We start from the raw sequence: 51,329 nt of genomic DNA, 5'->3' as shown, positions 1-51,329 counted from the left end.
GGAGAGAACCAGCAAGATCCTGGACCTGGGGTCCCCCTGCAACCCCCATGTGCCCCACAGAGCACTTGCACACCAGAGCGCCTGTTCATCGCCATCTATTTACAGCCGAGTCCGCATCCACAGCTCGCCCTGCCACCTGTCCCTGTCCTGGTGTCCCTATCCCGGTGTCCCCATCCCGGTGCCCATCCGAGCTGTGGGGCCACCCTCACCCCACAGGCAGCCGCGTTTCGGCAGCGGTTGTGGAGCCATCCCTGGGATGATGAAAACCAGGAGAGTTTTCCCCAGGGCAAAGGAGTTCCCTGTGCCCTCCGCCCGGCCGGGCGCTTGGCAAGCGTGCCGGGGAGATGTGGGCTCCCACGCGCAGGCACGCTGGGCCCGGCCGGCTGGGCTCGTGGTGCTGCCGGATGAGGTCTGGGCTCTGTAGAGGCACCAGCACCTTTTCCCATGGGCTTTGGAGTGAGGTGGGCTTCCCCAGGGCCACAAGAGTCCCCACGGATTGTGGCCACCAGCAGCCAGCCCTGCACTGGCCTGGAGATTTTGGCTGTGGAAATGGGGACACGACGCCTCGGTGATTAAGTGGCTCCTCTGGCTGCGGTGCTGCCGCCTGGCAGTTCCTGGGGCTTGTCCCTCCTGGCAGCCCCTTGCGCTGGCAGCTGCGGTCATGGGGGGACAGCAGCTGGGAGGGTCCGACACCCCCCAGCTGAGTGGGGATGGGATCAGCCGGGACCTCCTGGACCATTTTGGGGTATCCTGAATCCATCTGGGTCACAGTGGGTCCCACCATCCTGCTCTGTGGGTCCAGCTCTGGCCCCAAAACTCGTCCCCTGCACCTGTCCCTGTCTCATTCTCCCCACAGGATGGGGTTGAACAGCAGCGGGGGTGCAGCGAGCCCCCCACCCCGACGGGTGACATCCCTGGGGGCAGGAGCAGAGGCCAGCTCCGGGTGCCACCCCTGGGTGTGGGGACAGCCGGCTGGGCTCGGAGCGGTGCTGGGGGGTCCCCGGGGGGGTTTGGCAGGAGGGTGGCAGGAGGAGGGCGGCCACGGGCGCGGGCGGGAGGCGGCTGTTTCTTTCTTCTTTAATTACCCCCCTGTTTGCGGTGTCTGCTGCGAACTTCCCGTCCCCTCCCTCCCCTTTCATGCGCCGGATCCTGAGCCCGGGACCAGGCTCATGTCAAGCGGCGGGGCTGAGGCTCTGCCTCCAAGGGTTAAAATCACCTGGGCCGGGGAGGGTGGAGCTGGGACGGTGGGGAGGAGGGAAGAGCCGGGAGCCGGGCTGGGACCCAGCCATTCCTGCTCGCCCGGCCCAGTGGGTGCCCCGGTCCCTGGGGAGCCGCACGGGTCCCTCGGGGTCCCCTCGGGAGCCAGCGCCCACGCCACGCCGATGAGGACGGAGCCACCGGGAGCTCGCCGCCGCTAGACCCGTACGTACCCCCGGCGGTGCCCGCTCCCGGAGCCCCGACGGCCGGAGCGGCGGGAGGGTGGGCGGCGGCGGGCACCCCTGGGAGGGACCCCAGGCCGGGTCAGGGAGCTGCGGCCGCCCCGACCGGCGGCTGGGAACGTGCTGCTGGCGGCTCCACCGGCCCGGCCCTGCCCAGCCCCGGCAAGTCTTTGCTTGCCACCCCGCCGTGTCCACTGGCCACCGAGCCCCGGGGCTCCCGGCCCTTTTGCCTTTCGCGACGCGCTGCCCTCACCCCCCGTTTACAGCGGGAATCCCCCTCCCCTGGGGCTGGGCCCCCCCGACGCCCCTCAGGGACCCCGCGCCGGTTCCAAGCCCGGCTGCGGGGATGCGGGAATGCGAGGCAGGGGGCTGGGCGGGCCGGGCCCTCCCGCGTCGCCACCGGTGCTGTCCCCCCTTCAAAGCCCGGGGAGTTTCGCTCGGGCCCCGGGGAGCGTTGCTGTGGGCTGGGCGGTGGGGCGAGCGCGGCGAGTCGGCGGCATCGCCCTGAACCCACAGCATCGCCCCAAAACCATGGCATCACCTCCCAACCCACGGCATCACCCCAAACCCACAGCATCCCCCCCCGAACCTACAGCATCCCCCTCAAACCCACGGCAACCCCCAAACGCGCAGCACCGGCGCCGACCGCCGTTCCCGACCCACCCGTCGGGGCTGCCCGCGCCCGGTCGGGCCGGGGCCGGGGCCGGGGCCGAGGGCAGCGCTGCCCGCCCAGCCCCGCCGCGGGGCGAGGCACCGGCTGGGCTGGGACACGGGCAGAGCCGCCTCTGCCCAGCCTGGACCGTGACTCACGGGGACGCATCACTCGCCGGTGCCTCAGTTTCCCTGCGGTGAAATGGCCAACGCGTCGCCATCGAGCCCCGCCAGGGTGGGGGGGGAGACGCTGGGGGATTTTTTCGTCGTCATCCCCGGATGGAAAAACGCCCCGGGAGCCTCCAAGCGTGGCTGGGCAGGGTCATGGGGAGGGGGTGCCCCTCCCAGTGCCCCCCGAACTAGTGCTGGTCCCAATTCCCTGGCTTTGGAGCTGGACAGGGTGCAGCCGCGGTGCGTGACCCAGCTGCGCGTGGTGGGGACCTGGCTGGGGACTCGGTCCCAGTGGCACCCCCGAGCCGGGGGGGATGTTTGGAGCGGGGTGCACCAGGACAGCCGCGGCCATGGCTGCCCGCTGTCGTGTGGCTGTGCCAGGTCTGTGTTGGGTGGGACCTGCCCAAGACCCCATGGAGGGTCCCTGCTCCTCCCGTTGGGACTAGGGGGCTGGGGGACATCCCTGTGATGTTCTCTCCATCCCCAGATCTGGGGAGCCCTATGCGGTGCTGGCTGCCGCCGCATAGCCCCACAAAGAGCCATCGTTGTGGGGTTTCATGGTCATGGCCCAAATTTGACACCTGCAGGGGTCTGGGGAGGCTCAGGACACTGGGGCCACTGCTGGGTTGGGAGCCATGACCCCCCGCTCGGTACCAGCTGTCACCTGCCCCGCTGGCATCCCCAGGAGGCAGAGATGGTCCCCAAGAGACAGCCCTGAAATTGGTGCCAACCCCCTCCCAGGGTTGGGGTGGGCACAGCTGAGCCCTCCCCAAGGAACAGCACCCCAAAACCTGCTCAGGTTGCTAGTCCTGGGGGGCTCGTCCCACCCATGACCACCCCAGCACCAGCTCGAGGCCAAACCCCCCAGGTGTTGGTATCACAGGTGGAGGTGGGTCCTGTTGGGGGGTTTTGGCACCCCCCAACTCCTACCCCACACCTTGGGGTCCCCCTGCCCTCCCTGGTGCCACCTGGCAGGAAAAAACAGAGTCCTCGTGTAACTGGGGGGGGTTTCTTAATCATTAGGCACCCCCTTACTGCCCCAGGCTCATACTGCTGGGGATTGGGGGTTCTGGGGGTCTGGCCCCTTTGTGCAGGGGATCCCCCACCCCAAAAGCTTCAGCACCCCCCGGGTGTCGCCCTGGGGGTCTCTCCCCAGCGCTGGGGGTGTCTGGGAGGGGCTGATGGTGGCAGGAGGGGACAGCGGGGGTCTGTGGGGACGAGGGTCTCGGCTGCCCCCCACTGCGGCGCCAGTGGGAAGTCGGGGGGCGGGAGCCAGTGGCGGCAGGTGGATTTCAACACCGGGGTGGGGCCCGTCCCCAGTGGGGTTTGCAAAGCTCCCGGTGAGTCACGGCCGCCGTGCCGGGGAGGCAGCAGGTGCCTGGGGGCCGGGGGTGCAGCGGGTGCCCCGGGGGGCCGGGGCTGCGGGCGCAGGCAGCCCAGAGATCGGCTTCAAAGGGCTGCCGGTGGCTCGGCCCCGGGCTCCGCTGCCTCCCCGAGCCCGTCTCGCTCCTGCTGCCAGCCAGCCCGGCGGTGCAGCCCCCACCGGGGTGAGTTTTCCTCCTGGGGGCTCCCTGCCGGGCTAGGGGCTTGGGGCAGGAGCAGAGATGGGAATGACGGTTTCCCAGCCTGGCTGGGGCATGGGAGAACCGGGGTGACCTTGTGGGTGCTGTGTGCCCCCCGTGGTTGGGACAGGGGCTTGGAGGTGACACTTGTGTCCCCTTGGGGACCCTTGCTGTGTTGGAGGGACACAGTTGGGGAGGTGATGAGGCAAATGCTGGTGGCTTCCTTAGATTTTGGAATTAGACACCGACTCCGTTGGGCCACAGATGTGACCCACTGGCACCAGGTCCACAGGGGTGGGTGCCACGGGGTGTCCCCTGCCTGGCACCACCGTCCTGGTGTCACAGTGGGCTGCAGAGCAGAGAAACTGCCTTGGCGGGGCAGGAATGTCCCCCAAATCGCGGGTGACGGGGTGATGGGTGCTGAGGACGCTGTCACCTGTGCCACAGCGAGACCGCGTTGGCGCGGGGTGGGAATCGGTGCCGTTACCGGTGCCAAACCCCTCCCTGTGCCGGTGTGCGCAGGGGCAGGGGGGTTCGGAGGTGTGACCCCCCTCTTCTCACAGCTCTTCTCTCCCCGCTCGCCCCTCCTTGGCCCCGCAGGTCTGTCTGCGCCTCCGCCCCGCGCCGCTCGGCAATGCTGACAGCGGTCTGCGGCTCCCTGGGGACCCAGCCCTCCGACGCACCCCGCGCCTCCCCGGCTCCCCTGGACCTGCAGCCGCTCCAGCCCTTCCAGCCCCACGGCAGCACCGCGGCGGGTGCCGCCGACTTCGCCTCCCCGCTGCCCACCCCGGAGCTGCCGCTGGCGGGTCCCGACGCCGCCTTCGCCACCCCCGGCACCTACGAGCCCCATGGCCCCCCGCGGTTAGACCTGCCCGCCGACGGCCCCCCCGGCGCCTACACCAAGCTGCTGCCAGCCCCCCCGGACATGGCGCATCCCTACGAGCCTTGGTTTCGGCCCCCGCATCCCGGCCCCCCCGGCGAAGAGGGAGGCGTCAACTGGTGGGACCTCCACGCCGGAGCCAGCTGGATGGAGCTGCCCCCTGGGCAGGGCGGGGGGCTGCAGGTGCCCGGGCACCCCGGGCTGCCGCCGGCCCTGGGGGGGTACAGCGGGGGGGAGCACCAGCTCTGCGCCCCCCCCACCCACCTGCTGCCCCCCCCCACCCAGCACCTGCTGGGAGCGGAGGGGGCGAAGGTGCTGGAGGGCCCCCCCGAGCCGCGGGGGCCGGAGGCGGAGGGCGGCGGGCGGCCCAAGGGGGCCCGTCGTGCGGTCCCGCGGGGCGGGGGGCAGGCGGCGTGTCGCTGCCCCAACTGCCAGGAGGCGGAGAGGGGGGGTCCCTGCCCCGAGGGGGTGAAGCGCAAGCACCTGCACAACTGCCACATCCCGGGCTGCGGGAAGGCGTACGCCAAGACGTCCCACCTGAAAGCCCACCTGCGCTGGCACAGCGGGGACCGGCCCTTCGTCTGCAACTGGCTGTTCTGCGGGAAGCGCTTCACCCGCTCCGACGAGCTGCAGCGGCACCTCCAGACCCACACGGGCGCCAAGAAGTTCTCCTGCCCCGTCTGCGGCCGCGTCTTCATGCGCAGCGACCACCTGGGCAAGCACATGAAGACGCACGATGGGGGCAAGGATGGGGGCGAACCCGAGGTCAAGGGCGCCGGGGACCCGTCGGCCGGCAAGGGAGGCAAGAGGGAGCCCGAGGGGGGGAACGCCGCCCCCACAAACTGAGAAGTTGAGCCCCGGGGGGGGCGCGGATGGAGGCGGGGAGGACCCTGGGCGGGGGCACCCTTCGGGGCCGGTCTCTGAAGGGTGTCGGGGTGGGGGGCACAGGGCTGGCACCTCGTGCTCAACACCTTGTGCTCAAAGCGGGGAGGGGGACGCGTGCGGGGGCCGGGGCCGGCTGGGGAGCGCCGGAGCTGCCCCGCGGCGGTTTCACTTGTCCCGCTCCCGCTCTCCCGCCCCGGTCCTCCCCCCGCATCCTCCCCCGGCTTCCCAAATAATTTTTTTTGGGAGGCTGCTGGCAGCGGCGGGGCTGGTTGGGAGGAACATCAATGGGCGCCGAAGGAATCGGCGCTGCCCAGGCATGTCCAGCCCTGGAGGGGAGGAAGGAGAAGGAGAGAGGGAGAGAGGAGAAACCCGGGAGCCTTCGCTCGGGGAGGGCGGCCGCAGCCCCCTGGGTCCCCTCCCTGTGGCCGCCCCCAAACCCTTGGCGTCCTGGGCTCAGCCCCCCCTGTGACAGCCACACTTTTTCGGCACCCATGAGGTTTTGGCACCCCCGGGGTGCACACAGGAGCCTGGGGGTGCCCATGGCCCCCCTGCCCTGGTTGGGGATGCTGGGCTGGTGGGGGTCCCACGGCCCCTGGAGCCCTGCTTTGGCTGTGGGTTTGGGTGCGCAAACCCATTTTTTGGCCCAAACCGAGGCTAAATTGGGGGAAAAAAAAAAAATCCTGCTTGATGGGGGGGCCGCGGGGGCCGCGGCGGGCGCGTGGTGCGGCGGCAGGCGGTTGCCCAAGCGCACACCTGCAGCTTTCCCACACCCAGCGCCGCGGCCCCGGGCGGGGGCAGACGGGGCGGCCGCGGTCCCGGGAGAGCCGGGACGGCCACATTCCTCCGGCCTGGCACGGCCGCGCCGCCCCGCGACCCCCGCCTGCCCCCCCGGCACCCCGCCACTGCTGGGGCTCCCCCGGGCATGCCTGGCTCCTGGGGACCCCCTTGGGGAGCGCAGCCATCCCCCTGTGTGTACCGCAGGTCCCTTGGGGACCCCATATCTCCAGGGGACCCCAGCTGTCCCCCCATGCATGCTGCCTGTCCCCCCAAAGCCCCGTAGCCGTCCCTCCCTGGGATCCTGTATCTCCAGGGGACCTGCTGTCTCCCCCGTGCATGCTGCCTGTCCCCACGGGGACCCCCCTAGCTGTCCCTTCCCAGGTCCCTGGATCTCCTGGGGACACCCTGGAACATCCCCTACCAGGGACCCCATATCTTTCCTCCCATGGGCCCCCTCCCCCCACTTCCCCAGGGGGACCCCATATCTGTCCTTCCCCCTGCCTAACAGTCCACAAAATGCTCCTTTTTTGGACCTTTTGGGTCTTATCCCCCAAATTCTGATAGAACCCCTTGGACACAGAAGGAGACGCTGAACCTGGGACCGGGGGGGTGTTGGGGGGCAACGGTGGGGCTGGGTGGGATGGGGCTCACAGGCTGCTCAGGGCACCTGGGGCTCCCCTGGCTCTGCCCCCCCCAGCCAGCACCAGTTCACACCAGTTGGGAATCCGGGTAGGGGGGAGATTTGGGGGGGGCTGATATCTCAGCGTGGGCCCCTCCTGGGGGCTCTGGGGGGGCCGTGTCTGGGGCTGTGGGGGCTGCCCGGGCTCGGAGCACCCCAGGGTCTGGGGAGAAAGGGTGAAGGTGAAGTCAAGTGGGGTCTGTGCCCAGAGGGCACCCCGAGACCTTTGCTTTTGATTGTTTTATTATTATTAATTATTAATTATTATTATTATTAATTATTATTATTATTATTTTATTAAGGTGAAGCCAGGCTTTGCCACTCGGGCAGAGTGGGCATCTCAGCTGTGGCCATGGGCCTTTTGGATGGGGAGGGGACCAGCACCCCTTGCAGGGTCCCGTCCCCATCCTTGTCCCCGTCCCCATCAGTGTGGGAGGGGCTGGTGGCAGCCCCGCTGCGCCGTGGGGCTGGGGACAAGCTGTGGGGCTGGAGAAACCCAGCACGAGGTGAAGTCTCACTGGGGGGGCCCGCGGGGACCTGTCCCCAGCCCCAGCACAGCCGCCGCCGTCCCTCCGCAGGACTTGGGTGACCTGGGCTGCCCGCAGCTCTCGAAGGATGTCCCCGACTCCGGCATTTGCCTTTTCCAGCACAAAATTCCCCCTTGGTGCCCCCAGCTGGGATTTTGTCTCCAGAGGGAACCCCAGGGGGCTCAGGACCCTCCCCAGGGTGCCACAGCATCGCACTGGTGGCCTAAAAGATTTTGGTAGCCCAGCCCGGCTCTGGCAGCAACGGGAGGCTCTGGTGTGTCGGGGTCCCCTGTGCTGCAGCCACCGGGGGGGCACCCCAAAGCTGGGCTGGGGAGGGAAACACTGAGCAAAGGGTCCCGTGGTGGTAGCGGGGCTGGGGGCTCAGCCTCACCAAGCTGCCCCCCATCCCGTTCAGAGCTGGGGGGCTGTGAGGAGAGGCCGCAGGTGTGCTCTGCCCCCGCACCCCCGGGGGCCCTGCCTGCCGCGATGGGGCAACGGAGGCTGTAAAACCGGGTGGGGAAGGACGGAGCCCGGCTCCCACCCGCCGAAACCAGTCCAGCCTGCTGCGGCGTGGGGATCCCGGCCCCGCGCCCCGAACCGCCGCGGCTCCCACCCCCGAGCCGCCCCCCCGGGGCAGGGAGGAACCGGCCCGGCCGGGGGCCCCGAGCGGCCCCCTCACCGAGCCCCGGCCCGGGGCGGGGGGTGAAGGGGAGCGGGGGACCCCGGGAGCGGGGCGGCCCCGGGGGTGCTGTGGCTGGGGGCTCGGTGTGTCCGCCCCCCGGCGAGGGGAGCGTTTGTGCTGTGAAGAGGCTGCAGGGCTGTGGGTCGGGGTTTTGTACTGGAATAAACGCCGCGTGTTTTCCACGCTCCGGCTCTCCGGCTCTGTCTCTGCCAAAGGACCCAGGCGTCCGGCGCCCCGACCCCCACCCATCGCTGCCAAGGGACCCAGGCGTCCGGCGCCCCGACCCCCACCCATCGCTGCCAAGGGACCCAGGCGTCCGGCGCCCCGACCCCCACCCATCGCTGCCAAGGGACCCAGGCGTCCGGCGCGCCGACTCCCACCCTTGTGCCTCCAGTGCCGCTCGGGATGGGGATGCGGGGGGGTGGGGGTGAGCCGGGTGGGGACCAGTTGAGTCCCCCGGCGGGCGGCGCATCCTGCAACCCTCCGGCCCGGCCTCGCACACCGGGATGCGCCGGGCGGGTGCCCAGGGTGCCCCCCCGCAGGCAGGGCGCTGCCCGGCAGGTCTGCCCGCATACCGCGGGGCGGGCGTGCCCACGGGGAGCTGCCCACGGGGGACTCTGCCCCACGGGACCTCCCAGCTCAGACTCGGGTTCCCCGTCCCTGCCCCACGGGGAGGGGGCGGAACTGGGACCCCAGTCCGCGGGCTCCTCTGGGCTCCGGTCCCCCGCGCCCCACGGCGCGGCCGGGGCCGGGGCCGGTCCCCGCCCGCTGCCGCTGTGCGGCCTCCGGCCACGGGGCGCCGCCGTCGCCCGGACGGGGCGGGACGGGGGGGCGGGACCGGGCGGCGGCGGCAGCAGCGGCAGGTTCGTGGGAGCGGCGGGTCCCGGGGGGTCCCGGGAAGGGGTTTCGTGCGGGGGGTCCCGGTTACCGGGGCGGTGCGGGCGGGCGCCGCCGGTCGGTGCAGAGCTGCGGGGTCCCGGGGCAGGAGGTGTCCCCCAGGGATGGGGTCCCTGATGTACCCCCAACTCCAGGGACCACATCATCCCCCTCTAAAACCCCCCGCGTCCCCAGGGCTGCCAGCCCCACAGGGACCCTGGGGACACATCCAGGGCAGGGACAAGGGGGTGACATCCCCCTGGGTGCCCCCCCCATCCCCTCACTGGGTTTAGGATGGCGAGGCAGGATCCCATGCCCTCATCCTGCGACTGCTTCGTGGCGCTGCCGCCGCACACCGCCGTGCCCGCTGTCATCTTCGGCAAGAACGCCGACCGGCCACGCCACGAGGTCCAGGAGGTCGTCTATGTCCCCGCCGCCACCCACCGTCCCGGGGACAAAGTCCAGGTGAGATCCTGCTGGGGGCAGGGTGGCTGCAGGGGACAGTGTGCTGAGCGTGCCAGGTCTCAGCCCCGCTCTGTGCTCCCCCCCAGTGCACATACCTGGAGATCGAACAGGCGGAGAGGACGCACGCAGTGGTGCTGAGCCGTCCCGCCTGGCTGTGGGGTGCTGAGATGGGCGCTAACGAGCACGGCGTCTGCGTGGGCAACGAGGGCGTCTGGACCCGCGAGCCCGTGGGGGAGGACGAGGCGCTGCTGGGGATGGACCTGGTGAGGTGAGGACCGTGCCGTGATTGTCCTCGTGCTCCCGCACTGTGCCCCAACGCCGGGTGACGCGGTGCTGCCGGCGCGGCAGGCTGGGCTTGGAGCGCAGCAGCTCTGCCCGGGAGGCCGTGGAGGTGATCACGGCGTTGCTGGAGCGCTATGGCCAAGGCGGGAGCTGCAAGGAGGAGCCGGTGCCCTTTGTCTACCACAACACCTTCCTGCTGGCCGACCGCACTGAGGCCTGGGTGCTGGAGACGGCTGGGCAGTACTGGGCAGCCCAGCAGATCCGAGGTACGCGGGGACTGGTTGTACTGGGAGGACGGGGAGCCCTGTGCCCCCCACCCAGCCTGAGCCCCCTTCGCTTTTGCAGAGGGCAGCCGCAACATCTCCAACCAGCTGAGCATCGGGAGGGAGATCACGGCCGAGCACGCGGGGCTGCGGCAGCATGCGCGCAGCCAGGGCTGGTGGAGCGGGGACGGCGAGTTCAGCTTCGCCGAGGTTTTCTCCCTGACGTACCAGCCCGCTCGCATGGAGGCTGCCAAAGCCCGCTACCGCGCCGGCCAGGAGCTGCTGCGCCAGCACGCAGGTGGGGATGGGGACATGGACGGGGACAAGGGATGGGGACAGCCACCCCTGTCTCACCCCGGCATCCCCACGCTCCCCAGAGGTGCCACGGCTGAGCTGGCGCCAGTGACATGGCCGTCCCTTCCCCACCAGGTCACATCACAGCGGAGACGCTCATGGCCATCCTGCGGGACAAGGCCAGCGGGATCTGCGTGGACTCGGAGGGGTTCCGCACGGCGGGCAGCATGGTGTCCGTGCTGCCCTGCGACCCCGCTGTGCCCTGTGTCCACTTCCTCACGGCCACCCCCGACCCCTCCAGGTGAGGACAGCCCCGCTGCGGGGGTGCCAGGGACGCGGCAGAGCCGGTGCCAGGTCCCCGCGCCTTCTCTCCGGCAGGTCCGTCTTCAAGCCCTTCGTCTTCGCCCCTGGGCTCAAGCCCGTGCCGCATGTGATATCTCCCACCTTCCGTGATGACCCCGCCAAGCAGATCCCGCGGTTCCGCAGTGTGGTGGATCGGCGGCACCAGCTCTACCGGCGGCATCAGGCGGCGCTGGAGCTGATGGAGAGGGACGAGGTACCGCAGACCCCTCCCCAGCCACTGCCGCGGGATCCCCGGTGGTGTGGGACATCGTCAAAGTCCCTGAGGGTACCCGATCTAAGCTTTCATCCCAACCAGGAGCAGGGCCAGAAGCTGCTGGAGACGCTGCGGGAGCTGGAGAAGCAGGGGCTGGATGGGATGAAGGCGCTGCTGGGGGGCACGGTGACCCCCCGCCCCGAGGAGCTGGCCGACCTCTTCTTTGACTGCGTGGAGGCAGAGATGAAGTTCTACACATAAACCCCTTGCCCCGACTTGCCCCGGAGGAATCGGCGCTTTGGAGAGGTGGCTGTTGCCCAAAACACAGGCACGAGGGGAAGGAGAGGGACATGGAGCAGGACTTGGGGTCCTGCAGCCCCGTGTGTCTTTTCCCACCACGGAGCATAGCGGCCGGTGCCCCCCCAGGGCTGGGAGCTCTGTGTCAGACAGACAGACCGATGTAGGAATAAAAAAGCTTTAATCCTACCCATGCAGCGCTGTGCTGGTGCAGGGGATCGGGGGTAACTGCCTGTTTCTTGCTCCTTTGGTGTGATTTTCCTCCTCCGGAGCCTTGGTGCGGGGCTGCAGGCAGTCGTGCTGCCCACCGGGTGCTGGCAGGGGTGGCAGCTTCGCGTGGGGACGGGGCTGAGCCCTCGCGGGGGCTGTGGTGCAGACAGCCCCCTCCCCGTCAGGGTTCAGCAGCAGAGCCCGACGCTCCCGCAGCGTCTCCAGCTCCTCCAGCCGGGCCCGGTGCTCACTCAGGGCTTCCCTGCGCCGCCGCCACGAGCGCCTGGCCAGCTCCTGCTGCAGGTCCGCAAAGAAATCTGCAGGGACAGAGCGGGAGAGAGTTACAGGAGACCTGGCACAGCCACCCGAGAGCCCTGTCACCCTTGGGGACAGAGGGACCTGAGCGTGCGATGTCTCCTGCATCAGTCTGGGCACCTTTGTCTGTGGTGAAAGGGCCGCTCGGCTCAGGGAGCGACTCGTTGTCTTCGTCCTCGCTGCCGGAGGAGCCTCCTTCCTCCTCTTCCTTGTGGACGGGCTGGGTGTCCAGCTGCAGGAGGTGGGGCAGAGCGCACAGCACCCGCTCTCTGCAAGCACCCGAGGCAGCGCAGACGTTCCCCCATCACTGGGAGCACTTTGTGGGGGGCACTGAACCCCCTGGCACCGTGTCCCCCCCAGCACCGCACCCCCTGGCACTGCTCTGTGCCACCAACCGAGGCAGAGATTCACATTTCTGGGGTTTGGGTGGGGGGCTCAGGCTGTATTTGTTGTCTGGGGGGGGCTGTACCCTGCTGAGGGGCTCATGTGATTTGGGGGGGCTCTCTCTCCCCCTCTGCTCCCCCTCACATGCCCCACCGACCCACCTGTATCCGTGCTGGTGGGTACATTTGTTCCCCGTTAAGTCGAGGAGCCAGAGGCTGCGGGGCAGCTCGTCTGCAGAGATCAGAGAAAGCAGAAAAAGCTGCCGAGATGGGACCTGACCGCCCCCCTCCACCAAACACGCTCTGTCCTTCCCTTTCCTGCCTGTAGCCCCGTCCCTGCATCCCACCTGGGTCCAGCGTCTGGATCTGGTTGTGGGACAAGTCGAGGACGCGCAGGTGTCGCAGGGGCTGCAGGTTCTCCACCCTGTGGATGCGATTGCCAGCCAGGGAGAGGAACCTGCGGAGCACGGGGCGGGCAGGGGGGTGTTAGGGGGGGTTGCCACTGCTCCTCGAACCCCCGGCACAGGAGGGAGCCTCGCTCTCCTCTGAGTCGTCTCCTCAGGGGCAGGAGCTGCCCATACCGCAGGTTGGGGAAACAGCCCAGATTCTCAATCTTCTCAATTTGGTTCTGGAAAAAAAAAAAAAAAAAGAAAAAAAGAAAAAAAAGGGGGCGAGATGTTTTTCTGACTTTGGGAGCACCTCGGGTTTGCCCCAAGATGTGATGTCCCAGCACTGCCACGGGAGCTTCACGAAGAGGGTACAGGGCTGTGACAGCACGGGGGACCTGGCAGAGTCCAGCAGGACCCCAAGGCTCCTCGTGTGAGTTTGAAAACCACCAGATGGCTGATGCCAGCGTGGGGCAGAGCTGAGGGTGTTCGTGGTCCTCACCCGCAGGACCAGGGCTGGTTGCTGCCGTGTCTTACCTGCTGCAGATAGAGGCTGCGGATCTCCCGCAGGCTCCAGAGCTTCCCGATAGCACAGATGTTCTCCCGGTCCAAGCGGAGGGTCGGGGGGGACAGCAGCTCGGTGGATCTGGAGGGACGGGGGTGCTCGGGGTGTCCCTTGTGCCCAGAGACCCCCCCCGGCAGGCTGGGTGATGGGGGTGGGGTCTGTGCGCACCCTCACCGGCTCTCGGGGTGCGGGGGCTCTGCCAGCCGGGGCAGATTCCTCGTGTTGATGAGGCTGTCGGTGAGGGTCAGCCCTGGGGACTCATGACCTGTGGGGAACCCGGAGTGACGGGGGGTCCAGCCCCCCCCAACCACCCCAGGCTGACATAGGAGCAGCCCCTGCAATGGCTCACTCACCCTCAAGGGTCTTCGGCTGCCCAGCTGTGGCGGGGGGGTGCTGGCCTGGCTCCTCATCCCTTCCTTGGGCCATGGGGTGGGTGTTTGGGGGGGGCTGGGCTGGCCCCATCGCTCTCTGCACCGAGCAGGGTGCTGAGGAGATGGGGGGCAGAAACCTGTGGACCGAGGGGGTCGCTGGGGACAGGACTGCGGGGCTGGGGGGGCTCAGCACGGGCTGACACCCCCGGGCGGGGGCCGAGGAGGCCACCGGGACCAGCTCCCCAGGCCGGGGGGCACAGAGACCCCGGGGCAGGGTCGCCGGGACCAGCTCCCCGGGCTGGGGGGGGCACAGAGACCCCCGGGCCGCGACCGGGGGGTTCCCGTGTTCTGGCGGGAGCGCAGGCCGCAGCGTGCCCGTTGCTAGGAGACGCGCGGCGCCGGAAGGGGCGGGGCGCCGGTCTACCCTGACAGCACCGCCCGTCCTCTTCGCGCATGCGCAGCGCCGGTCCGCCGCCTTCCCACAAGCCTCTGCGCTGCCGCGGCAAGATGGCGGCGCTGAGCGGCCTCACGCCATGGCGACGGGGTGAGCGGCTCCGGGCCGGGGCTGGGCCGCTCCGCGGGGCTCGGGAGGGCCGGGGGCCTGCCGGGGGCCTACCGGGGGCGGGCGGGCGGCCTGGCCTGGCCTGGCCTGGCCTGGCCTGGCCTGGCCTGGTCTCGTCTCCCCCGGGGCGCGGCGCTGAGCGCGGCCCGCGGGCCCCCTCTCCGCAGGCTGGCTGCCCGCCCTGCAGCTCGTCCGCCGCGGCTCCAAGGCCGTCACCCGGCACTGGAAGGCCATGCACTTCCAGCGCCAGAAGCTCATGGCCGTCACCGAGTACCTGGCCCCGCGGCCGGCCGTCCCGCCGCGCTGCCTGGGCCCCAGGAGGGAGACTCCCCAGGAGGTAATTTCCTGGCGTGGGGGCTCGTTGTCCGGGGAGACCGGGGGGTTTGGGCACCCCGTGGGGGTGCTCGGCTCCGGGGCTTTAACACGGGGTCCGCAGCCCCCACCGGGTGCAGTGCAGACCCCCGGGAGAGCCCTGCCCCGGGATTGCTGTGTGCGAGAGCCCTGCGGGGTGTTTGCTGCCCCTTTTCATCACGTTCTTTGGGGCTGGGAGATGCCCCAGTTGTTAATCAAGTGCTGGAAAACAGGCGAGTCCTGATCTGTGGCAGCACCTCACAGCAGAGGGTCCGTTTGCAGGGTCCGATCTGGGGGGGGCAGCAGCCGTTGTCCTTCCCCGTCGGTCCCATCGCTGCTCCCTCCCCGCAGGACAACGGTTACGCGCGGCTGTTGCGGCGGCAGGTGGAGGAGGCGTTCCGGGACAATCGCATGATCGCCATCTGCCAGTACAACTCCATGCCCGACGAGGACGTGGTGCTGATGAGGCACTACCTCCGAAAGCACAACATTCAGGTCAAGTTCGTCCTGAATGAGGTAGGGACAGAGCTGCCGGGGTAGATCCCGGTGCGGTTCTCGGGGACAGATGGCGGATGAGAGCCGGGACGGGTGAAAAGCTGCATTTTGAGAGGTGTCTCCCCCAGATTGTCAGACCCGTGCTGTCCCAGTCCAAGTACAAGAATCTCCTCCCTCTCTTCGTGGCACGCAACATCCTGCTGGTGAGCCCGGAGGCGAAGGTGAGGGAGATGCTGCGGGTGCTGAAGGGAGTTCCGCAGGTCAACCTCCTCGGTAAGAGCCTTCCCTGTGTCCCCATCTGTTTGGGGCTCCTGTCCCTTGCTGGGGAGGGGTCCTCCCTTGTGCAGGGCCCACACTGATGGCGCTACATCTGCAAGATCGTTGTCGTGTCCAGTAAAATGAGGGAGTGGGCGGGAAGAGGTTTGCAGGAGTGCCTGTTTCTTTAGCACTGGTGGAAGATGAAATGGCGCTGGCGCTGGCTCTGGCACCTCGTCTCCTGTTCTCAGCTCTTCTCCTCTCTCCCAGGCGCCTGCATCGACGACACCATCCTGAGCAGGCAGGGTGTGGAGAATTTTGCCAAGCTGCCGCCGCTGGAAGCAGCCCAGGGCCAGACGGTGGGTGCGCTGGCCCTCCTGCCCTCCCAAACCTCCTCCCTGCTCCAGCGCGGCTCTGCGCACCTCACCGCTCTCCTGGACCAGCACATCCGCCAGCTGCAGACCGGGGAGACGGGGAGTGCGGCTGAGCCCCCGCCCGCCCAGAGCTCGGAAGCTCACTGACATTGGCCCCCCCACCCCCGGGGTTGGCCGGGAGTCGGTTCCGTCACCGGCTGCGCTCGGGGGGAGTCAGCGGTTGGAGATTTGGCACCGGATGGGACTGAGGGTCCTGCAGCGTCACCGTTTGGGGACACTTTCCTTTCCTCCCTACACTGATGGTGCTGGGAATGTCTGAGCTGCGTTTTGAGCGCTGTGGGGCTGCAGTCGGAGGTCGTGGGGAGGGGGCAGAGCGCGGCAAGGACCTATGGTATTGCTGGTGGGGGGGACACCAGATGCTGCGAGCCCCCTGTGCCCTCTGGTATGGGGACAGCGTGGGGGAGCCCGTCAGGGTCACTGAGCTGCATCTGCAGGATTGTTGTCTTGTCCATTAAAGATGGTGGAGATGCCAAAGGCCTTGTCTTTGATTTGGGGGGGTGGGCTGGGGGGTTCCTGCCCCTTGCTGGGGGGCTGGGGCTGAGTGCTGCTTTGGGGCTCTCCTGGCACAGAGTGGGGCTGGGGGGTGGGCGAGGGATGTCCTGGGGGGGCTAAAGTCCAGTTTGGGGGTGTGGGTCCCGGGGCACCCGTGGGGTGATGCTGCTCCTGGGGTGCCCCCACCCGGGCGGGGCAGAGCTTGGGGGTTGGCTCGGGGAGGGGGTGCAGCCTGGGCGAGACCCTGTTACGGGAGAGGAGCCGCCCCCGGTACCGGCTCCGTCCGTGTCCGGGCCGCGGGAGGATCAGGCCGGGCGCGGGGGGTCCCGGTGCTCCGGCGCTGGCGGCTCCGGTCCTCCACGGTGCAGGGGGCAGAGCCGAGCGGCTGCGGCGCCTCCTTCCGTGTTCCGGTTCCTGCAGCCGCCGGCCGGGATGCGACCGGCCCCGGCTCCGCGCCCGCCGCCCGCCCAGGTGAGCACCGGGGACCCGAACCGGGGGCGGCACCGGCCCCGCGCCCCCTGCCAAGGTCCCGCCGGCCCCGGCAGCCGGCCCCGGCTCCTGCGCGCTGCTCGGGGGGTGGCACTTGCTGGGGGACACGGCGGGGACTTGGCTCCACGCAGGGGGGGCACCGGGTTGCGGGGGTCGTGCCCGATGTTGTGCCCTGTCCGGGCTTTGCCCGCCCCCGGAGGGCGCTGCAGACAGAGGGGGCGGCTGGGGCGGCCCCCCCAGCCCCGCCGCCGGGCGAGGGGTCGGTGCTGTCCCCGGGCAGCGCCCGGCGGGTCCCCGAGCTGGGCAGGGCGGGGGACCGGGCTGCGCTTACCGGGGCCGCCGGTACCGGGGCTTGGCCGCTGTCCCCGTGTTGTCCCAGGACGCTGGGGACACCGGGTACCCTGGTAGGGGCAGCGCTGGAGGGAGGCGGCGAGGTGGGGGGGAGCTTCCCCGTGCCTCAGTTTCCCCCTCCTGTAATTGAGAGGGGTGAGGGGAACAGCCGGGCCAGGTCGGGGTTTTGGGGGAGCATGTCCTGGCTCGGGGTGCCGGGGTCTCTGTACCCCGTGTCACCCTCCCAGCTGTGCCCACCGCGGGGGTGTCCCATGTCACCGAATCTGGGTGACGGGGTGGGAGTGGGTCCGGACTCTGGACCCGGCGTGCGGGCGAGGGATGGGCGGCGGAGCCGAGATAAGGCTGGGTGGGGTCGAAGGCTCCACCTTGTGCAGAAGCTTCTGGGTCCCGGACAAAGTCACGTGCGAGGTGTCCCACTCCTGGGACAGGAGGGTCCCCCACCCCTTGTCCCCGCAGGGAAGGGATGGGGTGTCTGGCCGGGCAGGAAAGCCGTGGGCAGGGGGGTGATGCTCTCCCTGGGCTCCCTGACGTGGCCCCCCCTCCCCGCAGCAGCTCCCACCGTGACAGCCGAGCTCGGACCCCCAGCCCTGCAGCACGGACGGGACGGGGGGCTTGGCTGGCCCCCCAGCCCTCCAGCCATGGGCAGCCACGAGAAGGACCCGTCCTCTCCGAAAAGGGCCCTGTCCCGCTCCAACAGCACCGTGTCTTCCAAGCACAGCAGCATCCAGCAGGTTGTGGGGGACTCCAGGCTGGGGGGGTCAGCAGGATGCCAGTGGTGCCCCCAGGCTGGACTGGGGGTGCTGTGGGGCCCGGGGGCAGCTTCACTCCACTTTAAGAAGGGGGATACAGAGATGTCCCCTGGGGAGTACCAAGCGTCCCTGCCTGGGGACAAGGTGGGGAGCACCCCGGGTGCCAAGGGCCCCCCGTTCTGACCCCCAGCAGGGCTCGGAGAGCTGGGAGGTGCTGGAGGAGCCGCGGGTGGGGGGCAGCCCGGGCCGGGAGCCGCGGCGCCATGAGGGCTACCTGCTCAAGAAAAGGAAATGGCCCCTGAAGGGCTGGCACAAGGTAATGGAGTGGCTGGCCCTGGGTGTCCCCTGGCCACCCCTGGGTGCCGTCCCCAGCCCTGGGGTGATTTGGGCCCCTGGAGAGGGGGGCTGCAGGGCCCAGGCTCTGCTCCCTGAAACAATCATCCTTCTCTGTCCCCAGAGGTACTTTGTGCTGGAAAACGGCATCTTGAAATACGCCACCACGCGCCAGGACGTGAGTGTGGGGACACGCTGCGTCTGTGCAGCCCCCCGAGGGCTGGAGGCGGGGGACACCCTCAGGAAGGGGGATCTTCCCCCTCACACGTGTCCCTGGGGTCCCCCAGGTCCTCAAGGGCAAACTGCACGGATCCATTGATGTCCGTCAGTCCGTCATGTCCATCAACAAGAAGGCACAGCGGGTGGACCTGGACACGGAGGAGAACATCTACCACCTCAAGGTGCTGGGGGGGCCGCAGCCAGGACCGGGGGCTTTGGGACACCCCACCTATGTCCCTCACACCCCAACTCACCCCTGTCCCACAGATCAAGTCCCCGGAGCTCTTTGCCAGCTGGGTGAGCAGCCTCTGCTCCCACCACCAGGGCGAGGGGCCCGAGCCCTGCCCCAGGGGGGGCCCCGCGGGGAGGACCCCCCCAGACACGCAGGTGGGTGGCACCTCGGGGTGGCGATGCGAGGCAGCGCCCGGGCACAGGGCTCCCCACGACAGCCCCGGGGGTGTCCCTCGTCCCCCGCTGCAGGGCCTGTGGACGCGGATCCTGCCCTCGGGCAGCGCCCCTGCCCTCTCCACCCTCGCCAGCTCCCGGGACAAGGTGAACGCGTGGCTGAAGGACAGCGAGGGGCTGGAGCGCTGCTCGGCCGGTGAGCAGGGCGAGAGGGGACGTGTGCGGCGAGGGGGATGCCTCGTCCCCCCTCGCTGACCGGGCTCGCTCTGTGCCCGCTGCAGAGCTGTCGGAGTGCCAGGCGAAGCTGCAGGAGCTGACGGCCATGCTGCAGAGCCTGGAGACCCTGCACCGCATCCCCTCAGCCCCCCTCATCTCCGGCAGCCAGGTGAGCGCGGCGGGGGGGGCCCGGGGCTGAGCATTGCCCCCTGAGCCCCCTTTCTGGGGAGGGTCTGACTCCAGCCCCCTCCTCTCGCTTGCAGCCCTCTGCTGCCACGGAGAGGCCGAAGAAGGGCAGGAGAACCACCAAGATTTGGTGCACCCAGAGCTTCGCAAAGGACGACACCATCGGCAGGGTGAGGGTGGGTGGGTGGGTGGGTGTCCCTGCAAGCTCTGCTGCCGCTGGCTGAGCCCCTGGGGCCCCCCGGGGCCCCGCTGACCCCTGTCCCCCCCCACAAGGTGGGCCGCCTGCACGGCTCCGTCCCCAACCTCTCGCGCTACCTGGAGCTGTCCCAGAGCCAGCTGCCCTTCAGCCTGCCCCCCGAGTACAGCCAGCTGCAGCGGAGCTTCTGGGTCCTGGCGCAGAAAGGTGGGATCGGGCGGGGGGCTGAGCCCCACCGGGGGTCGCGGTGGCGGCAGGGTGGGTGCTGGGGGGCCGTGCTGCAGCCCCAGCGCCTGCCCGTGTCTCCCGGCAGTGCACGGCTCGCTCAGCAGCGTGGTGGCTGCGCTGCTGGCCGAGAGGGCCCGTCTGGAGGAGATGCGGCAGGCGCTGGCCCGGCGGCACTCAGCACCGCGCCCCGGTGGTGCCGGCAACGCCGGGGTGAGGAATCCTGGGGAGTCCGGGCAGGGTCCTGATGGAGCCCCCAGGCGGTTGTGGCTGTTGGGTGCAGCGAGGTGGCAGGTCTCAGCCTGGTGGTGACCCCCGCTCCCCGTCGGGGTGGAGGGGACATGCTGGGGGGTTCAGCTCAGCCCCTCCACCTCTGCAGGCTGCCCTGCGGCGCTTCCACTCCCTCTCCGTCTCCTCTGACACCACCCTGGACTCCTTTGCCTCGCTGCATCCCGACGAGGTGAGGGGGAGGCGGGATGGCGCGGGGCTTTGGGGCCCCCCCGGGCGGGGGTCTGAGGTGGTGGCTGTCCCCGCAGCCGGACGCGCTGCCGGCCAAGGGCCGCGAGCAGCAGCTCTCCAACCGCAGCATCGTCTCGCTGGCCGACTCGCACACCGAGTTCTTCGACGCCTGCGAGGTCCTCCTGTCCGCCAGCTCCTCCGAGAACGAGGTGGGGCGGGGCTTCTGGGGGCGGGGCCACGACAAAGGGGCGGGGCTCTGCTGGCGGGGTGGGGTCTCTGCAGACCCTCCCCCGCTGTCCCTGTTCAGCTGTTTCTGGGCGTTCATCTCTCACTTTTCTCTCCCCCGTCCTCTCCCCATTAGCCGGCCCGGGAGCTGCCTCCCATGTCCCCCCCGGCCCCCGTGTCCCCTGCAGCCCCCCGTAGCCCCCCACCTCGGGGTCTCCGCAGTCTCTGAGCCCGGCGGCGGGGGCCGGGTGCTGCCGGTGCCCCCTCCGCCCCTGCTCCCCCCTCCTGCAGCCCCACCGGTACCCACCACCCCCTCCCCGTCCTGCCTTCCCAGCCCATCCCAGGCACCCGAGTCTCGTCCCATCCTTCCGGGGGGCCCCTGCCCGTTACAACCCCTCCTGCCCCGCCCCCGCTGGGGTAACGCCCCCGCCCCGGGACCCCCGAAGCCGCCGACGGTTCCCTGCGCCCCCCCCAGCCCTCGGACGACGAGTCGTGCATCAGCGAAGCCACCACCAGCGTCTGCGAGGATGCGGCGGAGCCGGGAGGGCCGGGCCGCCCCCCGACAGGTACAGGGAGAGGACACCGGCGAGGGGACCGGGGCGGGGGCCGCAGCTCCGCCCCACCGCCCGCTGCCCGGCAGGAGCTGAGGGTGCGGGGACGCCCGTGGAGCCGCCGCCGCTGGAGCTACCGGGGCCGGACCCGCGGCGGCGGAGCCGCCTGCCCGCCCCCCCCGCGCCCCCGGGGGACGTGAGCCTGTGGGGGCTGCTGCGGAGCAGCGTGGGGAAGGACCTGTCACGCGTGGCGCTGCCCGTGCAGCTCAACGAGCCGCTCAACACGCTCCAGCGGCTCTGCGAGGAGCTGGAGTACAGCGGGCTGCTGGACCGCGCCAGCCGCGCCCGCGACCCCCGCCAGCGCCTGGTGAGACGGGCTCGGGGACACGGGGGGCTGTCGGGACACGTGGGCGCAGGGGACACGGAGGCTCAGCCGCGACCCCCAGCAGCGCCGGGCGTGGGCAAGGGGCGCGAGACCGCGGGGGGACCACGCCCACAACGGGCGTGGCAGAACAAAACCACACCCACTGGAGGGAGGGGCAGGAGGCCGCGGTACCACGCCCCGAAGGGCGGGGCTGGGTTTTACCACGCCCGTGGGGGGCGGAGCGCGGCGATACCACGCCCCCGAGAGGAGGGGCGCTTCATTGTCACGCCCCCCCGAAGGGCGTGGCGAGGCCAAACCACGCCCCCAGGGGCGGGGCGCGGGGTGCGTGCCCGGCGCGGTGGCAGCGGTGACCGGTGTGTGCTCACAGGTGTACGTGGCTGCCTTCGCCGTGTCCGCCTACGCCTCCACCTACTACCGGGCGGGCAGCAAACCCTTCAACCCGGTGCTGGGCGAGACCTACGAGTGCGTGCGGCCCGACCGCGGGTTCCGCTTCATCAGCGAGCAGGTGGGGACAGGAACTGGGACGGGGAGGGGGACGGAGCGGGACAGGGCAGTGGCACGTCCTTCTTCCTCTCGCCAGGTCTGCCACCACCCTCCCATCTCCGCCTGCCACGCCGAGTCTGACAACTTCATCTTCTGGCAAGGTGGGTGCCCGGGGGGTGGTGGGGACTCATGAAGGGTCATGGGGAGGCCTCATCTCCTCCCACCTCCTCGCAGACATGAGGTGGAAGAACAAATTCTGGGGCAAATCCCTGGAGATTGTCCCCGTGGGCACCGTCAACGTCCAGCTGCCCAGGTGAGACCCCAGCAGGTGACACCCCCCCCACCACGGTGTCACCCTGCCTGTCCACCCCCCATGACACGCAGCGCTGCCCGCAGGACCGGGGACCACTTTGAGTGGAACAAGGTGACCACGTGCATCCACAACGTCCTCAGTGGCCCCCGCTGGATCGAGCACTACGGGGAGGTGCTGATCCGCAACACCCGCGACGCCTCCTACCACTGCAAGATCACCTTCTGCAAGGTGCGCCTGCCCTGCCCCACCCTGCCCCACCCTGCCCCACCCTGCCACAGCCCCACCTCTCCCAGCCCCTCCCTGGCCCCACCCTTTAGCCTCTGGGCTCCGCCCATCCCATAGCTCCACCCTCCCATGTGCCCTGACTCCACCTGGCCCCGCCCCTTCAGATGTGGCCCCGCCCCCTTGACCCACATCTCATCTAAATGCTGTTGTTGCCCCGCCCCTTCCCTGACCCCACCCTTTCCCAACGGCCCCGCCCCTCACTTGTGGCCCCGCCCTTTCCAAACAGCCCCGCCCTTTTCCCAGTGGCCCCACCCCTCACTTAGCACCCCTCCCATTCCCAGTGACTCCACCCTTTCCCCACGGCCCCGCCCCTCACTCAGGGCCCCACCCTTTCCCCACGGCCCCGCCCCAGCCCCGCCCGCCCCGCCCAGCCCCGTGTGGCCGCAGGCGCGGTACTGGGGCGCGGGGGCCAACGAGGTGCAGGGCGCCGTGCTGAGCCGCAGCGGGGTGGTGGTGGAGCGCCTGGCCGGCAAGTGGCACGAGGGGCTGCACCGCGGCCCCCCCCCGGGACAGTGCATCTGGAGAGCCAGTAAGGACCTGGGGCAGGTGGGAGGGGGCCACGCTGGGGGAGAAAAACCCACCCTGGGGTCTCAGCGCTGTGTGTTCCCCCCCCACAGACCCCATGCCCCACGACCACGAGAGGTATTACGGCTTCACCCAGTTCGCGCTGGAGCTGAACGAGCTGACGCCGGAGCTGCGGCGGGTCCTGCCCACCACCGACACCCGCCTGCGCCCCGACCAGCGGTCAGCAGCACCCCGGCACCGCGGCGGGGGCGCCGAGGCCGCCCAGCTCCGTACAGCGATGTGTCCCCCCCACAGGTACCTGGAGGAAGGCAACGTGCCCGCGGCTGAGACGCAGAAGCGCCAGATCGAGCAGCTGCAGCGGGACCGGCGCCGCGTGATGGAGGAGAATAATATCACACACCAGGCTCGCTTCTTCAGGTCTGGCATGGGGGGGCCGGGGGGGGTCCTGGGGCTGGTGTATGGCACGGCGGATGGGACACAGGGGTCCCGGGGCTGACATTGGGGTGATGGTTGGGGACCCTGTGGCTCAGAGGGATGCGGGGCTCTCAGGGAATGGGGGAGACCCCCTAGGGGGTGTCGATGGCCCCCCCAGCTGTGTGTCCCCCCACGTGCAGGCGGCTGACGGACTCCAGCGGCAAAGAGTCGTGGGTCACCAACAACACCTACTGGAAGCTGCGCCTGGACCCCGGCTTTGCCCACCTGGACAGCGCGGTGCTCTGGTAGCAACCCCCACGTGGGGCGCTGTGCCCCCCCAGCTCATCACAGCAGAGATACCCAGCAGTGGGGCTGGTCCCCCCCGCACTGAGGGCGCAGCCCCCACGCCTCAGCCGTTTTGCTGGTGTTTAAGCAAAACTGTGATATAAAAGGGGGGGGCACAGGGAGTGTCACCCCCCTACCCCAGGGCAGAGCCTCGGGGCTGGCTGGGGTGCTTGGGGATGGGCTGGTGGTGCCCCCCCTGCCCTGGGGACACAGGACACCTGGGTCCCTGGCTCACCATGGCGGGGCGGCAGGGGGGCCTGGGGTGCCCGCAGGCGGGCAGACTCCTTGCCCCCCCCCATACTGTGCACAGGAGCTGCTCTAATAAAGGCTGCAGGGAGCTGGGGGGTGCAGAGAGCTTCCTTCTCCCCGCTCCCGGCCCAGGATGCCTGGGTCCCCCCAGGGAGCGGGGGACACGAGTCCCTTAACCCCCCCGTGCCTCAGTTTCCCTCCTGCACGCACAGAGCAGAGCCGAGCCCCACAGCGTCCCTTTTATTGCGAGATATGCTGCTGCTCCTGGCCCCACGCCAGGCACAGGGGGTCTCAATAAATACTTCAGCATTAACCCCCCCACCCCTTAAAAACCACCGACAACAACAACAAAAAAAATGCCCTGTCCCCCCCGTCCCTTCCCAGTCACCCCCGTGGCCCCACTGGGGTGGCACCGGGGGCGATCGGCTGCAGCCCCCCCGTCCACTCAAGTCTTCCCTGGATAAGGGTGTTAAACGGGGGGTGGGGGCACACACAGGACCAGCTCCCATGGCCTTGGGGTGCAGGGGAGGGGGTGTCTGAGCCCCCCGGCGCGGCTCAGTTGCCATAGAAGCCGTAGTAGCCACCATCAGCGCCCAGGTCCTTGTCGTAGATGTCCCCGTTTCGGGGCGGGGGCGAGCTCTCGGCGCTGGAGGGGTACGGGGACACCCGCCGCCGCTTGCACTCGTACAGCCCCGAGTCCGAGGAGTCCCCCGAAAGCGTGGGGGGGGGCTCGGGGGGGGCCCAGCCCTCCACCTCCTTCCCCTTCTCCTCCCGGGGCTCCCGGTACCAGCCCAGAGCCCCGGGGCTGCCCTTGGGGCCGTACTGCCCGGGGCTCCAGCCCCCCCCGAGCCCCCCCGGGCCCTCGGGGTAGTAGGGCAGAGCGGGGTGGGGGGCGAAGGGTTTCACCCCATAGGGCACCAGTTTGCCCCCCCCATACCCCACCTCGTAGCCGCCATACTCCAGTGCCCCGGGGGCGGGGGGCTGCTGGGGGGTGAAGTACCAGCGCGGGGGGTCCTTGGGGGGCAGGGGCAGCGCAGCCCCCCGCTCTGGCCCCCCGAAGAAGCGGCCGGGGGGGGCCAGCGGGTACTGCTCGGGCAGGAAGGGCTGGAAGCAGGGGGCTGGCAGGAGCTGCTGGCACCCGGCACCGTCCGGCGGGGATGGGGTGAGGCGGTCGCCCTCCGAGGCCGTGTACATCCTGGGGGGGGACAGGGTGGGATTGCGGGGGACGATGCCCTCCGGCAGCTGGGGCTGGGGGGGACGGCAGCGGGAGGGTGGGGGGACACTCACGAGTCAAAGTTGTCGCGGAAGCCTTTGGCGAAGGGGTTGTGGTCGATCTTCAGCTGGGTGATCTGGGGGATGGACATGGGGATGGGGGGGCTGCTGCCAGCCTGCCCCTGCTTAGGGGATGCAGGGGTTACTGGGGGGCTACTGGGATGCCAAGGGGATGCAGGGGGGGTACCAGGGGTCATGGAGATGCTGCAGATGGGGCGTGTTGGCGGCGGGGAGGGGCACTGGGGTGATGCCAGTGGGGTGACCCTGGTGCTGGGGACCTCGTGGGGCTATTGGGGGGGTTGCTGTCATGATACTGGGCTGTATCAGAGTTTCTGTGGCCCGGGGGGGTGCCGGGGTTCCTGTGCTGCTGGGGGGCTGTGTGTGTGTGGCGGGGGGGGAACTCGCATTTTGGGGACCGGTACTCACGTCGGCGTTCTGGTAGGCTGTGACGGCGATGAACTGGGTCTCGGGGAAGGCGAAGGTGTGGGTGTGCGGGGAGGGGTGCGCGTCCTCGCCCTCGCCCTCCTTCACCTCCGTCACGTGCAGCCGCGGCTGGTACTTGTGCAGCGACTGCAGCACGATCATCTGGGGGGGCAGAGGGAGGTCGGGGGCGCGTGCGGACGCGGCGCAGCCCGGCGCGGCGGCGGGACCCTTACCTGGCCCACGTTGTTGGCCGCACCCTTGTTGTTGGTGAGCTTCAGCTTCCCGAAGGAAACCTCCTGCCGCATCCAGTGGGCTCCCGTGTTGGGCGAGTCGGGGTGCAGGTAGAGGCGGTTCCCTGGGGAAGGGACAGCAAGGATGGGGTTACCCCCCAGCCCTGGCATAGCGAGGAGGATGAGGAAGGGGACGGGGGGGCGCTGTACCTGGCATGTTGCCCTCGGCTTTGCCGCACTGCACCCACTTGCCGCCCTGGTAGCGCCAGTGATGCTGGTCCACCAGCACCACATCCACGCAGACGCTGTAGTGGGCCACGGGGTTGAGCCCCGAGAGGCTGAAGCTGAGGAATGGGAACATGCGCCTGGGGAAGGGACAGAGGCGCAGACACTGTCACCCCCCCGCTCACCCCCAGCGCAAAGGCCTGCGGGGTGGGGGGAGCTCAGCCTTGTAGAGCGGTGATGGGGAAACTGAGGCACGGTGATGCCCTGGCCCCCCCAGTGCCCGGCTGGGTGCCCGTGAGGAGGTGACTGACCCTGGCAGCTGGGGGATGCTCTCGGGGCTGATCCCCCCCCGGCATCTTCCTCCCTCTCCCCGAGCACCTTCCGGATCGGAAACCAACACCGCTGCTATTTCGGGCTGGGCGCCAGCCTGCGCCAAGGGCAGGAAGGGGACAGGATGGGACAGCCGGGGGGGACCCTGGGGCTGCAGCTGCCACCCCCACAAGGGCTGCTCCCCACTGCCCCCCCACACCCAGCGGGGACCCCAAATCCCAGCCGTGGGTTGGGAGGTCAGACCTCCCCTACCCCTCAGAATTCAGTCCCTGCTTTTCCATCACCAGCCCCAGTAGTCCCAGTAGCTGGACTGGGACCACAGCTGGGGCGGCTGGTTCAGCCCCCCAGCAGAGCTCAGCTCTTCGACTACAGCATTTTGGTACCCGCTGAGTTTTGGATTTTGGAAACCAGCCTCAGCAGCCCCATCCCGACTGCCCAGCCACCCCATTAGCATCACCCACATTAACGAGCCATCATCAGGGAGCAGGACGGACCCCCCCACGCAGACTGACATGGGGGGCACAGGGGGCCCCCATCTCCCTGCCAGCTCTGCCTGGGTGCGATACACATGTGGCGATGGGGGATTCATCCTGACCACCCCCGGGAAGGAGGGCTGGGGGTGCTGAGACCTCACACGCCCCTGGCCCCCTCCCTCCCGTGGGCTGCGCCACTTCCCGTGTGCCGGTACCGGGTGGGCGAGGATGGGGGGTGGCTGGCAGCGTGGGGGGCGCTGGTTTCGCTCCCCTTCCCCATTTCCTCGAAGCACCGACGTTTCTTGTAAAACAGGTGCTGGGCTTTCTCTGAAAGGTCCCTGGAAAACCTCACCTGGGTGAGGGGTCCCGCATGGGGCTGGGGGAGTTTCCTCCTCCCCCCGTGGCAGAAGGGAAGGTGTGGGCCCGGGCTGGGGCCGGGAGGGGGGGCTGCCCCCCCGGAGCCGCCCTGCAGAGACCGGTGAGCTCATGACGAGGATGCACGATGCACCAAGGGGGCTGCCACCGCAGGACCCCAGCAGAGCCCCCGTGGCCGCCGTCCTGCCCTGAGCACCAACCGGGGGTGCAAAACACGGGTGAGGGGCTGGAGGACACAGAGCCCTGGGCGTGGGGCAGGAGATGGGGGATCGGCCACAGCACCAGGGGTGAGGAGCAGTGGAAAGAGCACGCACAGCCCGCGCTGACTCAAAATTGCCCTTGCGAGAGAGCGGGGAAAAGAAAAAGAAAGCAGAACTCAAGGCGAGGAGCCGCACGTGCGCTCCCCGGGGAGGGATGGACGGCGGCACCGAGCACCCCGGGTACCCCGAGCACCGCGGGTACCCCAGGGACCATCCGAGCCCCCGTCCCGCCACTCACGTGCCAAAAATGAGCAGCCCCCAAGGGTCACATCCCCTCCGGAGCCTGTGAGACGTGGCCATGCCGAGGGACACGGCAGTTCCTGCCACCGGTACAAACTGCAGCCACATCAAAGGGCGGCAGCGAGAGGCTGCACTGCCCCCGAGCCCCCCAAGCTCTCACCCCCGGTGCCAAAACCCTCACCAACACTGGCTCCCAGGACAGCAGTGAACCGGGGCGAGCAGCCAGGCTGGGTGCTGCACCAGCCCTGAGCTGCTGCAAGGAGCAAAGAGGAAGAAACCAGCTTTTTCTGGGGGTTTTTTTGTTGTTTTCTGGTTTGGTGTTGTTTTTTTTTTTTTTTGCACCTTGCTTGCTCTGACACCGCCAGTTCCCCGAGCCTCAAGCTGCTGGCGGAGCAGAGAAAGAGCCGCAGCTCACACGCTGCCGCGGTGCAAACCGCAGGGCTCGGCCGGGGCACGGCAGGGCGGGGGTAAGACCCGAAACCCTGCACGCTTCGCATTTATTTTTAAATCCCCCGGTGCTGGAGCTCCCAGGGCCGCTGCTCGGGCAGGACTCGCTTCCCCTGGGTTTGGCTCCCGTGGTTTGGGAGGTGCTGTGGTGGGGGGCAGGATGTCCCAACCAACTCACCCCACCTCTGTGTACCCCAAAAGCTGGGGGGGCACCTCTGGTGTCCCCCCTTTTGCACATTCGTTTCTGGAGCTCTGGAAGGGCTCCCAGCGCTTGCGCTGAGGTTTGCCCCTGCATGAACCCCTTGACTCGGGGCGCCGGGGGCAAAATGGGCTGCATGACCATGGGGCAGGCGAGCCAGGGGACATGGGGCACTGGGGACACACCGGCGCGTCCAGGGGACACGGGTGTCAAGAGGACACTGGGTGATGTGGAACCCTGGGGACACTGGGGTCAAGGGAACAGAGGGAGCAGAGGGTCAGGATGAACCCAGGTGGAGGGGAAATCTGGGGCCCAGGAGCACAAACCCCCACAGCCAGGGGTGCCCCCCCTGCCCTGTACCCTCCCTGCACCCCAGCAGCGCAGCAGGGGGGCTGCCGGCTTCCTGAGCCGCCTCCTCTCCCAGTACAACCCAGTCGCACCGGCCGCAAGAACCGTGGCCGCGTGGGAGATCGGCACAGCCCCCATTGCGCTCCACCTGTCCCCTGCCCCCACGGCACAGCTGCATGGCACAGCTGTATGGCACGGCTGCTCGGCATGGCACGGTGACACGGCGCGGCTGCATGGCACGGCACAGTGGCGTGGTGCTGCGCAGCTGTGTCACACAGCTGCACGGTTGCATGGCACGGCTGCTCGGCGCGGCATAGGCACATGGCACAGCTACATGGCAGCACGGCACCGTGGCACGGCTGCACCGCTGCCACCAGCCCCACGGAGCTGCCAGCCGGCCACCGGGTCCCCCCTTGTCACCACAGCCCAGCCAAACCATCCCCAAGTCCCCTCGAAAAGGCAGAAGCAGCCCTTGTGCTCCCCCAAATGCAGGGCCACCCGCTGCAACCCTCAAACCAAAGCCAACTCCCGTGTTCGCCAGATGCGAGCCCGGTCCTTGTGTCCCCAGCATCCCCCCCAAAGGCAACACCAGCCCTTGCACCCCCAAATGCAAAGCCAGCCCTTGCATCCCCAAGTGCACCGAGTCCCCCCAAAAGGCAAAGCCAGTCCTGGCTTCGCAGCAGAAAGCTGTGGGGCAGGAATTCCCCGGGCCCTTCGCATCCGGGGCCATGGTGAGTCCTTGGGGGTTTCCACAGGAATCCTGCCCTGGCTGAGCCCCGAGAGCCGCAGGGGACAGAGGAGGGATGGGGACCTGTGTGAGAAACTGGCAGGAAATTATTTTTGCAGGGTACGAGTGGACGTGGGATGGTGTGGGATGGCACAAGATGGCATGGAATGGCATGTCAGAGCTGGGGCAGGGAAGGTGCCGGGGGTGTAAATCCCAGTACCCAACCAGGTTCACCCCAGTGCCATCATGTCGCACCCAGCCGCAGCTCCTCTCCATGGGGATGTGTCCCAGGGACACAGGCAAGGAGGCACCAGTGCCACCAGGCAAGATGGGGCACCCACACCAGCGGGATGGGACATGTCCCCTGCCCCAGAGCCCCCCAGCCCAACGGGTGCCTGTTTTGGGGCGCACACCCCCTGCTTTGGGTTTTTCCTGTGTCTCAGCAGCGCTGCAGCCCGGCCCTGCACACAGATTTTTGCAAAAGCAGCCCAGAGTCGGGGGAAACGGATGTTTTGTGGCTCCGAGTTTGACATCTCCCCAGCTTGGGTTTGCCATGAGCCCCTCCAGCAGAAAGCACATCCCCCCCACACCCCAGCCCCACTGCAGAGCCATCACGGCAGGGATGGAGCTAGAAAAAGAACCCCCAAAATTGCCTGGCTTCAGGCTGGGAGCTGGCGGCAGAGCCCAGATGAGCTGGGGGGCAGACAGGACGGGATCTCGGGGACACCGCAGTTTCCAGATCCTCAGCACCAGATCCTGAGCCGCCCTGATGCCACGGGGTGGGCTCTGCCCCAGCACCCGCCACAGCAGCTGGGGAAAGAGAGGAGGGACGCGATGGGGCGAATTTCAGCGCGTTTCAGTAGGACTCGAATGACTGCGGGTGACAAACAGCCATCTGGGGGCCCCAACATCCCCGCCACTGCCTGGGCCGATGCTGGGGACATGTCACCCCATCGGTGCCAGTTTTCTGCCAGGCGGCCCTGAGGCCGGTGGGGGGAGCGAGCCCGGGAACGGCCGTGGCAAACCAAGCGGCTTTAACGCGTTTAGACTTCCACCACATTAAGCAGGTTGGTCTCAGCATCGAAGTGACACCGTCTGTCTCAGCTGAGGGAGGGGAGCGGGCACGGAGCATCGCTGCCGGCAGCGGGCAGAAAGAGACCCCCCTGGGCAGGGGGCTGGCGGTGGGCAGGGGGGGTCACTGCAGCAGGAGGGGCTGGGGGGTCTCTGCTGGTTACCCGGTGCAGGGCCAAAGGACGGGCTCGGGGGGGCACCAGCATTTCAGGCTCCCCTTGCTCCAAGTCGGGGTGACCCGAGGGCCCCCCCAGGCCTGTATCGCACCCTCCAGACCCTGCAAGTGGGGGTGTTGGCAGTGGTGGGGTGCACTTTAGCTCCCCCATATCCCGCCAGCCCCAGGAACCCCCAGCTCGTGAACACCCCAGGCAGGAGGCGGCACAGAGGGGACAGCAGGTGCCCGGCCACCGTGTCACCAACGGCTGTTTTAGCACCCAGGATGTTTCCGAAATGTTCCCCCTTCCCCGAGCACATCGAGGGCACCCAGCCTCTGCCTGCCCCACAGAGCAAGGCGGGGGATTTCCATCCCGGGGGGGGACAGCAAGTAGAGGGGGTGTCCCCCACCTGCCCGCTGTGCTTGGGGGACCCTCCTGCACCCTGGTCAGCACTGGGCTCTCGCTACTTGTTGCGGTGCTGAGCTCTGGATCCGGCCCGTGGGTTGGGGCCGGATAAATGCTGCCTCAGCCCCCCCGGCACCGTCTCCACAGGCTTCCTGGCACAACAAACCCTGCCTGGAGCTCCAGACACCCCCCTCTCCCACCCTGACATGGGTGGGGGCACCCCAGACCCCCTTCTCCTTCCAACAAGCCTCAACTACCCTAAAAAATGAGACCTGAGGGGTCAGGTCCGCTTTGCTCCTCCACTTTTTTCCTTTGCTCACACAGAAAAATGTCACCCCCAAACCCACAGAGACCCCTTCTTGCACACACATCCCCCTTGCACAGGCAGACGGGGACTCCCAGCCCCACAAACACCCCCACCCCACACATTCAGCCCTTTGGGAAGACGAGACAGGAACCTCCAGCCCTTCATTGCGCTGGCCACCCCCGGCCCATCCCGCAGCCCCCCAGCCTGCCCCGCACTCCCCTTTTGGCACCCCAGCATCCCCGTACCTGCGTCCCAGCCCACACCGAACTCCCACCGATGCCTGTGCAGGTCCCGGTATGGCTGCCGCTCTCTGCCCCAGTGCCCCACCGGTCCCCCACCCCGGTAACCCCCCCGGTAACCCCCCGGCTTACCTGCCCTGCTTGGTGATGATCATCTCGGTCTGGTGCTTGTGGAACTTGGCCCAGAGCGGGTAGTTGTTGAGCATCACCTGTACCTTCCCGGCCACCCGGTACCCGGGGAGGGCGCAGAGCGGCCCGGAGCGGGGGCACAGCGGGGCGGCCCCCCCGGCGTAAGCGCCCTCCGCACCCGCGTACAGCTCCGCGCCCGCGTAACCCTCCACCGCGTAACCCTCCACCGGGGCGGCGGCGGGGGGCGGCGGCGCCCGGTAAGGCGGGCACGGTCCCAGGAACCGGTTGCCGAAGGTACCGGCAGCACCGTAGGGCAGCGGGGGGGCTCCCGGCTCTGGTCCCCCCCCATCACCGTAATAAGCGGCGGCGTCCCGGGGGCCCGGCGGCTCCTTGCCGAAGCCGGCGGTGCCGCTGAGCATGGGGGCGGCGGGGCGGGGGGTGCCCGGCTCCAGCGCGCCCATGGACGGGCGGGGGGCACCGGCCCCGCTCAGCCACTCATGGGGGGGCCCCACCGGTGGTCCCGGGACCCGGAGCCCGGGAGCGTTTCAGCGGTGCCCGCCTCGCCGGGCTCCCGCCGCCCCCTCCATGCCCGGCGGCCCCGCGGGACGAGGGGGGCGAGCCGGGGCAGCCCGGGGAAAGCCAAGGGGAGGAGAAAAAACAAACCTGAAAAAATAATAATAAAAAAACCCCAAAACACCTGGAAAGCCCCCAAAAGTGCCGTTGAGAGGGCGTCCCCGCCCTGCCCCGCTGTTACCGGTGCTGCTGCCGGTGCCCTCACACGTTCCCCCGGCCCATCCCCGTGGCTCCGCGCCTCTTATCCAAAGAAGCGGCTCGGAGCCGGGAGCTCCGCCCACCCCCCCGCGGAGGCGGCCCCCCCCGGGCGGGGAGCGGGCACGGGGCGGGCCGGGGGCGGGCCGCGCGCGTCCCGGACACGCGGGGATGCGGGAGAAGATGTGGGACACGGGGGACACGGAGCGTGGGAGGAGATGGGGGACACGTGGGGACATGGGGCACTGGGAGGGGGGGGGACACGGGCAGGAGTGGGGACACGGGAGGGGACAGGGACACTACGGGGGGACACAGGGAGTGACCAAGGGGACAATGAAGAGGCCACACTCTTGGGTGCCCGACATTTTGGGTGTCCCCTGCACATTCTGGTGTCACAGCACACACAGGAGGTGGCTTGGGCTGGGGCCGGAGCTGGGGGCTCGTCCCGTTCCGGGCCACTTTCCCCTTCAGCCAGGTTTGGGGTGCTCCGAGTCCCTTGGGGACAAGCTGTGCTCCCCCAGTGCCCCCCCCGGGGCCAGGCCTCCTCAACACCTGCCCTTGACCCCGCTGTGCCAGGGGAAGTCCCCATGTCCCCTGGAGCCATCACGATGGCATTTTGCTCTGGAGGGGCCGCTTCCCTTGGCAGCATCCCCAGCTCAGCGCCCGTCAATACTTTCCATTCCCAGTGGGGCAGTGCCACAGGAGGGTGGGGGACGGCTGGGTGCCACCCCGCACGGAAGGACGAGTGACACTGCCACCGGCCTGCGTGTCCCCCTCCTGGGGTCCGGGCTCGGCCCCTGGGTGCAGGGATGTGAACAAGTGTCCCCACATTTGCGGGTCCCCTCTGGGGCTGGGGGGATGCGAGGGGAGGGGGGACAAAGGGGCACGTGTGGGTCTCTACCGAACCCACATCCTCTGGGATTGGCGGCCCTGGGGGGTGGCAGGTCACAGCGCTGCCAGGTGACAGCGGGAGCAGATGGGGACAGGGACGGGGACAGATCTGCAGGAGGAAATGGGGAGTTAAGGACGTGCGGGGTGGGGGTCGCGGCCGGGCTGTGGGGGACGGCTGGACTGGACCCCCACGTCCCCACAGTGTGTCACCTCGCGGGGGGAGTCTGGCAGGGGGGTGTGTATTGGCCCATCAGACACAGCTTAGCAGCCATTCGGGCCGGCCTTTCAGCAGGGAATTGTTCCGAGGGGTCTCGGGCTGACATGTCTGTGCAAAGCCCCCCCTGCTGACCCCCTTTGCCGCCTTTCCGGCTCCCTGCCAGCTCCTCTGGCCCCGGATCCCGGGGACTCGCCCCCCGATACCCGCGGGCTGGCGGGGCATGGCCACCCCCTCCCAGCCCGTCAGGCAGGAGTCCCCCCACCGCCTGCCCAAGCGAGAAAAAGAAGGAAAACAAGGAAATTTCCAGACTTTATTTTCTAGGAGGAAAAATAAAGGCTGGAGGGGGGTTAGGGTTGGGGGAGCGGCTCATTAACGTGGGGGGGGAAGCAAGTGCTGCAGCACATGTGCTCCCTGACGTCACGACGTGCTAATTCATTCCTGTTATACCATCGCCGGCGAGGATAAATTCACAGGGACACCCCCCTGCTGCGAGATTAGCCGTGGCGGCCACCCAGACGGCTGTGGGGCTCACGAGCATCCCTGCTGCGCCCACGCTGGGGACCTGCCACCCTGGGGACCTGCCACCGCTGTCCTGTGTCCCCCTCGGCCCTGGGGGTCCTGGTCCCGGGTGGTGGTGACAGTGGGGCCCGGCAGGGCAGGGGAAGGAGTGCGGCTCTGTCCTCAGGATGTCACGTCCTTGAGTCTTCCCTCCCCAAGGTAAAGTGACACCGGGGACACTGCCCTCCCTGGGAGACACAGCGGGACTCCTGGGGCGATGGTTGTCACAAGTGTCCCTGCGCAGGGAGGACTCGCTCAAGGCCAGGAGGGACAGGAGAGCTGGGAGCCTTGTCCTGACCGTCACCTCGAACAGCCTCTGACGGCTCCGTGTGACGGGGACACTCCGGGGCATCCTCAGCTGGGAATTCAGGCTTTGTCTCATCTGATGCAATGTCCCCTGGGATGGGACAGTCTCTGTGCCAAGTGGCTTGAGCTCCATGGAGAGGCAGCGCCGGGATTTTTGGGTCCAAACCTCCCTGCAGTGAGGCAGCGGCATCGGCACCTGCAGGGTTTCCTGGAGGGCAGGAGCCCTGGGACCTCCTCGGGGCCACATTTGAGCCCCGTGCCTCAGTTTCCCCTCTGCAGACGGCTGATGCAACACAGCACTTTGCCCATCCTGGACATCGGCCCAGTTGAAGCCGGGACCAAATCTCTGGCAAGGGCAGCGGGCAGGAGCCAGCCCTCACCAGGGTGCCAGCCCATGGCCCGCTGTCCCCAAGCCCTGCTGTCCCCAAGCCCTGCTGTCCCCACGCCACCCTCCAGCCCAGACCCCAGGCAGGTGCTGGTGCTGCTGCAGGGATTTTGCTTTTCCATCAGGGATGTGCTCATTGAGGACCAAGGGGAAACTTGGGGGTTATTTTCTTAGTCAATGGCATCGTTCCTGTTTTCATTATTAAAACGAACGCGAAGGCACCGGGCACCCACAGGGGCTAAATTTGGTCTCAGGGAAAAACAAAAATACTCCCCCCCACCCCGGAGGAATTTGCATCTCGCTGCTGCTCGAAGGCAGCGGGTTGCTGAGAAGCTCGGGGAGGCATGAACGCAAACCGCAGCGCGGCCGGGCCACCATGGCCACCTGCCCCCCACCCCGGGGACCCCCGCGCAGCCCGGCTTGGGGACACATCCTGCACCCGGTTCACCCAGCCCTGGGAAAGAGGGGAGCGGGGGGGGCCACAGCCAGCGCCGAGCACCCCCAAACCATCCCCCGGCTGGTTGGGGGAATCCTGATTGGCACTGGGAGGATGCTCAGCATCTTCTGCTGTTGGAAAGGGAGCACCCATGGGTGCTGGAGGTGGGTGCTGAACCTTCCCCAGTGTCGCCAGGGCGAGGTCAGGGCCAGGTGGGGGTGACATATCGGTGGCAGCTCCGGGGGGGTCAGCGGCCGGGCGGGGGGGCTGACCAGACGGCTCCTTAATCTCGGGGAAGGAAGCAGCTCTGGTTACGGAGCTGCCCTCGGTGTAAAAGGAGAGCGACAGGAAGAAAAGTCATTAACATCGTTCCAGCCGCTGCCATCCAAAACCCACCTGGCGCCCCCTGCGCCCCCCACGCCCCCGTCACTGCCGCCACCGCGCTCCCGGGGGTCCGGCCGAGGGACCCCCCCAGTGCCCCATCCCTGGGGTGGTCCCGCTTGAAGCCCCAGCGCCCGGAGTCCTGGTGCTCCTGCCTGCGGGACAGATCCTGCCCCCCCGGCCACCGAACCGCAGCTTCGGTCCCTCCTCCTCCTCCTCTTCCTCACCCTGCCCGTGGGTGCCGGCCGGGGGGGCATGGGGCAGCTGCCCACCCCAGCCCTAAGCGGGTGCCACCATGTCCAGGGTGTCACCGTGTCCAGGGAGCCACTGTCCCCCCGTGCATGGGGTGGGGGAGCATTGATGAGCGTGAGGCTGTGTGAGTGTGTGGGGGGCCACTGTGTGTGTGGGGGTGTGCAAAAGGGCTGGGGAGGCGTGCGAGGAAGCCTGAGTGTGCACGAGTGCGCGTGAGTGTGCAAGGGGCTGAGGGGTATGTGTGTGCAAGGGGGCAGGGGTGTGAGAGAGTGCCAGTGTGTGCACGGGTGTGCAAGGGGGCTGGTGTGTGTGTGTGCACGGGCATGCAAGGGGGCTGGTGTGTGTGTGTGTGCATGGGTGTGCAAGGGGGCTGGTGTGTGTGTGCACGGGTGTGCAAGGGGGCTGGTGTGTGTGTGTGCGCACAGGTGTGCAAGGGGGCTGGTGTGTGTGCACGGGCATGCAAGGGGGCTGGTGTGTGTGTGCACGGGCGTGCAAGGGGGCTGGTGTGTGTGTGCACGGGTGTGCAAGGGGGCTGGTGTGTGTGTGCACGGGTGTGCAAGGGAGCCAGGGTGAGTGTGAGGGGGCTGGGACGTGCAAGGGGCTGGGGAATTGTGCAAGGGAGCCAGTGCGTGCACAGGCACCGCTGTGGGTGTGCAAGGCAGCCAGCCGTGTGCGTGCAAGGATGTTTGCACAGGAGGCCCATCGTGTGTATGTGCAGCGCGGGGGGGTGTGCGAGGGCCCCCCCGCCAGCGCCCGCTGGGCCGGGGGGACTCCATGTCACCCCCCGCCAGCTCCGCAGCCCCTCGCCCCCTCCTGTACCAGGCGATTTGCTTCAGCGGGAGCCAGATCCTCGGTGAGAAGCCGCAGCTCCCTGGGGAGCGCCGGGGGGGCTGCAGCCCCTGTCTGGCCAGTTTAGCGTGATGGGGGCGCGCGGGGCTCCGGGCTGGGGCCCCCGGCCCTTCCTCTTCGTCAGCGGGAGGCGAAGGCCGGGGAGTGATGTGCACCGACCTGGGGGGGGGGACGGCGGGCGAGACACGGGCTACAGCTTCTGACAACGTGCGGCCCCCCCGGGCACACGCGTGTGCGGGATCGCTCGCCCCGCCGCCGCGGCCCTCCCCACAGCTGGCTCCCATGGGCTCGGTGGCACCGGTGACATGGGGACACGGGGGGGCCAGAGCCCTCTGGGGTGGGGCTGAGGATGCTCCAGCCCAGCAGAAGAGACGGCGGTGGCTGATCCTGCCCCATGGGGACCAGTCCTGCCCCTTTGGGTCTCATCCTGTCCCTCAGGGTCCTGTCCTGCCATGCTGGGTCCCATCCTGTCCCTTTTGGTCCCATCGTGTCCCTCAGGGTCCTATTTTGACCTGTTGGGTCCCATCCTGTGCTATCAAGTCCCATCCTGTCCCACCAGGTCCCATCCTGCCCCACGCGGTCCCACGCGGTCCCGCGGGGTCCGACGCGGCTCTGGAGGGCCCGATCCTGCTCCGGGGGGCGGTGGGGGCTGGGGGAGGCAGCCGGAGGCAGGACGGCGTTGGGGACGGACACTCGCCGCGTGCCAAACGGTGCAGCCGTGAGTTAAAAATACCCACGACGGAAGTGGAGGTGTCGGCACCGGCTGCTCGGGGCTGGGGGGGCCGTGCTCGGGTGTCCCATCCCCCGCCGGGGACCCCCCTCCCCAGCACCGCGACCCCACCAAAGCGGGCGGCAGCAGCGGCCGGGGGGGGTCCCCGTGACACAGAGCTGGGCTCCCCGAAAGCCCGGGCAGGAGGAGCGTCACCGGCCCCCCCGCCGCGGCGGGTCCCACCCGGCCCGCGCGCGCCCACCGCCACCACGGGCCTGCGGGAAATGCAAAGTGACAAATGACGCCCCGCGCGCGTTAATTGATGTGATGCGGGGCTGACACCGCGGTCGCACCCGGGGCCGGCGCGCGGGAAGAGAATAAAGAAAAAACAGTAATAAAGACAGTAATAATAAAAATTAAAAAAAAATCCGATCAGATGTTAGAAATATGTCAGGGGGAAGGAGCCGGAGCCGGGTTCATTTCAGCCACCGATTAAAAAGAGTCGCCCGTGGGTCCAGCCGTCGCGGTGTGAGCCGAAAATGAGGGAGGGGTGTGCTGGGGGTGGACGGGGCCGAGAGGCGCTGCCGGCACCGTGTGGCGCTGCCGGGGCGGTGGGACCCCAGCCCCAAATCCCACCTGCCCAAAGCCTGGCTTCTCCAAAGCGCCAGGGCTCGGCAGCAGCCCAGGATGCTTCTGCTGGCACGAGTGCCAGGTTTGTCCCCAAAATGTTGCTTTCCCAGCCCTGAGCTGCCCCACAGGTGTCAGAGGGTTTGAGGGGACCCCCAGGTGTCCCGTGGGGGGACAGGGCAGGTTGCAGCAGGGACCGCTGGGCTGTGAGGGTGGCCTGGGGTGGCCTCGCGGTGGCCGTGGCCGCTGTCCCCGTGGGTCACGGGGAGTTCAGGCTGCCGGTGGGGGTGACAATGGCCCCTGGGCACCTGCCTGGTGCTGGATTTCGGGCCACCGGCCAGCGCGGGGCCACCAGTGGGTTGTGGCCATCACGGTCCCACGTGTCCCCATGGCCGCAGCGAGAGCCAGGCGCAGCTCCCTGGGGACATGTCTGCCACGGGGCCACCGCCATGGCCGGTCACCACCACGCTGTCCCCGAGGGCCACACAGGGGCCAGGGGCCACGTTTTCTGTCCCTCCGCTGCATCCCGAGTGCTCCCTGCGTCACAGAGCATCACCCTCTGCACCCCCCCCACATCCCACCCCAGTGGCAATTGGGGACGGGGTGCCAGGGCACAGGGGGATTTGGAGGGGGGTGTCTTCCACTAAACCCTCCCCCCCGTTGGATGCTCGATCCGCGTGACCCCGAGTTTAACCCCACTTACGGCGCCGGCAGACGCTGCCCCCGACGCAGATGGGTTGTGACAGCCGAGAAGTCCCCCCCGGCGGGCGCTGCCGAGGCGCTGGCCGTGGCGGGGGGGGCGCGAGGCCCTTGTCACGGCGCGTTGGCTCCGTCACCTCCCCGCAGCGAGACGGCGGGTCCCGCGCGCGAGGCCGGGGCAGCCTGTGGGTCCCCGGGGGGCCCGGTGGCACTTGTCTCTCCGCAGCATCCGTGATGGCGCTGGGCACATGGCAGCCGGGGCTGCGTGTCCCCCCCCCCGCTGTCATTTGAGGCTGCAGCCCCCTGATGGCTGGGAGAGGGGGGGTCACCGCGGATGGATGCTAAAGAACCGATGCCATCATGGGGACGAGGAAGGACGCAGAGGTGGCTTGGCCAGGAGGGGATATGCCGCATCCTCCCCAGGCGGCAGGGTTGGCAGGAGGTCCCCGGGGACTGCGGGAGCCACCGTGGTCCCCCCCGAGGCTGCGGGGAGCGGGGCGGGGAGGGCGAAGCACGTGCGAAAACCTTCTGTCTCTCCAGGAAGAGCATCTGCCAAAGGTCAGGCAGCCGCCGGCTGGGACACGTGTGGGACGGGGACCAGCAGCCAGAGCCCGAGCTGGCAGGGGAGCAACGGGCAGCCGCTGCTGGAGCCGGGCACCCCGGGGTGATGTGGGCACCCCAGGGTGATGCAGGGACCAGGCACCCCGGGGTGATGTGGGCACCCCGGGGTGATGCAGGGACCAGGCACCCCGGGGTGATGCTGGCACCGGGTACCCAGCCTGGACACAGGCACGCAGGGGTGATGTGAGCACCCAGGGTGATGCTGACACCGGGTTCCCAGCCGGGATGCAGCACCCAGGGTGATGTGAGCACCCAGGGTGATGCTGACACCGGGTACCCAGCCGGGATGCAGCACCCAGGGTGATGTGAGCACCCAGGGTGATGCTGACACTGGGTACCCAGCCGGGATGCAGCACCCAGGGTGATGTGAGCACCCAGGGTGATGCTGACACCGGGTACCCAGCTGGATGCAGCACCCAGGGTGACTGGAGCACCCCAGGGTGCTGTGGGCACCCCAAGGCAACGTGGGCACCGCTGGGAAGGGGCTGAGCCGAGAAGCCAAAACGCAGCTGCCCCGAGTCCTCTGCAGAAAACACGGGCTGAGAGCCCAACCCAGTTGTGCCACCTCTGCCCGCGGCACCGAGGGGCTCGTCCCCAGGGCTGTGGGCAAAGCCCCCCGCCGGGCAGCCCCTCCGTTTCTTATAAACGCCTCTGGCGGCGCTCCCCCCGTGACACGGCAACTCTGGGGCTTGTGGTTGAACCCCAGGGCTCCGGCTTTGACTCACACCGGATCCGCGGCACCGAGGGGCCTTTCGGGCGCCCACGGCTGGAAAGAAACGCTCACCCGGGCAGGAGCGCCGGGCGCTTCCTCGCAGCACCGTTTCCTATAAACCGCGACGGAGGGGAGCCGGGGCCCAGCTGCCATCGTTGTCCCCAAGCCAAGTCCCCTGGAACCCTCCAGTTCGGTTTGGGGGGCTCGTCTTGTGCACATGGGCGATCCCCCCGATGCCCTTCAGCGAGCAAAGTCAAAAATAGCAAGAAACACCCATGGCAAGACATCAGCACAACCCTTACGAGCCAGCAGAGAATCCCTCTCGGGACGCACAGCTGGGGACACCGGTCTGGCTGTCACCGCTGTCCCCACCGTTTGGAGGTGGCCCCAGCCCCGGTCCCTGTCCTCTGCCCCAGCTGCAAGAGAAAGCGGGACCTGAGCAGTGAGAATCACTTCATTTTTCCCCTAAGTGATAGAAACGCTGAGAAAAGAAAAAAAACCCCGAAAGCCTGTTGGAAAAAGAAACCTTTCGACCAGCCCAAAATAAGAGGGGGTTTTTGCCGGGAAAAAAAAAAAACAAAAAAACACCCAATAAAATAAAATAAAAGAAAGAAGAAAGTTGCGTAGGAAATGGCGAGGTGTGACCCGCTGTGAGGCTGAGTGGGCACAGGGGACAGGGACACTGTCCCTTGTCACCGCAGCTGACACAGCCAGGTGCCTGACCCCTGCCGAGACCCCCCAGCCCCAAAGCGGGTCCTCGGGACCCCCACTCCGGCCACGGCCATCACTTTGTCCCTGTCCCAGATGCTGCTGTGGGGATCGGGGTGCGATGGCTGGCGGGGGGGGATGCTCCTGGCCACCCGGACCCCGTCCCCGAACCTTGGGGACAGCGGGGACACGTCCTCCCCAGCACCCTCGGGGCAGGGCAGCCGTGGGGATGCTCTGGGGCGGGTTTGGGGACCAGGGCTGTGGGGGGGGACACACATGGCTGACATCTCCACACTGAGCCCTGCACGGTGGTCGGACACGCCGGGGTGCAGTGGCCCCCCCAGTTCAGCCCCGGGGGGGCATGAGGGCGAGACCAAAACCACAGCCCAGCGCTGCGGTTGGCAGCTCCCTCCTGCGAGGTGCTGGGGAGGCGGCAGCAGCCGGGGGGGTCGGAGGAAATGGGGCCGCACCCCCCCCCCCAGGCAGCCCCGCTTGCCCTGTGCGCCGGGCGGTGCAGCCACAGCGGGGGCGAGGGAAACTGAGGCACGGGGGTGTGGGTGGCATCGGTGGGGACCGGTCCCTCTTGCAGTGGGGGTGTCTCAGGGTTTCCCCATGCAGAGCGGGGGTGGCAGGGGGTGCAGGGAAGGTGCAGGGGGGGTGCAGGGTGTGATGTGCTGCATCCTCACCATGGGATGTGGGAGCTGCACGGAGCCCCGTGTCCCTGCGAGCATGGGCACCCCCAAACCTTCATCCCCCCCCAGCACCACGCACAGGCAGAAGGGGGGGGCAGCCCCCAGGGAGTAGCTTTGCAAGCAAATGCCCCAAACTTAGGGTGCCGGGACCCCCAAACTCACATGAGCATCATGCACACGGGATGGGGACACATGTCCCCACGGGTGACACGTCCCAGCTCCTCCTGCAAGGCCCAGGAGCCGCAGAGGGGCTGGTGTTTTGGGGGGGGTCTGGGGGTCCCCAGGTCCCCAGGGAACCCAGGAACCTCCTGACTCAGCGGCTGCCGCCCCCGGGGGAAAGCGGAGCTGCGTCTGCGGCGGGATGAGTAACAGCACCTGCGTTTGACATTTATCATGTGATTTCAAAAAAAGAGAGAGGAGCTGGGGGGGGCAGCGGGTGGCAGGAGAGGGTGGGGGCCGGACCCCCCATCCCGGTGCATTTCCAGTCCAAACTGGGAGAGAAGTCACCTAGACGCCCTTGCTGCCCCCCCGGCTATGGATCGGGCCTCATCCCCGCCTGGATGCAGCCCCCCCCCCAAATTTGCTGGTTTTGAGACCCCTCCCCACAGCATGGTGTCCCCGTGGGGGTCACCGTGTCCCCCTCAGCTCTGCCCAGCACCCCGGCGGTGCTGAGCCCAGCCCGGGGGGGCCGGATCCGGCTCAGCCCTGGGCAGGGGCTGCTCTTCCCGCCCCCCCCGCCCGATGCAAGATGCTCCGGTGATAACGGCGCTGCTATGAGCGTATCTCCTTCACACCATCGTGCCGTGGCGGCTGGGAACCGGCTCCGCACCCTGCTCGGGGCTGGGGGAGCCGGGACGGAGCCCCCGCCACCCACCGCAGCCTCCCCGGGCAGCGGGGCCAGAGAACGGTCACAACTCGTCACACGGATGCGCCCGGACGCAGCCGGGGTTTCTCACGAGCAGCCCAGTTTAAGGGGGTCTCAGCGCCGGGGACGTGCACCCGCATTCCCACAGGGTGCAAAACCAGCCCGAGTTCTCCCCCCGACCCCCAGCGTGCAGGCGGGGAGGCTGTAGGCCCTACAATAACACGGAGGAGCCATCCTGCACTGGGGATGCTCTGTGACCGTCACCCCGGCGTCATGCCCAGGGTCCCCCGCTTTGTCCCCCGGTCCCAGCCCCACTCACCACTTCGCTCGCCCAGCACCTCGCGGGCTCTTCGCTTCCTCCGTGGTCCCCCCAGGGCCACACGCTGTCCCCACGGCACCTCGGTCACCCGTCGGCTCCTCCTGGGGTTTGGCGTAGCCCCTCTGCACCCCCCACCCAAATAACGGGGTGCAGGGGGGTCCCCACGTCCCTTTCATCCCTTGTGTGTCACCCCGGGGACATTGCACGCGGTGGCTTGGGGATGTGCCATGCTCCCGCTATCACCCCCCAGGGCGATGGTTTTCGTTTTGCTTTTAATTGTCCCATTTCTTGTCACCTGCCAGGCCAGGAAACCCGAAACGTGTCACCGTGCCGGGAACGGGGGTGCGGGTCACCCCAGCAGGCACCCCGAACCCTGTCACCCCGCGGCTGAGCCCCGGTGACACAAGCTGGCTCTGCCAGGGCTGGATGTGGCAGCACCAGCTCGTCCCCTGCCCTGTCCCCAGCCCCGGGGGGGTCACCCACAGCCTGCCCCCCGCTCCCGCCCCGGGGACCCAAAGAGAGGACAGAGCTTGGCCCCCCCACGGCGTTGCAGGTGCTGGAGGGTTTTATTGGGGTCGGTGGCGTTGTGGAGAGCGCGGGTCCCTCTGCCCGGGGGTGCAGTGGGGGGGCCACCCGCGGCCGAGCCCCTGGGGGTGCGGGGGGAGTGCGCCGTGGCACGGGGGGGGCATGCAGCGCGGAGCAGCTCGGCGGGGGGGGGACACCCCCTCTCCTGGCAGCTTTGAGGTAGATTGAACGTGGAGGGGATGGGCTGATGGGGTGGGGGGGCCGCTGGGGGCTGTGCTGTCCCCAGGCTGCGGGGGGCACACAGGGGCAGTGTCCGAGGCTCGCTGGGGCCTTGGGGGGGGGAAGCACTGAGAGCCCCCCCAGGGCTGTGTGTGGGGGGGTCCATGCTGCACCTCAGGGGTTGTTTCTCAGCAGCATCATTGTGGCGAGGGGTAGAAATGGGGCTGGGGGGGGGGGCGGCTTTTAACATAAAAGGTGTTTGAACCGGTGGGATGATGTGAGGGGACCGAGAACAAGCAGCTGCCCCCCCCGGCACCCCCCAGACCCACCCGTGAGCCCTGGGGCAGGGGCAGCCCCTTCCCTTCACCTGCGTCCTGGGGGCCGGATCCGGGACCCGGCCCCTCGAATCCTCCCTGAGATCAGACAGCAGCACCCAAGGGCGCAGGTGACACCCAGGGGCGCAGGTGACACCCAGGGGCGCAGGTGACACCCAGGGGCGCAGACGGGTCACCCTGCCACCCTGCTTTGAGCATCCCAACCCGCTGCGGGCGCAGGGACGGGGCTGGCGCAGAGGAGCCCACTTTGGGGGGGCTCTGGGGTTGGTGGGGGCTCAGTCTTTCCGTAGCTACTGAAGACTTGGAGGTATTTCGGGAGCCGGGCGGCTCCCGCTGTGTTCTCATGCAGCATCCAGAGATGGGGGGGCGGGGGGGGCAGGCTCAGATCTTGCTGTTCTCCAGGTGCGAGTCGATGTGCTTGACCAGCGCGTCGTCGGGGTAGCCGATGGGGAAGGCCAGCTGGCACAGCGGGCAGCTCCGCACCTCCGAGTCCCCCGTCTCCAGCAGCAGCTGCGGGGGGGGCGCAGGGGGGTGCTGAGCCCACCGCCTGCTCCCCACACCCCCCACATCCCGCCCTCCTCTCCCCCCAGCACCCCCCTGCTGCTGGGTGCAGCCTGGACGCCGTGCAGTTGGGGAAACTGAGGCACGCCACGGGGGGACCACCCTGCCAGCACGGCGGGGGGGTTCTCTGGGCTCTCCTCACCCTCAACCCACCCCAACACATCCCCGGTTTGGGGGGGTCCCGCTTACATTGATGGAGGGCCAGGACTGCGCGTGTTCTGCCCGGGCGTAGGCGGCGGCCGATCGGTGCGCGGCGTCGGCGTCGGGGAAGCCGGCGCAGAAGGAGGCGCAGCGGATGGCCCCCGCCTCGGGGCTGGGGGGGCTGGGGACCCCCCACTCCTCCTCGTCCGACGATTGCTTCTCGAAGCGCACGTGCTCCTCGAAGGGCGGGCGGGCGCTCAGGGGGGCCCCCGCGCCCCCCAGGTACACGTCGCCGTAGGGCCGGTGCTTGGGGAGCGTGGAGGCTTCGGGCTGCAGCCAGAGCGAGCGGCTCTGCTGGTACAGGGCCACGTTCGTCACCTCCGAGTAGCTGCGGCGTCCCTGGAAACCCGCTTTGACGTGGCGGCTGGAGGGTTTGGCGTAGCCCAGCTCCATCCTCTCCCCGGGCAGCCGGTGCGGTGATGCCGAAGCCGGGGACGGGCAGGACGGTGGCACCGGGGACCGGCGCTGCTGGGCGGGCGACTGGTTGGAGGGTGGCACGGGGGAGCGGCGCTGCTGGGCGGGGGACTGGCAGGGCGCGGGGGCCGGCGAGCGGCGCTGCTGGGCCGGCGACTGGCTGGGGGGGCCCGGCGAGCGCCGCTGCAGCGCTGGCGACTGGCACTGCGGTGCCGGCGGCCGGCCCGGCGGAGCGGGCGAGGGGCACTGCGGGGCGGGCGAGCGGCGCTGCTGGGCCGGGGAATGGCACTGGGACAGCGGGGAGTGGCGCTGGCCTGCGGGGAAAAACGGGGTGGGGGGCACAGAAAATACCCCACGTCAGCTCGGGGACACACAAAATACCCCTTGGCACCCATCTGCATCCCGGATGGAGGCGGGGGACGCAGCGGTGGGGACCCCGGCAGGAGGGGTGCTCCAGGGAGGGATGTTCTGGGGAGGGATGCTTTGGGGGTAGGATACTCCAGCAGGGGATACTCCTGGAGAGGGATGCTCTGGGGCAGGGATATTCTGGGGCAGGAGATTCTGGAGAGGGATGCTCAGGGGCAGGGATGCTCCTGGAGAGGAACGTTCCTGGAGAGGGATGTTCCTGGTGGAGGGTTGCTCCTGGAGAGGGATACTCCAGGTTGGATGCTCCTGGGAGACGGATACTCCTGGAAAGGGATGCTCCAGGGGTGGGATGCTCCTGAAGAGGGATGATCCTGGGGGAGGAATGCTCCTGGAGAGGGATACTCTGGGGCAGGGATATTCCAGGGCAGGGATGCTCCTGGAGTGGGACACTCTGGGGAGAGATGTTCCCGGGGTGGGATGCTCCAGGGGTGGGATGTTCCCGGGGTGGGATGCTCCAGGGGTGGGATGCTCCAGGGGAGGGATGCTCCAGGGGAGGGACTTTCCCCGGGACGGACACAGGCAGGAGCTCAGCCCCAGCGGGACCATCCGGGCAGCCAGCGCGCTCTCCCTGTTTTCCACCCGCCGGGCCCCCCCTTACCGCCGTTGAGGCTCTTGTCCTGCAGCAGCGCGCGGAGGATCTGGCTCTGCAGGGCGCTGAGGTTGCGCAGCCGGCACAGCTCCTCCGTCAGCTCCGTGTAGGCCAGCGCCAGGTTCACCCTGCGGCGGGGACAAAGTGTCACCGGGGGCCAAATAGCCCCAGGCTGGGGGGCCCTGCCATGAGGCACCCCTAAATCTAACCCAAACTCAGGTTTTGAACTCGAACGGGAAAAGTCGTGGCATCGCGCCCGCGGCAGGAGGCGGGTCCCCCCGCCTCGGTGGCCCTGACAAAGTCGTCAGTTTTCCCCCAACTTGGGTGTCGCTTTTCAAAAAGCACATTCTCCGCGGTGATGCGACGGGAGGAGCCGCGTCCCGAGGGCCCCGCGGGGCTGGGGGCTCCGCGCGTCCCCCCGTGCGGGGGCTTTGGCTGAGCCGTTGTGACACCGCGGGGACCCGGGAGCGGCCGCTCGTAACTGCAGCCGACAGGTCTGTCCCTGCCCGCCCGCCTGTCAGCGCGTCAGAGGCGGCAGGAGAAGGAAGAGAAAGAAAAGAAAGAAAAGGGGGGAAAAAAAAAAAAAAACGAGAAATTTAAAAAAGAAAAAGAAAATAAAAAGAGAAAATAAGAGAAAGAAGAGAAAGAAAAAGAAAGAAAAGGAAAAAAAGAGAAGAGAAATAAAAAAGAAAAAGAAAAAAGAAAAAATAGGAGAAAGAAGAGAAAGAAAAAGAAAGAAAAGGAAAAAAAGAGAAGAGAAATAAAAAAGAAAAATAAAAAAGAAAAACAAAATAAGAGAAAGAAGAGAAAAAAAAGAAAGAAAAGGGGAAAAAAGAAGAGAAATAAAAAAGAAAAATAAAAAATAAAAAATAAGAGAAAGAAAAAGAAAGTAAGAAAAAGAAAAGAAAAAAAAGAGAGAGAAAAATAAGAAAAAGAAAAGAGAGAAGAAAAATAAGAAAAAGAAAAAAGAGAGAAAAAGAAAAAAGAGAGAAGAAGAAAAGAAATAGAAAAAAGAAAGAACAGAGAAAAAATAGAAAAAATAAAATTAGAAAAAGGAGAGAAAAAAGAAGAAAAAGAAAAAAGAGAAAAAGAAGAAACAGAAAAAAGAAGAGAGAGAAAGAGAGCAAAAGAAAGTGAAAAAGAGAGAAAAAGAGAAAAAGACATTTCCCCAGCCCAGTCGCCGTGTCATGTCCCCAGAGTCCCCACGGCCTGGCCAGGGTGGCACCGAGGACACGAGCGCCCGGGGGTGTCCCTGAGCCCCCCCGGGGCCACCTCTCCTGCCTCAGTTTCCCCCAGCGTGGGCACCCGGCTCCGAGCCGGGACCCCAGTACAGACACTGGGGGGGTCCCAGTTCCCCCATTGCCGCCACTGGATTTCGGCCACCTCGCCCCCCCCCCACAAATTCACACTGAGGCACAAGGAGGAAGCACCGAAACCGCAGCAGCGGGGCGGGGGGACACCCAGGGCACCCGCCGGGACCCCCACCCGCATGGGGGGAACAGGGACCGGCCCATCGCGTCCCTCCTGCAGCCGGGGGGGGCTGCGAGGTTTGCTGCCTTAGTGCCCCCCGCCCTCTGAAAAGCTCCGTTTCAGGGCAAAAACCACGAGTTTTTGATACGCGGCTGCAGATAAGGCGTGAGAACAAAACAGCCGCCGAAAACGCGGCCGCCCACGCCTGCCCCGCTGCCGAACGCGCGTGTCCCCCCCGGCAAATGACACCCCATTGCCGCAGGGGACAGGGACAGTCACAGCAGCGGCCCTGGCACGGGCACCCGTGGCTGCGAAATTCATGAAAATTCCCCAAATACCACCAAAAGGGTGGTGGCGGGGGGGGAAAAAAAACCAAACGCAAAACCAAACCAAATCAAATCCAACCAAAAAAAAACCCCAAACCAAAACCAAAACAAAAATATCTCCACAAAACCATAAAAAAGGGGAGGGGGTGGAGGGACCCCCACCTGCTCACACCGCAGCGGCACGCTGACTAATTCGGCAAAAAACAGCCAAAAAAAGTCACCCGGAGATAGAAAGTGCCGATAAAGCACATTTCAGAGCAAAAAAAAAAAGTGGCAGAGAGGAGCGGGTTACAAAAAAGCGCCGTATTTACAAGAAAAGAGTGCGGCTGTGCCCGGGGGGGCGGGGAAGGTGCCCCCAGGCCTGCGGGTGAGTGGCACGGAACCGGCCGTGCCTCAGTTTCCCCACTGCGACCTGGGGGAGTTGGGCTTGAAAGCAAGGTGGGTTTGGGAAATGTTGATACTGATATTTGGAGTTTTATTTCCCGGTGGGGGGTGGATGTTGTGGGCGGGGGGGGGGACGGAACGGCTGCCCCCCCCCGAGTCCCCCACGCTGATTTACACCGGGGAGACAAGAAACGGCAAAAGCATCCGACACCTCGAGAAAAAGAGGGGGGAGGTAAAGCCACCCCAAACACCCCGTCCCTTCCCCAGCCCCGTCCCCGCGCGTCACCTTTTATCTGTCCACAGCCCGACGAGCCCCGAGGGGCCGCGATGCCAGCCCGGCGTCACCGCACGGGGGGGACAGCGGTGCCACGTCCCGCGGTGGGGACACGCGAGCGAGGACAGCCGGGTGACGAGGCCGCTGCCTCGTTAAATGGGGCACAGACGGCTGATTTTAGGGGAAGTCTCGGCACTGGCACGGAGCTGCACCCTGACGCCGGGGTTATGGGGTCTGGCACAGCTGCGCCACATCCCCCAGCTCTCCCCTCCTCTCCTCGGGGGTGTCTTGGCTCAAACCCCCAAATCTGGGAGGCTCAGTCCCTGTCCCAGCACCTGGGGGGCCCTGATGGAGCCCCCAGAGCTCACGGCTGCAGTGAGGGGGACGCCGGGGAGAGACGTGAGGGACTCGGCACCGGCACCGCGACGGCTCCACATCGGTTGCACTGTTGCAAAAAGCAACATAGGGGGCTGTACGGTGCTGCACGGCACAGCTCTGTGCTTATGATGCTGTACAGTGCTGTACGGTGCTGTATGGAGCCGTACAGTGCTGTACGGTGCTGTATGGAGCCGTACGGTGCTGTACGATGTTGTACGGTGCTGCACGGCACAGCTCGGTGCTGCACGGTGCCGTGCGGTGCTGCATGGCACAGCTCGGTGCTGCACAGTGCTGCATGGCACAGCTCAGTGCTGCAGAGTGCCGTACGGTGCTGCATGGCACAGCTCGGTGCTGCATGGTGCTGTACGGCACAGCTCAGTGCTGCACGGTGCCGTACGGTGCTGCACGGCACAGCTCGGTGCTGCACGGTGCCATGCGGTGCTGCATGGCACAGCTCGGTGCTGCACGGTGCCGCGCGGTGCCGCTCAGCAGCCACAAGCCGTCAGTGCCCTCTGGAGGCAGCGGCACAGCCACCGAGCCGGCACCGCGCAGCCTGGACGGTGCTGGATCGGAACCGCAGCCACCCCGCAGCCCAGCTCCGAACTCCCGGGGTGCAGAGGGGAATTCGGGGTGCAGGATCCCACCCGCTCCCTGGCCCCTCTCTGCCAGCGGGGGAACCATCCCCACGGCGCCCCAGTCCACCCCCAGTACTTACTGGTCATCGCCCACCTTCTTCACCCAGGCCATGTCCCGCTCCGACTGCTCCTGGGGAGAGCGGACACCCCGTCAGCACCCAGACCCCCACCCAGGGGCTGGGGGGGTCCCCACGGCCGGACGCTGCCCCGTACCTGCTCCCGGGTGTCCTGCAGATGCTTCAGCTCCGCTTGCAGCCGCTCGCACTCGGCCTTGAGCTGCTCCTCGCGGTGCTGGGCGCGCTGGCTCTCCTGCCGCGCCGCCTCCAGCTCGGCCTCCAGCCCGCGGCTCTGCCAGCCCCCGGCGCGCTCCAGCACTGCGGCACGGCACGGCACGGCTCAGCCCCCCGGCACGCACAGCCCGGGGGCGCCGCGGGGCGGGGAGGGGGCAGCTCACCGTGGGTCAGGCCGGGGTTGGGGTGCAGGGCGAGGAAAGGCACGTCCTGGCCCGGCAGCGGGGTCCCCAGCCCCGGGAAGGTGCCACCGTCGCGCTGCCGCAGCTGCTGCTCCAGGCTCCGGATGCGGCTCAGATGCGTCTCCACCAGCGCCCGCTGCCCGGGGAGGGAGGGGGGACACGGCTGAGCCCCACGGGCATCGCGCCCCCTCCCCGGGGTTCATCCTGCCCCCCGGTGATTGGGGTCCCCGTGGTGCCGGTGGCCGTCCTGGCAGGGTGACGGGGGATCTGTCCCCAGCCCAGGAGAGGGTGGCACGGTGGGGGTGGCCCCCGCAGCGGGCAGAGCGTCGCAGGGGGCGGGTGGTGGAAGCCGGGGGTGTCGAGGTGACCCTGAGCACATGGTGCCGGGATGGGAGACACCGCGCTGGAGCCGGGAGCGTCCCCCTGAGAGGCGGGAGGGGGACAGGGACAAAACCAAGCCTTGGCCGTCACCACAACCCCAACGTGGCCATAACGGGGGGGGAGCAGCCACAATCCCCCCGGCCCTGCATCCCCACCGAATCCTGGCTGCTCCACGGGATGGAGAATCAACCTGCTCGGCACACGCTGTGGGGAAGGGGACCCCGATGTCCCCAGGCACCGGTCCCCACCAGCACCCACCATCTCTCCCAGCTCAGTCTCCAGATCCGACTTCTCCACACAGAGCTTCTCGTAGGCCTGGATCATCTCCTCCAGCTGCTCCTCCCGCTCTTTGCTCTTCTGCAGCTGCCGGGGATGCAGGGGGGGCTGAGCGGGCAGTTCGGGGACCCCCCGTGTTCCCCAGCCCCGCCGGCCCCGCTCACCTCGTGCTGGAACTGGTTGAGCTGCTGCTGCAGCGACGCCTTCTCACTCTTGAGCAGCGACGTCTCCTTGGCCTCGTAGAGCGAGAAGATGTGCTCCTCGCCGAACTCGCCGATCAGCGGGTACTGCGGCCGCGGGGCAGGGGGCTCAGCCGGGACCCCCGGCCCCGCGCCCCTCCCGGCCCCCCCGAACCCTCACCTTGACCTCGTACACCTTGAGCCGGCGCTTGAGCGTGGAGTTCTCCCTCTCCAGCCCCGTCAGCCGGTTCTTGATGTCGTCGTAGGCGGTGATGAGGGCGAAGTGCGAGGCCGAGCACATCTCTCCCGAGAGGTCGGTGTTGGGGCTGTCCAGCCAGTCCTCGTCCGGCCCCAGCGCCTCCGGCGTCAGGATGCTGATGTCGTCCTCGAACATGGAGTCCATGTCCTGCCTGCGGTGGGGGGCGGACGGACAGACAGACAACGGTGATGCTGTGGGCTCGGTCCCTGGGTGATGCAGGACTGAACCCGGCTGGGGACAGCCCAAAGCCCCTGGGGTGATGGAGGAAGGACAAGGACAGTCCCCAGGAGTGGCCATCGGCAGCAGTTCCAACCCCTCAGTGTCCTTCGGGGCGATGGGGGGACGCCAGCCAGGTGATCACCTCTGTCCCCACCGGGGAAGGGGGGACAGGGGTCCTGGCAGCCCCCAGCGCAGGGGCCATCACCGCCGGGGACAAGGGTGGGAGCTGGGGGGGCAGGGAGCGTCCC

General features: G+C 68.0%; 8 protein-coding genes across 13 annotated transcripts; 4 read left to right on the top strand and 4 right to left on the bottom strand.

Moving 5' to 3' along the window:
- The first annotated feature begins 1,321 nt into the window (after nt 1-1,321).
- On the top strand, nt 1,322-5,549 carry SP6 (Sp6 transcription factor). Its single transcript, XM_065651282.1, has 2 exons — nt 1,322-1,422; nt 4,424-5,549. The coding sequence occupies exon 2, from the start codon at nt 4,458-4,460 to the stop codon at nt 5,547-5,549; it is 1,092 nt and encodes a 363-aa protein (XP_065507354.1). The 5' UTR covers nt 1,322-1,422; nt 4,424-4,457.
- A 1,463-nt stretch (nt 5,550-7,012) lies between these two features.
- Nucleotides 7,013-9,296, bottom strand: LOC135997902 (basic proline-rich protein-like). The gene is made up of 2 exons (XM_065650822.1): nt 8,634-9,296; nt 7,013-7,207 (listed from the first exon to the last, which is right to left on the bottom strand). Exons 1-2 carry the CDS (start codon nt 9,294-9,296, stop codon nt 7,013-7,015), a joined length of 858 nt encoding a protein of 285 aa, XP_065506894.1.
- SCRN2 (secernin 2) lies at nt 9,045-11,475 on the top strand. The gene is made up of 8 exons (XM_065651012.1): nt 9,045-9,116; nt 9,423-9,594; nt 9,681-9,862; nt 9,943-10,142; nt 10,222-10,437; nt 10,569-10,734; nt 10,812-10,989; nt 11,092-11,475. Exons 2-8 carry the CDS (start codon nt 9,424-9,426, stop codon nt 11,248-11,250), a joined length of 1,272 nt encoding a protein of 423 aa, XP_065507084.1. The 5' UTR covers nt 9,045-9,116; nt 9,423; the 3' UTR covers nt 11,251-11,475.
- Nucleotides 11,473-13,607, bottom strand: LRRC46 (leucine rich repeat containing 46). The gene is made up of 8 exons (XM_065650821.1): nt 13,499-13,607; nt 13,320-13,410; nt 13,118-13,226; nt 12,776-12,822; nt 12,542-12,651; nt 12,357-12,426; nt 11,932-12,080; nt 11,473-11,813 (listed from the first exon to the last, which is right to left on the bottom strand). The coding sequence occupies exons 1-8, from the start codon at nt 13,605-13,607 to the stop codon at nt 11,473-11,475; spliced, it is 1,026 nt and encodes a 341-aa protein (XP_065506893.1).
- Nucleotides 13,608-14,003: 396 nt separating this feature from the next.
- Nucleotides 14,004-16,078, top strand: MRPL10 (mitochondrial ribosomal protein L10). The gene is made up of 5 exons (XM_065651219.1): nt 14,004-14,060; nt 14,246-14,415; nt 14,781-14,945; nt 15,053-15,197; nt 15,450-16,078. Exons 1-5 carry the CDS (start codon nt 14,024-14,026, stop codon nt 15,698-15,700), a joined length of 768 nt encoding a protein of 255 aa, XP_065507291.1. The 5' UTR covers nt 14,004-14,023; the 3' UTR covers nt 15,701-16,078.
- Nucleotides 16,079-16,521: 443 nt separating this feature from the next.
- OSBPL7 (oxysterol binding protein like 7) lies at nt 16,522-23,767 on the top strand. 6 transcript variants are annotated; one of them, XM_065650912.1, is made up of 23 exons: nt 16,522-16,576; nt 17,495-17,676; nt 17,885-18,010; nt 18,152-18,205; nt 18,315-18,428; nt 18,514-18,633; nt 18,727-18,847; nt 18,933-19,036; nt 19,131-19,223; nt 19,327-19,456; nt 19,563-19,687; nt 19,854-19,934; nt 20,011-20,142; nt 20,634-20,724; nt 20,799-21,076; nt 21,462-21,599; nt 21,675-21,738; nt 21,812-21,890; nt 21,974-22,118; nt 22,563-22,704; nt 22,793-22,919; nt 22,995-23,117; nt 23,315-23,767. In XM_065650912.1, exons 2-23 carry the CDS (start codon nt 17,584-17,586, stop codon nt 23,421-23,423), a joined length of 2,589 nt encoding a protein of 862 aa, XP_065506984.1. In that variant the 5' UTR covers nt 16,522-16,576; nt 17,495-17,583; the 3' UTR covers nt 23,424-23,767. The 6 variants fall into 6 exon arrangements, with proteins under 6 accessions (XP_065506984.1, XP_065506985.1, XP_065506986.1 ...); XM_065650913.1 differs by having other exon boundaries at nt 16,528-16,576; nt 17,498-17,676; nt 17,888-18,010; XM_065650914.1 differs by having other exon boundaries at nt 16,528-16,576; nt 17,498-17,676; nt 18,514-18,543.
- Nucleotides 23,768-24,192: 425 nt separating this feature from the next.
- TBX21 (T-box transcription factor 21) lies at nt 24,193-32,024 on the bottom strand. Its single transcript, XM_065650921.1, has 6 exons — nt 31,567-32,024; nt 25,844-25,998; nt 25,637-25,758; nt 25,407-25,565; nt 24,996-25,057; nt 24,193-24,903 (listed from the first exon to the last, which is right to left on the bottom strand). The coding sequence occupies exons 1-6, from the start codon at nt 32,022-32,024 to the stop codon at nt 24,264-24,266; spliced, it is 1,596 nt and encodes a 531-aa protein (XP_065506993.1). The 3' UTR covers nt 24,193-24,263.
- An 11,994-nt stretch (nt 32,025-44,018) lies between these two features.
- On the bottom strand, nt 44,019-51,006 carry TBKBP1 (TBK1 binding protein 1). Its single transcript, XM_065651309.1, has 9 exons — nt 50,785-51,006; nt 50,589-50,711; nt 50,407-50,511; nt 49,750-49,903; nt 49,509-49,669; nt 49,376-49,425; nt 45,838-45,956; nt 44,388-45,127; nt 44,019-44,147 (listed from the first exon to the last, which is right to left on the bottom strand). Exons 1-9 carry the CDS (start codon nt 51,004-51,006, stop codon nt 44,019-44,021), a joined length of 1,803 nt encoding a protein of 600 aa, XP_065507381.1.
- Between the last annotated feature and the right edge of the window lie 323 nt (nt 51,007-51,329).

This window comes from Caloenas nicobarica, chromosome 24 (genome assembly GCF_036013445.1).
Source record: "Caloenas nicobarica isolate bCalNic1 chromosome 24, bCalNic1.hap1, whole genome shotgun sequence".
NCBI lineage: Eukaryota > Metazoa > Chordata > Aves > Columbiformes > Columbidae > Caloenas > Caloenas nicobarica.
This window is presented reverse-complemented; position numbering and strand designations above follow the sequence as displayed.

What these genes read in the sequence shown, in the direction of transcription:
- MRPL10 (XM_065651219.1), top strand. Translation starts at nt 14,024, where the DNA reads ATGGCGGCGCTGAGCGGCCTCACGCCATGGCGACGGG. An exon ending in GGAGGGAGACTCCCCAGGAG is followed by an intron (nt 14,416 to 14,780) that starts GTAATTTCCTGG and finishes CCCTCCCCGCAG; the next exon opens with GACAACGGTTACGCGCGGCT. An exon ending in TCCGCAGGTCAACCTCCTCG is followed by an intron (nt 15,198 to 15,449) that starts GTAAGAGCCTTC and finishes CCTCTCTCCCAG; the next exon opens with GCGCCTGCATCGACGACACC.
- SP6 (XM_065651282.1), top strand. Translation starts at nt 4,458, where the DNA reads ATGCTGACAGCGGTCTGCGGCTCCCTGGGGACCCAGCCCTCCGACGCA.
- LRRC46 (XM_065650821.1), bottom strand. Translation starts at nt 13,607, where the DNA reads ATGGGGCCAGCCCAGCCCCCCCCAAACACCCACCCCATGGCCCAAGGA. An exon ending in GCAGCCGAAGACCCTTGAGG is followed by an intron (nt 13,411 to 13,498) that starts GTGAGTGAGCCA and finishes GGTTCCCCACAG; the next exon opens with GTCATGAGTCCCCAGGGCTG. An exon ending in ACCCACCAGCACGGATACAG is followed by an intron (nt 12,081 to 12,356) that starts GTGGGTCGGTGG and finishes GGGTGCTTGCAG; the next exon opens with AGAGCGGGTGCTGTGCGCTC.
- SCRN2 (XM_065651012.1), top strand. Translation starts at nt 9,424, where the DNA reads ATGGCGAGGCAGGATCCCATGCCCTCATCCTGCGACTGCTTCGTGGCG. An exon ending in GGCAGCCCAGCAGATCCGAG is followed by an intron (nt 10,143 to 10,221) that starts GTACGCGGGGAC and finishes TCGCTTTTGCAG; the next exon opens with AGGGCAGCCGCAACATCTCC. An exon ending in AGCTGATGGAGAGGGACGAG is followed by an intron (nt 10,990 to 11,091) that starts GTACCGCAGACC and finishes CATCCCAACCAG; the next exon opens with GAGCAGGGCCAGAAGCTGCT.
- LOC135997902 (XM_065650822.1), bottom strand. Translation starts at nt 9,296, where the DNA reads ATGATGTGGTCCCTGGAGTTGGGGGTACATCAGGGACCCCATCCCTGG. An exon ending in GCGGCACTGGAGGCACAAGG is followed by an intron (nt 7,208 to 8,633) that starts GTGGGAGTCGGC and finishes CTTTCTCCCCAG; the next exon opens with ACCCTGGGGTGCTCCGAGCC.
- OSBPL7 (XM_065650912.1), top strand. Translation starts at nt 17,584, where the DNA reads ATGGGCAGCCACGAGAAGGACCCGTCCTCTCCGAAAAGGGCCCTGTCC. An exon ending in CCAGCTCCTCCGAGAACGAG is followed by an intron (nt 20,143 to 20,633) that starts GTGGGGCGGGGC and finishes CGCCCCCCCCAG; the next exon opens with CCCTCGGACGACGAGTCGTG. An exon ending in CACCAGGCTCGCTTCTTCAG is followed by an intron (nt 23,118 to 23,314) that starts GTCTGGCATGGG and finishes CCCCACGTGCAG; the next exon opens with GCGGCTGACGGACTCCAGCG.
- TBX21 (XM_065650921.1), bottom strand. Translation starts at nt 32,024, where the DNA reads ATGGGCGCGCTGGAGCCGGGCACCCCCCGCCCCGCCGCCCCCATGCTC. An exon ending in CGGCCAACAACGTGGGCCAG is followed by an intron (nt 25,566 to 25,636) that starts GTAAGGGTCCCG and finishes CTGCCCCCCCAG; the next exon opens with ATGATCGTGCTGCAGTCGCT. An exon ending in CAGCCTACCAGAACGCCGAC is followed by an intron (nt 25,058 to 25,406) that starts GTGAGTACCGGT and finishes TCCATCCCCCAG; the next exon opens with ATCACCCAGCTGAAGATCGA.
- TBKBP1 (XM_065651309.1), bottom strand. Translation starts at nt 51,006, where the DNA reads ATGGACTCCATGTTCGAGGACGACATCAGCATCCTGACGCCGGAGGCG. An exon ending in TCAAGGTGTACGAGGTCAAG is followed by an intron (nt 50,712 to 50,784) that starts GTGAGGGTTCGG and finishes CCGCGGCCGCAG; the next exon opens with TACCCGCTGATCGGCGAGTT. An exon ending in AGACTGAGCTGGGAGAGATG is followed by an intron (nt 49,904 to 50,406) that starts GTGGGTGCTGGT and finishes CTCCCCGGGCAG; the next exon opens with CGGGCGCTGGTGGAGACGCA.